Source organism: Oncorhynchus clarkii, chromosome 11 (assembly GCF_045791955.1).
Source record: "Oncorhynchus clarkii lewisi isolate Uvic-CL-2024 chromosome 11, UVic_Ocla_1.0, whole genome shotgun sequence".
NCBI lineage: Eukaryota > Metazoa > Chordata > Actinopteri > Salmoniformes > Salmonidae > Oncorhynchus > Oncorhynchus clarkii.
Window position 1 is genome coordinate 21,470,505 of NC_092157.1, and position 72,089 is coordinate 21,542,593.

General features: G+C 43.0%; 3 protein-coding genes across 3 annotated transcripts in view; 1 reads left to right on the top strand and 2 right to left on the bottom strand.

The window, feature by feature from the left end:
• Positions 1 to 4,320: 4,320 nt before the first annotated feature.
• LOC139420356 (SH3-domain GRB2-like endophilin B1a) lies at positions 4,321 to 21,634 on the bottom strand. The gene is made up of 9 exons (XM_071170369.1): positions 21,363 to 21,634; positions 18,784 to 18,925; positions 15,598 to 15,726; positions 14,367 to 14,500; positions 13,848 to 13,940; positions 7,457 to 7,546; positions 7,040 to 7,140; positions 6,649 to 6,874; positions 4,321 to 6,377 (listed from the first exon to the last, which is right to left on the bottom strand). Exons 1-9 carry the CDS (start codon positions 21,423 to 21,425, stop codon positions 6,270 to 6,272), a joined length of 1,086 nt encoding a protein of 361 aa, XP_071026470.1. The 5' UTR covers positions 21,426 to 21,634; the 3' UTR covers positions 4,321 to 6,269.
• Positions 21,635 to 24,351: 2,717 nt separating this feature from the next.
• On the bottom strand, positions 24,352 to 34,579 carry LOC139420357 (crystallin J1B-like). Its single transcript, XM_071170370.1, has 10 exons — positions 34,478 to 34,579; positions 34,092 to 34,158; positions 33,284 to 33,463; positions 33,035 to 33,133; positions 31,112 to 31,204; positions 30,683 to 30,839; positions 29,054 to 29,169; positions 28,064 to 28,141; positions 26,654 to 26,793; positions 24,352 to 24,783 (listed from the first exon to the last, which is right to left on the bottom strand). Exons 1-10 carry the CDS (start codon positions 34,478 to 34,480, stop codon positions 24,682 to 24,684), a joined length of 1,035 nt encoding a protein of 344 aa, XP_071026471.1. The 5' UTR covers positions 34,481 to 34,579; the 3' UTR covers positions 24,352 to 24,681.
• Positions 34,580 to 50,021: 15,442 nt separating this feature from the next.
• The window catches only part of LOC139420358 (guanine nucleotide exchange factor VAV3), a 118,921-nt gene continuing 96,853 nt past the window's right edge, over positions 50,022 to 72,089 (top strand). The window contains exons 1-2 of the mRNA XM_071170371.1: positions 50,022 to 50,519; positions 68,088 to 68,204. Of these exons, the coding sequence (XP_071026472.1) occupies positions 50,313 to 50,519; positions 68,088 to 68,204 (324 nt within the window). The 5' untranslated portion in view covers positions 50,022 to 50,312. The remainder of the gene's footprint in view (positions 50,520 to 68,087; positions 68,205 to 72,089) is intronic.

Genomic DNA, 72,089 nt, shown 5'->3' on the forward strand with positions numbered 1-72,089 from the left:
AGTCCCTGGGTTTGCGCCCAGGCTCTGTCGTAACCGGCCGTGACCGGGAGGTCCGTGGGGCGATGCACAATTGGCCTAGCGTCGTCTGGGTTAGGGAGGGATTGGTCGGTAAGGATGTCCTTGTCTCATCGCGCGGGCCTGGCGCAGTGCGCGCTAACCAAGGTTGCCAGGTGCACGGTGTAGCCTCCGACACATTGGTGCACGGTGTAGCCTCCGACACATTGGTGCACCTGGCTTCTGGGTTGGATGCACGCTGTGTTAAGAAGCAGTGCGGCTGGTTGGGTTGTGTATCGGAGGACGCATGACTTTCAACCTTCGTCTCTCCCGAGTCCGTGCGGGAGTTGTAGCGATGAGACAAGATAGTAGCTACTACAACAATTGGATACCACGAAATTGGGGAGAAAAAGGGGTAAAATTCAACAACAAATGTTTTATTTTTTTTATTAAAAAAAGAATTGCATTTGGTGAAAACAGTTGGGGAAGGCCCTTTTGTTTTCAGCATGGCAATGCCCCTGTGCACAAAGCGAGGTCCATTCAGAAATGGTTTTTCGAGATTGGTGTGGGAGAACTTGACTGGCCTGCACAGAGCCCTGACCTCAACCCCATCGAACACCTTTGGGATGAATTGGAATGCCGATTCCAAGCCAGGCCTAATCGCCCAACATCAGTGCCTGACCTCACTAATGCTCTTGTGGCTGAATGGAAGCAAGTCCCTGCAGCAATGTTCCAACATCTAGTGGAAAGCCTTTCCAGAACAGTGGAGGCTGTTATAGCACCAATTCCATATTAATGCCCATGAATTTGGAATGAGATTTTCGACAAGCAGGTGTCCACAAACTTTTGGTAATGTAGTGTGCCATCTTCTGTTGTGGAAAAAGGTAACCAATTGTCATACTTCACTGAAAATAAAGATACCTTAAGATACCTTAACCTTAAATGACAAGTAAAAGTGAAAGTCACCCAGTAAAATATTACATGAGTAAAAAGGTAAAAGTATGTGGTTTTAAATATACTTAGGAATCAAAGGTAAATGTAATTGCTAAAATATACTTAAGTATCAAAAGTGAAAGTAAAAGCATAAATCATTTCAAATTCCTGATATTAAGCAAACCAGACGGCACTATGTTCTTGTTTTTTAAATGTATTTGCGGATAGCCAGCAGCACACTCCAACACTCACACATAATTGACAAATTAAGCATGTGTGTTTAGTGAGTCTGCCAGATCAGAGGCAGTAGGGATGACCAGGGATGTTCTCTTAATATGCGTGTGAATTTCCTGTCCTGCTAAGCATTCAAAATACAATGAGTACTTTTGGGTGTCAAGGAAAATGAATGGAGTAAAAAGTACATAATTTGTTTAGGAATGTAGTGAATTAAATATAAAGTTGTAAAAAATATAAATAGAAAAGTACAGAACTCAGAAAAGGACTTAAGTACTAAGGTATTTTCTCTATACACCTAGTCATAGATAGTGATGTCTAAGCGAGAGTCCGGGGCTGGGTTTCCGGGGCTGGGATCTGGTGTGGTGTGGCAACCAGCTGCATTAGGTACTGCTGTGCATCCCCTCCTCATGGACTGCACCAGATTTGCCTGTTCTTGCTGTGAGATGTTACCCCACTCTTCCACCAAGGCACCTGCAAGTTCCCGGACATTTCTGGGGGGAATGGCCCTAACCCTCACCCTCCGATCCAACAGGTCCCAGACGTGCTCAATGGGATTGAGATCCGGGCTCTTCGCTGGCCATGGCAGAACACTGACATTCCTGTCTTGCAGGAAATCACGCACAGAACGAGCAGTATGGTTGGTGGCATTGTCATGCTGGAGGGTCATGTCAGGATGAGCCGGTAGGAAGGGTATCACATGAGGGAGGAGGATGTCTTCCCTGTAACACACAGCATTGAGATTGCCTGCAATGACAACAAGCTCAGTCCAAATCGATCCTGCTCCAGAGTACAGGCCTCGGTGTAACGCTCATTCCATCGACGATAAACGCTAATCCGACCATCACCCCTGGCGAGACAAAACCGCGACTCGTCAGCGAAGAGCACTTTTTGCCAGTCCTGTCTGGTCCAGCGACAGTGGGTTTGTGCCCATAGGCCGATGATGTCTGGTGAGGACCTGCCTTACAACAAGCCTGCAAGCCCTCGGTCCAGCCTCTCTCAGCCTATTGCGGACAGTCAGCACTGATGGAGGGATTGTGAGTTCCTGTTGTAACTTGGGCACTTGTTGTTGCCATCCTGTACCTGTCCCGAAGGTGTGATGTTCTGATGTGCCAATCCTGTGCAGGTGTTGTTACACGTGGTCTGCCACTGCGAGGGCGATCAGCTGTCCGTCCTGTTTCCCTGTAGCGCTGTCTTAGGCGTCTCACAGTACGGACATTGCAATTTATTGCCCTGGCCACATCTGCAGTCCTCATGCCTCCTTGCAGCATGCCTAAGGCACGTTCATGCAGATGAGCAGGAACCCTGGGCATATTTTTGTTTTGTTTTTCAGAGTCAGTAGAAAGGCCTCTTTAGCATCCTAAGTTTCATAACTGTGACCTTAATTGCCTATTGTCTGTAAGCTGTTAGTGTCTTAACGACCGTTCCACAGGTACATGTTCATTCATTGTTTATGGTTCATTGAACAAGCATGGGAAACAGTGTTTAATTAAACCCTTTACAATGAAGATCTGTGAAGTTATTTTGATTTTTACGAAATATCTTTGAAAGACAGGGTCCTGAAAAAAGGGATTAATCCAGGTCAAGACCCTGGTGAGGACAACGAGCACACAGATGAGCTTCCCCTAAGACGGTTCCTGACTGTTTGTGCAGAAATTCTTCGGTTGTGCCAACACACAGTTTTATCAGCTGTCTGGGTGGCTGGTCTCAGACAATCCCGCAGGTGAAGAAGCCGGATGTGGAGGTTCTGGGCGGGCGTGGTTACATATGATACCCTTTGGGTGTACTGCCAAATTCTCTAAAATTACATTGGAGGTGGCTTATGGTAGAGAATTTAACATTAAATTCTCTGGCATCAACTCTGGTGGACATTCCTGCAGTCAGCATGCCATTGGCACACTCCCTCAAAACATGTGGCATTGTGTTGTGTGACAAAACTGCACATTTGAGTGGCCTTTTATTGTCCCCAGCACATAGTGCACCTGTGTAATGATCATGCTGTTTATTCAACTTATTGATATGCCACACCTGTCAGGTAGATCATTTTGGCAAAGGAGAAATGCTCACTAACAGGGATGTAAACAAATTTGTGCACAAAATGAGAAAAATAAGCTTTTGGTACGTAAGGAAAATGTATGGGATCTTTATTTAAGCTCGTGAAACATGGGACCAACACCTTACATTTGTGTTTATATTTTTGTTCAGTCTAGTTGATGATCCCTGATCTTAGTGCTGCGATGCATTTGGGAAATTGCAGAATGGCGGAAGCTGTGTGCGTGGGGCCCTGGTTTGCATTACATGGTTACACGCTCATGTTTTTGGGAAGGAACTGCTCTGGGCCTCTGCCCCAGTCATGTGAGCATGAGTAACAGGCAGCAGCACTGGAAGGTTTCTGATCTCCACTTCCTCTTAACCCTCTCCTCTGACCTCAATCACAGGCTGGGGGATTGCAACCAAAGAGAAAAGGCCTACTAGTGTACAATAGTGTTTACTTCAACCATGGGGTTTAATAGGTGCCATAACGATGCATATAATCTTAAATTCAGATACATTTCCCCATGGGGATAGACATTTGGTTGCAGCTCTGTGCATACATAACACAATCGAAGATAGACTAAGGACATATGGATAATAAATACAGGTAGAAAAAGTACAATTCATGAGGGATCAATGTTTAATCTGTACACAGCAGAACACTATATAAACTACAATGTCAGCCATAGTCCAACCTGCCGTTCCCACTTGTAGATGTAAACATTCAGAAGCCTTTCTGCCACTGGGACAGAGGATAATTTGTCCCTGTTTATTTTGTGTCCAGTTGGATGCTTTGTAATAAGTTGTGCAGAATGCTAATGAATATCCATGGAGAACAAGTTCTTGACAGTTTTGTTATGAGTCTCATTTGAATTTCCTTGACTCCGTGTCCCATCTCCTCGCTTCCTTCTCCAAGAGCATCGGAGAAGGCCTGAGGGGAGGAACCTCTAACCTTCTCCTCCAGTGCGTTTTGAAGAGGCAAGGAGAGGACATGAGGATCACAATTGGGATTGACTCTTGGTCCTCACAGAGCAGTCACAAGCCTGTCCTCTAGTGGTTACAAAAAGGAATAAATGACTGTGACATACTGCATGTTAATATGAAGAAAAACAAGAGACGGTCAAGCAATACGTTATTACTTTAATACCAAACTGCATACGTTCTTTACAATTCTATGATTACAGTTTTTTTTTAAAGAGCAGCAATAAGCCATTATATAATTTAACCCCCCCAATGAACTAGTGTGTTTGGGGTTGTTGGCACCTTAATTGGGGAGGACGGGTTTGTGGTGATAGCTGGAGCGGAATCGTATCAAACACATGGTTTCTGTGTGTTTGATGCCATTCCATTTGCTCCCTTCCGGCCATTATTAAGAGTCATTCTCCCCTCAGCAGCCTCCATTGGTGTGTGTGCTCGCATGGGGGAGGGGGGGGGGGGGGGGTCTGCTTGGTTACACACTACATGTTAGTACTGAAAAAATGAAGACCACCTCTTGCTTTCCATTAAGGCACTGTTGCCCATCAAAGTAAACATAAAGCCTAGCCACACACCGCTGAGCACTGAGGACAGCCCATATTAAAACGGACTATTTAACCATATTGTATAATCAAATCAGAAGCAGTAAGAGAATACCTGAAGCTGCTTGAGAGTTGCTACTACTGAATGAAATAAAAAGGCTTACCTCAAGTCAAAATATGCTTTCCTAAAATGATGTTGCCGACGGTGAAAATGTTGGTCCCTAATTCTTAGACAATGTAAATAAAATATAGATTAGGAGTCAATATTAAGAAAGATTATTTGAAATGATTTCTTATTAACAAATACTTTACTGGGTAGCTACAGTTATGGCATATATATAAACAGGGTCTTAACAGGGTTAACTAATGTTTAACCCACCCTTACATCAGAGATACATCTCTCCAGACACCTCCGTCAGATTGAGAACGTAAATCAGAGGCACATGTCTCTAGCCGTGCCAGACAATCCTTAATGTAACTTACAGTAAGACCTTACCCATTCTAACTGCATTCTAATCTAATGGAATTTTCCTGGACCGTTGTCATGGTTAAGGTTCCACAAAAGGCACTGTGCAATTGTCAAAAGGCAACCAGTAGCTAATATTTATTTTTATTTAACCTTTATTTAACTAGGCAAGTCAGTTAAGAACAAATTATTATTTACAATGACAGCCTAGGAACAGTGGGTTAACTGCCTTGTTCAGGGGCAGAACGACAGATTTTTACCTTGTCAGCTCTGGGATTCAATCTAGCAACCTTTCGGTTACTGGCCCAACGTTCTAACCACTAGGCTACCTGCCGCCCCTGATTATGATCTACAAAATAATACTTAAAAGTTAAGATTGGTTTATTTTTAAGTCGTCCTATGCAAATTAAAGTGCTTTTTTGTCTTGTTGACAATCCAAAAAAAAGACATGCCTAGCATTTCAACCATATTACAAACTGGACTATAATTGGCAGTGAGTAGAAAAAGAAAAAAAATCACATCAAAAAGCACTTTAAGATCAACATCTGAATTGTATTTTAAACAAAAGGTTTGGTTGTACAAATGGAAGGTTGTGGAGAAAGTCTGGCACATATTGAATTAAGATTGCATTGAGCGAAAAACATTGAAGCGGCTTGTATAAACATAGTTGCATACATGGCACGGCAGGGATAGGGTCAGTTCCAATTCAATCCATCCAATTCCTTTGACGAATTTCAGTTCACAATGTCATTGTCACTGTTTTCCATCGACTTACAATTCTCCTGATGAATTGACAGAATTAGCATGGAGCAGACCATATCCCGTGGTAGACAGTATAAATAGGGAAACCTTGCTCTACTACACTGGGCTTGCTTGTTGCTTTCCTCTGGATCCTGGTGCCTGTATCAACAAAGCGTCTCAGAGTATGACTGCTGAACTAGGATCAGGTAATCAGATCCCGCCTGTCCATATAGTTATAATCTAAACTGTAAAACTGATCCTAGGACCTACTCTGAGATGCATTATGTATACGGGCCCAGCCGTCTGGACTCTCTTGAGTCTCTCCACATACAGGCATCACTCCGCTCTGATCAGTTCAACAGCTCCAGATAGGTGATGGGCACTTTACCCTTCTGGGTACCCCGCTCACCCATCAGCCAATCAGAGTCCATGCCTGGGACACTGCTCACCATGATGACCTGGAAGTAAACAAGACATTACACACCCCTTCTCAGTCATGCAATAAACAAATCTCATCAGCAAGAACCTCAGATGTTGCTGTCGGAACAAACAAGAGGGAAAGAGAAAGAAAAAGATGAAGAGATACGGTGGGAAGGAAAGAAGGAAAGATGGGGGAAGAGAAGCTAAAAGGCAAAGAGCGGGCAAGAAAAACTAGAGAGACGGAAGAGCATGCCCAAAACCAGAGCCCATTAAAGCTTTGAGAAGTGCTCAACCCCAGTCCCATGTTACCTCATCAGCGAGCAGGGAGAGTTCACTGCTGCCAGCAGCATCGTAGTCATAGAGAACGCGGGCTTTACGGCTGCCGCTGGAGTTCCGGAGCTCATGGAAGCCTGACAAGCCCAGGCCGGGAGAGGGGCTGAGCATGGAGGCAGACAAGGGGATGGTGGGTACTGAGATACTGGCCCCACCGGAACTAGACGACTGGTTGTTGTTGGAGGAGAACGTAGATGGGAAGCTGGGGAGAGAAGACCACCACTGGTAAAAAAAAAGGAAGGCTAACCACATTTAAGAGCAGATCCTCACACTTTACAAATAGATGTCATGCTGTGCCAACAAAACTGTAGTAGAATAAGCCTCACACGCTTAGATGGAGGTGAGTTGTCAGAGTAGGTAAACATACCTCCCCAGTTGCTTCTGGAGGTCAACCATGTACTGGTAAGACTGGGCATAGTATGTAGTCTGGGCCTCCACAAAGTCAGTCAGACAGCGGAGGTGGTGTGCCTATTGTAAAGATAGTACAAGGATTGGGGATAAGGGGAGAAAGAGAGGCATGTCTACTAACAGGAAAACTCCTCTACAAACAGGTATTTATGAATTAAACCAAAGATGCACGCTGGTACAGTAATAGACCCTTTGGGTTAGACAGAGTCTAGGTCATGCTGGCGTCATGGAGGGTTGTGGTGGGTAGGGACAGGCAGGGCACCCTATTCCACTAGGATCTGGTCAAAAGTAGTGCACTATAAAAAAAAGGGGGCCATTTCAGACAAATGCTGATCGAGGTCATGCGAGTCGTGGGGTCAGAGGTCAGGGTACGTACATGGGTGCTGCTGACCCCCTCCAGGAGCAGCCTGGTGATCTCAGCCTGTCGATCAAACTCACTCTGGGTCATCCTTAGGTCCTGCTCTGCCTGGTGGGGAGGGGGGAACACAACATACAGTCATCACAGATGCACAGAAACAACACTTTTCAGGGATGAAAATATGGTAAACCAGCTTAATATACAGTCGAAGTCAGAAGTTAACATACACCTTAGCCAAATACATTTAAACTCAGTTTCACACACATTGAATCCAAGTAAAAATTCCCTGCCTTAGGTCAGTTAGGATCACCACTTTATTTTAAGAATGTGAAATGTCAAAAATAGTAGAGAGTGATTTATTTCAGCTTTTATTTATTTAATCACATTCCTAGTGGGTCAGAAGTTTACATACAGTCGTGGCCACAAGTTGAGAATGACACAAATATTAATATTCACAAAGTCTGCTGCCTCAGTTTGTATGATGGCAATTTGTATATACTCCAGAATGTTATGAAGAGTGATCAAATTAATTGCAAAGTCTCTTTGCCATGCAAATGAACTGAACCCCCCCCCCCCCCAAAAAAAAAATCCCAATTCCCGATTGTTTGGGGCATCTGAAAAAAAGCTTGTCCGGAGAAGACAAGGTGAGCGCTACCATCAGTCCTGTGTCATGCCAACAGTAAAGCATCCTGAGACCATTCATGTGTGGGGTTGCTTCTCAGCCAAGGGAGTGGGCTCACTCACAATTTTGCCTAAGAACACAGCCATGAATAAGGAATGGTACCAACACATCCCCCGAAAGCAACTTCTTCCAAACATCCAGGAACAGTTTGGTGACGAACAATGCCTTTTTCAGCATGATGGAGCACCTTGCCATAAGGCAAAAGTGATAAAGTGGCTCGGGGAACAAAACATTGATACTTTGGGTCCATGGCCAGGACACTCCCCAGACCTTAATCCCATTGAACTTGTGGTCAATCCTCAAGAAGCGGGTAGACAAACAAAACCCCACAAATTCTGACAAACTCCAACCATTGATGATGTAAGAATGGGCTGCCATGAGTCGGGATGTGGCCCAGAAGTTAATTGACAGCATGCCAGGTCGGATTGCAGAGGTCTTGAAAAAGAAGGGTCAACAGTGCAAATATTGACTCCTTGCATCAACTTCATGTAATTGTCAATAAAAGCGTTTTACACTTGTGAAATGCTTGTAATTATACTTCAGTATTCCATAGTAACATCTGACAAAAATATCTAAAGACACTGAAGCAGTAAACTTTGCGAAAATTAATATTTGTGTCATTCAAAACTTTTGGCCACGACTGTACACTCAATTAGTATTTGGTAGCATTGCCTTTAAATTGTTTAACTTGGGTCAAACGCTTCGGGTAGCCTTCCACAAGCTTCCCACAATATATTGGGTGAATTTTGGCCCATTCCTCCTGACAGAGCTGGTGTAACGGAGTCAGGTTTGTAGGCCTCCTTGCTCACACACGCCTTTTCAGTTCTGCCCACACATTTTCTGTAGAATTGAGGTCAGGGCTTTGTGATTGCCACTCCAATACCTTGACTTTGTTGTCCTTGAAAACCTCTTTGGGCTGAGATCGATATGACAACAGCCAGTGAAAGTGCAGGGTGCCAAATTCATAACAACAGAAATCCCATAATTAACATTCCTCAAACATACAAGAATTTTACACCATTTTAAAGATACACTTCTTGTTAATCCCACCACAGTGTCCGATTTCAAAAAGGCTTTACAGCGAAAGCAAACCAAACGATTATGTTAGGTCAGAGCCAAGTCACAGAAAAAGTCACAAAAAGCAGAAATATAGATCAAATTAATCATTAACCTTTGATGATCTTCATCAGATGACACTCATAGGACTTAATGTTACACAATACATGTTTTGTTTGATAAGGTTCATATTTATATTAAAAAAATCTCAGTTTACATTGGCGTGTTACGTTCAGTAGTTCCAAAACATCCGGTGATTTTGCAGAGAGCCACATCAATTTACAGAAATACTCATAATAAACATTGATAAAAGATACAACTATTATGCACGGAATTATAGATACACTTCTCCTTAATGCAACCGCTGTGTCAGATTTCACACCATGCTATAATCTGAGCACGGCTCTCAGAGACCAAAACAACACCAACAGATATCCGCCACTACCAGGAATCCCAGTTCCATAATAAATGTTTGTTTTGTTCAATAATGTCCATCATTTGTCCAAATACCTCCTTTTGTTTGCACGTTCAGTTCACAAATCCAAATTCATGACGCGCGATCACTAGGAGCAGACAAAGTCAAAGTTCCGTTACAGTCCGTAGAAACATGGCAAACGATGTATAGAATCAATCTTTAGGATGTTTTTAACATAAGTCTTCAATAATGTTCCAACCGGAGAATTCCTTTGTCTGTAGAAATGCAATGGAACAAGAGCTCGCTCACGTGAACGAGCGCGGCCAGCTCGTGGCTCTCTAGCAGACCTCTGACTCATTCCCCTCTCATTCGCCCCACGTCACAGTAGAAGCATCAAACAAGGTTCTAAAGACTGTTGACTTCTAGTGGAAGCCTAGATGGAAGCCAATATCCCACTATCTTTGATAGGCAATGAGTTGAAAACCTACAAACCTCAGATTTCCCACTTCCGGATTGGATTTTTTCTCAGGTCTTTGCCTGCCATATGAGTTCTGTTATACTCACAGACATCAATCAAACAGTTTTAGAAACATCAGTGTTTTCTATCCAAATATACTAATATTATGCATATCTTGGCTTCTGGGACTGAGTAGCAGGTAGTTTACTCTGGGCACCTTATTCATCCAAGCTACTCAATACTGCCTATAGCCATAAGAAGTTAAGCCATTTTGCCAAAACTTTGGAAGTATGCTTGGGGCCATTGTCCATTTAGAAGACCCATTTGTGACCAAGCTTTAACTTCCTGACTTGATGTTGCTTCAATATATCCACATAATTTTCCTCCTCATGATGCCATCTATTTTGTGAAGAGCATCAGTCAGTGCATCAGTCCCTCCTGCAACATGATGCTGCCATCACCGTGCTTCACGGTTGGGATGGTGTTCTTCGGCTTTCAAGCCTATCTTTTTCCTCCAAGCATAATCATGGTCATTATGGCCAAACAGTTCTAATTTTGTTTCATTATACCAGAGGACAATTTCTCCAGAATGTACAGTATTTGTCCCCATGTACAGTTGCAAACCGTAGTCTGGCTTTTTTATGGCGGTTTTGGAGCGGTGACTTCTTCCTTGCTGAGTGGCCTTTCAGGTTATGTCGATATAGGACTCGTTTTACTGTGGATATAGATACTTTTGTACCCGTTTCCTCCAGCATCTTCACAAGGTCCTTTGCTGTTGTTCTACGTTCATCTCTAGGAGACACAACGAGTCTCCTTCCTGAGCGGTATGACGACTGCGTGATCCCATGGTGTTTATACTTGCGTACATTTGTTTTCGCAGATGAACGTGGTACCGTCAGTCGTTTGGAAATTGCTCCCAAGGATGAACCAGACTTGTGGAGGTCTACAATGTTTTTTCTGAGGTCTTGGCTGATTTGTTTTGATTTTCCCATAATGTCAAGCAGAGGTACTGAGTTTGAAGGTAGGCCTTGAAATACATCCACAGGTACACTTCCAATTGACTCAAATGATGTCAATTAGCCTATCAGAAGCTTCTAAAGCCATGACATCATTATCTGTCTTTTTCCAAGCTGTTTAAAGGCACAGTCAACTTAGTGTATGTAAACTTCTGACCCACTGGAATTGTGATACAGTGAAATAATCTGTCTGTAAACAATTGTTGGAAAAATTACTTTTGTCATGCACAAAGTAGATGTCCTAACCGACTTGCCAAAACTATAGTTTGTATCAAGACAATTGTAGAGTGGTTGAAAAACGAGTTTTAATGACTCCAACCTAAGTGTATGTAAACTTCCGACTTCAACTGTAGGTATGTTTTGAAGCAATTTATTGTGCATAATGAACCCGTTTGTGAACATTTGTGAACATTTCAGGGCATTTGTTTCAACCCTAAGAGAAATCAGGACAACCTTTGTTTTTCAGTAGGCTGTGTGCTCTGTGGTTCAGGAACAGGAGTTATCAGGCAGAGTGAGGACAATGGCATATTCTTCTGACTCATTTGACTCTAGTAGTTGCATGAAGAAGAAAAAGACCCATAAACATTGACTGATGGCCACTGTGACATTGACAATGGTGTTGGACACCTCTGTTCCTTCCAGCTTTACACTATTATTCCAGAGAGACAGCGCGAGATGGCAGAGAGAGAAGGAGACCGAGAGTAGAGATATGGAAAGAGAAGATGGGAGATAGAGAGACAGAGTGAGATGGCAGAGAGAGAAGGAGACCGAGAGTAGAGATATGGAAAGAGAAGATGGGAGATAGAGATACAGAGTGACATGGCAGAGAGAGAAGGAGACCGAGAGTAGAGATACGGAAAGAGAAGATGGGAGATAGAGACAGAGTGAGCGAGAGAAAGATCAGAGTCGAGAGAGATACAGAAAGAGCAAAAGGGAGATAAGAGACAGACAGAGACAGAGCACAAGAGACACACAAACAGCTGCTAACCATGACGCCAGCAGGAGGTGTTCCGGTCCTCAGTTCCAACATGGCTGCTGAACATTCTACTCACCTCGGTCACTTCCTATGGACACATCTGTTTGTTAGCGCGGTGTGAAACCGTGACAGAGTCATTCTATTAGAGCTACAGCTGCTGCAACACCACAGCCAACACAACACAGCCTACTATCCTGATAGTGTGTGTGTGTGTGTTTACAGTACAACTGTCTGACTACAACAAATGATAGTGCATGTCAGTTTACTAGTATTCACAGACTGATACACAAGCTGCACTACAACCACATGACAGTTTCTCAACAAACGCCAAGCGGCCTTCTCTTGCTGTTGTCAACATCCTTCAGGGAAACAGCAGACGGCTGTACCAACAAATTGACTGGGGCCTCCTACAGTACAGTACAAAGATACACAGCTAAGCTAAATGTAACTAGTTTCGCTGGTTCCCTTAAGAGGCAATCTGGGATTCGTACAGCATTGGTTACATTTCTCCAGCCCCATCCCTCATCTTTTTACCAACACATTGGTGGGGTGACTGACCACTTTGCTGTTGTTTCAATCCCAGAACGAGGATATGCTTTTTAACCATCACTGCTACGTGTTTCACAACGTCCCCCTTCATGGTTTGGTAATTTGCTGTGCCTGTTATAACAGTCAACAGCTCAATCCTCTGAAGGACACGGTGAGTCAGTCAGTCATGATGACACATCCGATCATATCAGTCAGACTGGTAACAACATGGCTTACAGGGGAACCCAGGTCACAGCTAAGGTCTAGTGCTAGCTAGATGTGAAGGGTGGGACCACAAGAGATGGCCAACCTACACAGTCCCCATCTGATGAGGGAACACCACTTTACATCGGCCTTTGACCTTAGATACTATAGTGGAATACGCCTGTTTCAGGTGGTTATGTAGTACAGTATGTGACATCCAGTTCTCTTGTATAATAGGTTAAGTGCTGTAAGTAAATTATTAGAGCAGGATTCCAAAATATTCCCACGCATAATGGAGATATGTGATCATATAGAAAATGTAAGGTAAGTTCGAAATTATTGTGTTTCAGTCGAATATATTTGTTTGGGCTTCACGCGGTTAATTTGCAGTCTACAAATGATTTGTAATTATGTTCCGGCCCCCCTGACCATCCGCTCAAGAAAATAAATGGGGTCGCAGCTGAATCTAGTTGATGATCCCTGAATTAGCATGTGCATGTACCTGGCCGGGGAGAGGCTAGTTAGCATTAGCCTAGAAACTATTCCACTATAGCTTCAATGACACAGGCCATGCATTCACATGAATGAAAAGGCAACCAACCTTCAGCCACCCATGTGACGTGCAGGAGACTGAACATGTAGCTAGAAAGGGAAGACGTACACAGAGGAAAGGACGGAGTAGAATGGGAGTTCGGAGGAGGAGTGCTACAGGAAAATAGGATGGTGGAAGAGCTCCAGAGAGGAGCTCCAGAGAAATTGAAATGAGGAACTGGCCCTTCTCATAACGAGCCATGTGTGTTGGTCAGGGAGGGGGAACGATTCAGCCAATGTTGTGTAACCAAGGCCACAGCGTTGTAGGTCAGTCTAGTGACTTGTGTCTGGAGACTTAACAGACTACGCCCAGATAACTTTCACTCGTCCGACAATGTCTCCCTCTACAAGGTTTTTTGTTGTTCTTCTTAGTAATTTAGTTATCTACAAATGAACACTGTCCTACATTACCACCCACTTCAGACGTGTGTTTGCGCGCACGCGCGCATTTTGAAACTAAAGGGACAGTAAACAGCCCACTCACCACTGCTCTAGCGTCAGGAACTCTGGCTTTCTTTAGCCTGGTTTTTGCCGCGTCCAGATCCAAACGCTTCACCTGCAAAAGCTTCCGTTCTTTCTGCACACAACACAACAAACAACGGCAGATTACTATCAAATCAGCTGCATTATCACATTTGGAATCAAAAAGGTTGATGTTAATAGGACTGTCTGCGGCTCGTCATTACATTGAGTAATGACTATGAAACTAGACTAGAGTGTATGAGGGCCCGCAGAGAAACAGCAACATAACATCATGCCACAAATATGACTGGACTGACTATTACATCTATTAGGCCAATTAGCTTTCACGTGGTGGGCACTGGCAGAGAAAAGGGACCTTGACTCTTTTAGATTCAATTACTTCCAACCACTTAGTTTCAATCCAAAAGGTCATGACCCTCAGGGGAATGAATAGGGACTGGACCAAAGTAGTTCTGTACTACATAAGGATTAGGGTGACATTTGGGACGCTGAACGAATGAATCATCCCGTTGATACTCACCAGGATGGTTTTGAAATCTCCTTCTAGAAAGTTCCTGAATGGTGTGAGGAAGTTGATGGCTGAGCTCTGGATGAACTCTCTCTCCGCTCCTCCAATCTGCTTCTCCGTCTCGCCACATTTAATAAGTGCGTTTCCTGTAGGGACAGGAAGTAGACAAGGTTTAACCGGGAAGTAGAAATAAAAGGTTTAACTATAGAGACGTCCAGGAGGACACAGACGCTGGACATTTCAGCTTTGCTTTTATTTAATGATAACACATAGGAATTCCTTGGCACCTGGCCAATGTGAATGTTGTGCTCAGCTGAATGAGACAACTCTATATGGATTTGAAATATGTCCAATAAAATCGATTCAGTCACAGGCTACATTAATATCCATAAACGCCCATTCCTCTTTTTATTTTAGCAACTGCATTGTTGATAAGGAATAGCCTATACAGGGTTCTATACCATTTCCCCCCCAGTTGGTGGCACCAGTACATTATAAGGTCACACCAATGTTTTTTAAATAAAATAATTTATAATGGCCTGGCCTGTGTCCAATAACGTTCCTGCATTCCATACAGAACCAGGCTAATAACGACTAATCTTTTAAATTAGCATGCCAAAAATACAAAAATACTTTACAATTTACATACATTTAAAACATTATCATACACAACGCCAAAAGTGTGCAAAACTGTCATCAATGCAAAGGGTGGCTACTTTTTAGAATCTCAAATATAAAATGTTTTGATTTGTTTAACACTTTCTTGGTTACTACATGATTCCATGTGTTATTTCATAGTATTGATGTATTCACTATTATTCTACAATGTAGAAAATAGTTTAAAAAATACATTTAAAAAAACCTGGAATGAGTAGGTGTCCAAACTCTTGACTGGTACTGTATATAAAAAAATAAAAAGACAAACAATAATACGAAGGAATCATAGTGTGTGTACATCTACCAGTTACACATACATGTTAGTACATACACACAAGAATGAGCAGTTGTCAACAGTGCCATTTCTAAGAGATGACATTGAGTTAACTGGGGGAGGGGTTATGACAGTGTTCCCTCCTATCGGCCTTTGTTCACTCCCCTTGACAGATCTGACAGGAGAGGTGAACAGCTTTTTGGAATGAAATGCAGCCTAAAAAAAATAGACTACCAGCATATGTCAAATAAGAAATGCCTGTTTTGATTTTCAGTTGCACTTATTAATGCACCCCAGGTACAACTCACTCACCATAGGCCGTTCCAGGGCCAAACTCACTCCCCGACTCGATCATGGACTGGCCAAGCACCTCGTGGTTATTCATTCGCGTGGGGACTTTCTTCTCCAGTTTCTCGTACAGAAATTCCTCTATTCTGACATCTGAAAATTGTACGATAAACTCAATTAGAGAGAAAGGAGAGTCACGAGGAAACAAGACTAAGGAGCAACCTTGTGCTGCATGACCCGAGCCAGTTAACAGGGATATCACATAGGCTATCCAGGAAAATCCAGTCTGCGATCTAGTCTAGTAAATCTTCAACAACATTACTGGGGTTCAAAGAGCCTTATAGTAGGCTAATTGAGCTAGCACAGACCTACATAAGACCGTACACTGACTACACAAGTCAATTCTGGCACTAGGCTAACTAACCACCTTTGATGGAGCCACCTGATTATCTACTAAACCAGAAACTATAGGACTAGCTGCTGAGTACAATCATAATAACTATGCCTAACAGCAAGCAGAAGTAGGTGTGCTTTGGTTGTGAGTGTGCCTGGAGATAAGATGTGTGTGTGTGGCCCTAGCAGCAGACTGAGCTATGCAGCACCATGGTGTAAACTCAGAGGGTCGACAGCTGAGCTTGCAGTCGCATAGACACCCAACTGTGGTTTAACAGTCAATACTCATAAGTACACATGGTGTGGTTCGTTGATGAATTGGCAATATGGCTGCATTTACACAGGCAGCCCATTCAGATCTTTTTGACCAATCACATCAGATCTTTTTCAGATCTGATTGGTGTTTTAATCAATTTGTAATTTTTTAAAATCAGAATTGGGCTGCCTGTGTAAACGCTGCCTATGTAGCCTAGGCTTAGAATGTAAAGGATTATGATCGTTCAATTGTGGCACAAAAGCTGGATAAAATGTAGCTTATTGGCTATGAAGGGAAAGTGGCTAACCAGTTACTGCATCTTTACTGAGGGGGAACTAGGCCCAAAAACCAACCGTTATTCTTACAACCTGTTTCATTGGAATCTGTCAAAGGATACACTAGCCTAGATTTTTGTAGGTAAAAAGTAGCCTTTGTCTTAGTATTCAAAGACAAATGATAATGTTAAAGTAAAACAGCAGCACCGTCTAATCTCTTCAGCTTTGTTAACATCCAGAGTAGGCTAACTGTGCATCAGTTGAATCCCTCGAGAGTTGAATTTTACTGCAGCAGCAGGTACATGAATACCTTGGCTCTCACTGTGTCTATAGAACTGTCATACCTAATAGACTTGTGGAACATCTAGGCCTGTTTCTCAGTCCTAATCTACAGCTGACTGAAGCCAAGACAACACACAGACATAGAACCTACAGTATTAGACACCATGCCATCTTCCTGGATCATGACAACGTCCACATCTAATGCTTCAGAACGTTTGAATGCCATTTCAGGACATTTAACAGTTACTTTTTATGGGGCTGAATCAATGACCGTATATGAATGGACAAAGCCATTGATCACGTGACTCAACAGCACATTGAAGTGCTAAATGATCCGTATATTATATCATTTGCATAGATTATATCCTCTGTGTGATAAAAAAAAAAAAAAAAAAAAAATGAAAAAAAAATTGGTTCAAATTTTATACAACAGACAACAGACCTTACCGTGAAATTATTACTTACAAACTCGGAACCAAAAAATAAAGTTACGTTACTAAATAAACTAAAGATGAAAATGTTATGAAAAGTAACAAAATAACGAGGCTATATACAGGGGGTACAGGTACCGAGTCAATGTGCGGGGGGTACAGGTTAGTCGGGGTAAAGTGACTATGCATAGATAACAAACAGCGACTAGCAGCAGAGTAAATGGGGGGGGGGGGGTCAATGTAGATAGTCCGGGTGGCCATTTGATTAATTGTTCAGCAGTCTTATGGCTTGGGGTTAGAAGCTGTTAAGGAGCCTTTTGGTCAGAACAGTCTATGAGTTGGGTGACTTGAGGCTTTGCCATTTTTTTAATGCTTCCTCTTACACCTCCTAGTATATAGGCCCTGGATGGCAGGAAGCTTGGCCCCAGTGATGTACTGGGCCATATGCACTACCCTCTGTAGTGCCTTAATGTCAGTTGCCGAGCAGTTGCCATACCAGGTGGTGATGCAACCGGTCAGGATGCTCTCGAAGGTGCCGCTGTAGAACTTTGAGGATCTAGGGACCCATGCCAAATCTTTTCAGTCTCCTGAGGGGGAAAAGGTATTGCCATGCCCTCTTCACAACTGTCTTGGTGGGTTTGGACCATGACAGTTTGTTGTCGTTTATGTGAGCCATGACCAGCCTTTCAAAAGCACTTTACGGCTACTGACGTGAGTGCTACGGGGTCATTTAGACAATATACCCTGACTGGTGTCTAAGTACTTAACTAGGGGACATTCAATTCCGGTTGGTTCATATGTGAAAAATCCTAACATTGGATACTGATGTTACAGTTTGCCAACAACACGATGGTGGTAGGCTTGTTCACCAATGACAATGAGACAGTCTACATGGAGGAGATCAGAGACCTGGCAGTGTGGTGCCAGGGCAACAACCTCTCCAACCATGGAGCGCCATGTCTGGGACCAAAAGGCTCCTGAACCGCACAGCAACCATATGACTGCTGAAGTTAATCAAATGGCTACCTGGACAATTTTCATGTTATTTTTGCACTGACATTCTTGGACTTGCTCTATACACACACTCACACTCGTATCCTGATTGCCTAGTCACTTTCACCCCTACCCGCATGTACATATTACCTCCATTTAAAAAAAAATTGTAATCTTCATTTAACTAGACAACTCAGTTAAGAACAAATTCTTATTTACAATGACAGCCTACCAGGGAACAGTGTGTTAACTGCCTTGTTCAGGGGCAGAATGCCATATTTTTACTTTGTCAGCTCTGGATTCGATCCAGCAACCTTTCGGTTACAGGCCAAACGCCCGAACCACTAGGCTACCTGCCGCATTACCTCGTAACCATGTACATTGATTCGGTACCGGTACTCCTTGTATATAGCCTCGTTATTGTCATTTTATTGTGTTAATATCTTTTCTTTCTTACTTTTTAACTTAGCATTGTTGGGAAAAGGTTCTTAAGTAAGCATTTCACAGCAAGTCTGCACCTGTTGTACTCGACGCATGTGACAAATATAATTTGATTTGACATCAGTGAGTGCAGTCTTACTTGGGTTTGGTTGTAGTAGAACCTCTGTCTGCTTCATGATTCTTTCCGTGTTTTGCTTGGTGCATTCTGCTCTGCACAGAAGGTTCTCCAGGTGAGCATCCAACTCAGTCTTCTCAGCCTGCCCAAGTTTTTCCTCTGTAAACTGAAGATGAAATGAAAGGGTGAGTCTCTAGTGGCTACAAACTGACAAAGGTCATGGTTGTCAAACTAGGCTACCTGTAGCTCAATGAAAGTGAAGCTTTTATTTGACATAAGTACTTGGCACTGTCTATTTACCTCTTCCAAGTTGGCTTAGATTGCCTGACTAGCTAACCCAATCACAGCTCTGATCCAGGACGTTACGTGCAACTGAAGCCTTCTTGCGGTACTGATGAACCAAGTCTGGAACCAACAGGACCCTGAACAGCTTCTACCCCCAAGCCATAAGACTGCTAAATAGTAGGTTAAACAGTTACCCAAATAGCTACCCAGACTATCTGGATTGACCCTTTGCATGTTGACAGGCCATGTCAGAGCAAAAACCAAATCATGAGGTCGAAGGAATTGTCCGACACAGGATTGTGTCAAGGCACAGATCTGGGGAAGGGTACCTTCTGCAGCATTGAAGGTCCCCAAGAACACAGTGTCCTCCATCATTCTTACAAGGAAGAAGTTTGGAACCACCTAGACTCATCCTAGAGCAATCTGAGCAATCGGGGGAGAATCGGTGGAGAAGGGAACCCAATGGTCACTCTGACAGAGCTCCTCTGTGGAGCTGGAATAACCATCTCTGCAGCACTCCACCAATCAGGCCTTTATGGTAGAGTGGCCAGACAGATGCCTCTCCTCAGTAAAAGGCACATGGCCACTGGCTTGGAGTTTGCCAAAAGGCACCTAAAGGACTCTCAGACCACGAGAAACAAGATTCTCTGGTCTAATGAAACCAAGATTAAACTCTTTGGCCTGAATGCCAAGCGTCACGTCTGGAGGAAACCTGGCACCATCCCTACGGTGAAGCACGGTGGTGGCAGCAGAGCCCAGACTTGAACCAATCGAACATATCAGGAGAGACCTGGAAATAGCTGTGTAGCAACGCTCCCCATCCAACCTGACAGAGCTTGAAAGAATCTGCAGAGAAGAATAGGAGAAACCCCCAAATACAGGTGTGCCAAGCTTGAAGCGTCATACCAAAGAAGACTCGAGGCTGTAATCGCTGCCAAAGGTGCGTCAACAAAGTACTGAGTACAGGGTCTGAATACGTATGTATATGTGATTTAATTTAGTTTTTCATTACTAAAAATCTGTTTTTGCTTTGACATTATGGGGTATTGTGTGTAGATTGATGAGTGAAAACCTCGGTTAGCACGCACTGCGCCCGGCACGCCACAGTAGTCGCTGGTGCGTGATGAGACAAGGATATCCCTACCGGCCAAGCCCTCCCTAACCCAGACGACGCTAGGCCAAGTGTGCGTCGCCCCACGGACCTCCCGGACACAGCCCTTATTTTAATTGTTTCTAAAATTCCCTCAGTGAAAAATGTATGTAGAAAAAATGATTGGAAGCATTTCCCTGTTTGACCGCTAGGTTTTATGGGTATTATGACACCTCCACTGTGGGGCTCTAGGAGAGATGAGATCATGACTTGGAATTCAAGTCATCAAATAAAACAAATGTATTAGACAACTGAAATGTTTTATTGAAGTTAATAAGTGATAAGCAGTAATGGGCAGTCACTACCATCATGGGCATTTTATTAATTGTTTTATTCTATGTTGCTAAAGCAGTCATCCACATAATGCATAGTGCATTTAACGTTATTGTTGAAAAGATAATCGAAACCAACATCGAAAACCCCCAATTTTGTTTAGTGACTGGCTTCAATATACTTTTGTTAGTCACCAAAGTAAAAATGTTGCTGGAGTGATAAGCTTCTCTCTTCGTGGAAACTGTCGTTTCTCAACAAAAAAATAAATATATATACAGTATATTTTTAAAAAGACTAACGCTTTCACTTTGTTTTCTGCCAGACTAGTATGCGCACGCGTCTGATCTATACTCCGAGGCATGCACATGGAACAGAGTGTGGACAGCGCATTCAGAGAAAAATACGTCCACACTCTAGAAACACCTTTACTTTGCTCAGTGACCAAGTATACTTTACAAAATCAAAACACACCACATAGGGAGGGATAAACGGAAAGATGCAGGGCTCAAGCCGCACGTAACGCCCTGGACCAGAGTTGACCCAATCACTGCCTCATTTACTCCCGTTCCAAGCTAGAGCGGATGTGCTGAGTTTACTATTCTAAACTTTGTCAAACAAAACATGTATTTGTTAGTTGGCTGTTAAAGTGTATCAAATAAAGTAAGTCATGTTAAAGTATTGACATTATTACACACACATCTTTAGCCAAATATGACAAATTCCAAACTATCTAGCTAACTAGCCTAGCAATAGCATATCGCCAGCAGTCGCAGGCCTGAAACAGCAGCGGAGTTTCCGAAGTTGATGCCTCGCTCTCAACATTGTTAGTTAGCTAGCGACATTGTGAAGTCCGCAAAATATCTGAATTCAGAAAATAACAAATGTGTAAACTTACTTGAACCGCACGACTGAATAAAGTACCGGCGTCTGCTGCTAACCTTTTGACGTTGAAATCCATGTTTAGTTATAGATTACACTTTGTGCTCAAAAAGCTGGTAAATTACTTATCCATACAGAGGAATGGTAAACGAATTAATATTTTCCTTGCTAGCTACGTTTCCCGTGGTTAGATTTTGACAAGAAGCAGCCAAGTGTTGACTGTTTCGTTTTAGGGAGTTTTCCGACTGTCGATGTGTGGCATTCGTAGATAGAGTAGGCGGGGTTGGCAGTGGTCAGAGTTGATCCAAAACCTTTTGTCACCACTAGGGGTCAGATTTGTCTCAAATTTCAGCTGTTGCCTTCACTCTTCTGTGGGCCATATTAAACTTGAACCTAAAAAACATGCTTCATTGGAACATCTACATTGAAAGTTATTTTTAGTCCAGGACTAGCCTTATTCTTCCTCTTGGAAACCAGTCCATGTGTTCAGGGCTAAGCTTTTGCACTGATTTTACTTCATAATATTGTTCAGAGGGTCTTGATGGTGTGGAGGCAATGTTCAATGCATGGGGTATACATGTACATTTTAGTCATTTAGAAGACACTCTTATCCAGCATACATTTTCATACTTTTTCATATACAGTCAGTGACATGCATTAGCCATACTAATTTGAGCAGTTAGTATAATTAGTATAATTTGAGCAGTCAGAGATTTGGTGCTGTCACGACTAGCGCTTGAAGTGAAACGTAAAAGGTGCCAGTGGCTTGTTTACTAGTTCATATTGTACAGCTGCTGGATGGTAGGCTACTCCATTACTAAACACTTAGGGGGCCAGGCCGGTTGGTCGGCACCGGCTCACTACTTCAACCACATTGCCGTGGTCACTTTCATTCATAGTGTTCAAAATGACACTTACTGTAGGTAGGATATCAGTCTACAATTTGTATTTTTTATTTAAGCTTTATTTAACTAGGCAAGTCAGTCCAGAACAAATTCTTATTTACAATGACGGCCTAACCCGGCCAAACCCTCCCCAGCCCAAACGATGCTGGGCCAATTGTGTGCCGCCCTATGGGATTCCCAATCACGACCGGCTGGGATCGAACCAGGGTCTGTAGTGACGCATCTAGCACTTAGATGCAGTGCCTTAGACCACTGTGCCACTCGGGAGCCCAAATCTCCTGCACTGTGAAGCAGAGAGTGAGCCAGATTTGTTTATCAGGGGAAAATGACACGTTGGCCATGCAATGCAGCGTGTGATCTGTTTCTCATTAGTGTGAGTCTGGTCTGTCGGCTGTTTTGTTTCCCCTTTCATCTTTTACAGTGTTTGGTGGTGGAATCAGAAGCCTAGCACACACACACACACACACACACACACACACACACACACACACACACACACACACACACACACACACACACACACACACACACACCTCTGCTATATATGGGCGGGGTCTCCTCTCTCTGACAAGCTGGCTTAGCAAAGGCCTTCTGCCACACAGCTGATAAAGCCTGGAGACCATCACTACAGAATTTCCGTCGCCAGGGAGACAGGAAAGGGAAACTCCCCGTCAGATGTTACAACATGAGATGAGTTGACTTTGTAGGGAACTCAGAGCTTGAGATGTAATCTAAACACTTTGCGCTGACTGACTGAACACAATTCACCAGATAAATGATATTGCCCCCCCCTCTTTCTCTTCATCTCTCTCTCTCTCTCTCTCTCTCTCTCTCTCTCTCTCTCTCTCTCTCTCTCTCTCTCTCTCTCTCTCTCTCTCTCTCTCTCTCTCTCTCTCTCTCTCTCTCTCTCTCTCTCTCTCTCTCTCTCTCTCACGTAGACATTCTGTGAATCAGTGCACGGACCAGATTTGAAGATAAAAAACAAGACACCTTGAAGATCTGGATACAATTATCTCCGATACAGCCGGTTACCTGCTGTGGTGCCTGCTGGGTAAGAGGAAGTGGGTGAGAGGGATCAAATGACTTCCCCTCATTACTCATAGACAGACACACATTGATACACCGATGTTCCTCCTGTTGGAAGGGCTGTGTTGTGTTGCCTCAGTTCACTGATGACTAGCAGTGAGTTTACCATAACACCTAGTGAAATATTTAACATACAAAACAATACAAGAGGAAAATGTAATGATGAAGTAGCCTTAAAATATAATGTGCTGTCACTACTTTGTCAGTACACATAGTTATTGAGTCTCCTATGGTTATCCGACGTATACATATTTAAATTATGCCAGCCATATAAATAAGTAATAGTCGATGTTAGCAAAGTCACTATCTCTGATTTTACAAGTGCATATAATGTAATTCAGTCACACTGCTCTCAGTTATAACATCTAGTAGTCAACTTTCACCACATCTTATAGCCAGAGCCATGCAAACCCATGAAAGATTTTACACTGCATTACATCTTATATTCCTGTTTTCATAACCACACTCCATGTCAAAGATATTAAGATATTGGCTTCATTTTATGCAGAGAGTACATTCAAAATCATCAGAGGAGCCATTGAGAACATGGTAATATGGAAGTCAGCAATTTTAAGAAAACAGACTAACTCCTTTGAGGGAGGGATAAGTTGCAGTCCCTTCAGTTGTTTCAGCACGGTAAATCTTTGTGTTTCTGTTATTTCACTTCAACAGAACCCATGCCAGAGAGAGAAAGAGATAGAGAGTATTGAAACTTGCTGAAATTCATTTCCTCTTTTGCAAAATACATTTCTGTTCTTTAAATTATTGCAAGCCCTCGGTTTCTCTAACCGGAGCAGAGGTTATTTCAACTGAAAAACCACCCAAAACCATAGAGACAGCATTTCAGAGCTGTAGCTAAGGTGAAGTAAACAACTGCAATATGTGATAAGTTAATAATTTCCTATACATGCAAGCACCACAACACACAAATGCTATTTGTAATCTTCCTCATTTAGTTTAGATGCTATGTTAATTCATTTTATGTACTCAGTTACCTCAAAAATGGTTCACAAGTATCCATCCTCTTTTAATCCTAACGTATACATGACAAGAATATTCCATATTCCATATACTCATCATTTTGCAACATACTGCAGCTTTGACAGAGCAACAAGGTTCAAGTTACATCCGTCAAATGTTACTTTAGAATGTAACTTTCATAAACTGTTTTGTCAAAGTACAACTGTGTTATAAAATGGGCTTACAAAGCAGTTGTAAAAAAAAAACAAAAAAAAAACATCATCAATACATAATTCATATTCCCAAATAATATGTTGGACTGGTTATGTTAATCAGCTTTAGCAATACATTCATTTAGTAAATACATTTGCATAACTGCCAAGTCTAGGCTTGCTGTGAGCCTACAACTTTCTTAGCCAGTCCCAGCAGCACAGGATATTTGAGGGTCCTGTTCTTCCAAGACTCTGGGATTCCCTGAAGACCTGTCTGGAAAGACAAGGGAGGAGGAACAGATAAAGGCTACAGTATATCAAATGCTAAGCCTTCAGAGCAGACACAAAGCAATCCATCCGAGGTCAAACTCATTACCCAGGCTGAAACTATGGACACGGGATACAGAAAAGTTGTTTTTATTGCTTGCTCGTTATATAGGCTACACCTTATAGTCAACATTTATAAATTGGATGAAGGTTGACTTATAGAACAAATAACTTGAATGATTAGGTTTGAATATCCCGCTGTGTGGAATGTCTTACAATCAAATGACCATGTGACAACTACAGTGAGGGAAAAAAGTATTTGATCCCCTGCTGATTTTGTACGTTTGCCCACTGACAAAGAAATGATCCGTCTATAATTTTAATGGTAGGTTTATTTGAACAGTGAGAGACAGAATAACAACAACAAGGTATTTGACCCCCTCTCAATCTGGCTACCAGGTGTCTTTTATACAGGTAACAAACTGAGATTAGGAGCACACTCTTAAAGCAATCAATCAATCAGATTCCAAACTCTCCACCATGGCCAAGACCAAAGAGCTCTCCAAGGATGTCAGGGACAAGATTGTAGACCTACACAAGGCTGGAATGGGCTACAAGACCATCGCCAAGCAGCTTGGTGAGAAGGTGACTACAGTTGGTGCGATTATTCGTAAATGGAAGAAACACAAAAGAACTGTCAATCTCCCTCGGCCTGGGGCTCCATGCAAGATCTCACCTCATAGAGTTGCAATGATCATGAGAACGGTGAGGAATCAGCCCAGAATTACACGGGAGGATCTTGTCAATGATCTCAAGGCAGCTGGGACCATAGTCACCAAGAAAACAATTGGTAACACACTACGCCGAGAAGGACTGAAATCCTGCAGCACCCCCAAGGTCCCCCTCCCAGGACAACTGGGTGAAAGAGTTTTGGTCAGATGAGACCAAAATGGAGCTCTTTCGCATCAACTCAACCCGCCGTGTTTGGAGGAGGAGGAATGCTGCCACCATCCCCACCGTCAAACATGGAGGTGAAAACATTATGCTTTGGGGGTGTTTTTCTGCTAAATGGACAGGACAACTTCAACGCATCAAAGGGACGATGGACAGGGCCATGTACCGTCAAATCTTTGGTGAGAACCTCCTTCCCTCAGCCAGGGCATTGAAAATGGGTCGTGGATGGGTATTCCAGCATGACAATGACCCCAAACACACGGCCAAGGCAACAAAGGAGTGGCTCAAGAAGAAGCACATTAAGGTCCTGGAGTGGCCTAGCCAGTCTCCAGACCTTAATCCCATAGAAAATCTGTGGAGGGAGCTGAAGGTTTGAGTTGCCAAACGTCAGCCTCAAAACCTTAATGACTTGGAGAAGATCTGCAAAGAGGAGAGGGACAAAATCCCTCCTGAGATGTGTGCAAACCTGGTGGCCAACTACAAGAAACGTCTGACCTCTGTGATTGCCAACAAGGGTTTTGCCACCAAGTACTAAGTCATGTTTTGCAGAGGGGTCAAATACTTACTTCTCTCATTAAAATGCAAATCAATTTATAACATTTTTGACATGCGTTTTTCTAGATTTTGTTGTTGTTATTCTGTCTCTCACTGTTCAAATAAATCTACCATTAAAATTACAGACGGATCATTTCTTTGTCAGTGGGCAAACGTACAAAATCAGCAGGGGATCAAATACTTTTTTCCCTCACTGTATGTAAATACTAGCTACTTGAAATACTAGCTAGCTACTTCTGATGAATAAAAGTTCCATATTTTGATACTATTTGCATGGGCCAGACAGTATAACTGACTGTAAGTTGCTCTGGATAAGAACGCCTGCTAAATGACCAAAATGTAAATGTAGGGTTTTGCTCCAACCCTACCTGTGCTCCAAAACAGGCCCCTATGAATGAGGCCCTACTGGCGGTGCATCCCCCGCGGCGCATGGTTCCCCTGACTGCCTCCTCCAGCTGGCTCATTGTCAGGACCCCGTGCAGTGCTCCCTGGAATGCACCTGGCAAGGCTGGGGATAGGAACCGCAGACACAGATAAGGACCAAGAGGTCTTCATACTATTTACTTATGTCATCAATCATTCAATATATTTCTTAAGTTTTATTGGGCAGTGTATGTGGTTACATTTTCCATGTCAATAAATCCTTTTGAACTGAGAGGTGAAGGGAGGAATACACCAACATGAGTTACACACATCCTAACATGAGTTGCACACTTCCTAACATGAGTTACACACACATCCTAACATGAGTTACACACACATCCTAACATGAGTTACATACACATCCTAACATGAGTTACATACACATCCTAACATGAGTTACACACAACATCCTAACATGAGTTACACACACATCCTAACATGAGTTACACACATCCTAACATGAGTTACATACACATCCTAACATGAGTTACACACACATCCTAATATGAGTTACACACATCCTAACATGAGTTACATACACATCCTAACATGAGTTACATACACATCCTAACATGAGTTACACACATCCTAACATGAGTTACACACATCCTAACATGAGTTACATACACATCCTAACATGAGTTACACACACATCCTGACATGAGTTACACACATCCTAACATGAGTTACATACATCCTAACATGAGTTGCACACATCCTAACATGAGTTGCACACATCCTAACATGAGTTACACACATCCTAACATGAGTTACACACATCCTAATATGAGTTACACACATCCTAACATGTTACACACATCCTAATATGAGTTACACACATCCTAACATGTTACACACATCCTAATATGAGTTACACACATCCTAACATGAGTTACATACATCCTAACATGAGTTGCACACATCCTAACATGAGTTACACACATCCTAACATGAGTTACACACATCATAATATGAGTTACACACATCCTAACATGAGTTACACACATCCTAATATGAGTTACACACATCCTAACATGTTACACACATCCTAATATGAGTTACACACATCCTAACATGTGTTTTAGGTTCAAAGATGCAGGAGCTCCCGTCTCCCACCTCAGACGGGAGGGAAATTTAAGCACGAGGTCATTAATGACGGGATCAAAGACTAGAGAGAAGGAAAGCACTTTCTTAGACCAGGGCTATCTAACTAACTAACTAGCTAACGGATGTGCTGACTGGGATGGTGTGGTTACAGTGCCAAGTCGACAGACTGGACCCTGCTGCTGCCACAGCCGTGCTGGCAACGCCACCTACCTAGTGTGTGTGTGTGTGTGTGTGTGTGTGGGACCTACCTCATGTGTTAGTGAACACAGCAGGTATCAGCTCTGGGGAATGCTTGGATAAGTTGTCCTTCACCTGACAGATTTGTGCTGCAATGGTGAAAGGCAGAGTGAAATGCAACATTTAACACTTCCCATATGCATTTTTTATTACCATACTTTGGGGGGAAATTACATTTTCTTCATTAACCTGCCACTCAAGATTCTATGTCCATTTCCATTTTACAGTCTTGTGTTAGGTTTTAGGTTTTGACTGGCTGAGATTTGGCTGTTCCCAACATTGTATTAATATTTAATATGTATAATCTAACGCTCATGGGAGATTAGTAAAATAAATCAGTTGAGATCAACATCATTACTTAACATTCTATTTATTTATTTATTTTACCCCCTTTTTCGCCCCAATTTCGTGGTATCCAATTGTTAGTAGTTACTGTCTTGTCTCATCGCTACAACTCCCGTATGGGCTCGGGAGAGACAAAGGTCGACAGCAATGTGTCCCCCGATACACAACCCAACCAAGCCGCACTGCTTCTTAACACAGCGCGCATCCAACCCGGAAGCGTACACCTACCGACCTGTTCAGCGCGCACTGCACCCGGCCCGCCACAGGAGTCGCTAGTGCGCAATGGGACAAGGATATCCCTACCGGACAATCCCTCCCTAACCCGGAAGTCGCCCCATGGACCTCCCAGTCGCGGCCGGCTGCGACAGAGCCTGGGCTCAAACCCAGAGTCTCTGGTGGCACAGCTAGCACTGCAATGCAGTGCCTTAGACCACTGCGCCACCTGGGAGGCCTTTACTTAACATTCTAGCTAGGCTGCACATCAAATGGCACCATATTCCCTAAATAGTGCACTACTTTTGACCAGAGCTCTATGGGTCCTGATCCAAAAGAGGGCAGAAAATATGGAATAGGGTGCCATTTGGGATGAAGCCCTAATAATATATGAGCAGAAAGATTGTGAATGTTTATAAGCGGGAGTGGCATTAGAGTCGTACCAATAACAGCCCTGTCCAGGTCCTGAGGGTTGTTTCTGTTTGGGTCGTTGAGCTGGGCCAACACTGAGTCCAGAGCATTGGGGTCAGAACCATTCAGGATGAAATGCTCCAGGAACCTGACAAGAAATGCATTCTGAGCAAAATTATAAACTCAACATGCAACAATTTCAAAGATTTTACTGAGTTACAGTTCATATAAGGAAGTCAGTCAATTGAAATAAATTAATTAGGCCCTAATCTATGGAATTCACATGACAGGGAATACCGACATGCATCTGTTTGTCACAGATACCTTAAAAAAGAAGGTAGGGAGGTGGATCAGAAAACCAGTCAGTATCTGGTGTGACCACTATTTGCCTCATGCAGCGCAACAAATCTCCTTCGCATAGAGTTGATCAGGCTGTTGATTGTGGCCTGTGGAATGTTGTCCCACTACCCTTCAATGGCTGTGCGAAGTTGCTGGATATTGGCAGGAACTGGAACATGCTGTCTTACACATCGATCCAGAGCATCCCAAACGTGCTCAATGGGTGACATGTCTGGTGAGTATGCAGGCCATGGAAGAACTGGGACATTTTCAGCTTCCAGGAACTGTGTACAGATCCTTGCGACATGGGGCCGTGCATTATCATGGAGAAAATGAGGTGATGGCAGATGAATGGCATGACAATGGGCCTCAGGATCTCGTCACAGTATATCTGTGTTTTCAAATTGACATTGACAAAATGTTATCCATAGCTTACGCCTTTCCATACCATAACCCCACCGCCACCAATGCAGCGTTCTGTTCACAATGTTGACATCAGCAAACCACTCGTCCACATGACGCCATACACGTGGTCTGTGGTTGTGAGTTAGACGTACGATGTTGGAAGCGGCTTATGGTAGCGAAATTAACAATAAATTATCTGGCAACAGCTCTGGTGGAAATTCCTGCAGTCAGCATGCCAATTGCACTCTCCTTCAAAATCGGAGACATTTGTGGCGTTGCGTTGTGTGACAAAACTGCACATTTTAGAGTGGCCTTTTATTTTCCTAGCACAAGGTGCACCTGTGTAATGATCATGTTGTTGAATCACCTTCTTTGATATACTACATGGATTATCTTGGCAAATGAGAAATGCTCACTAACAGGAATGTAAATGAATTGGTGTTCAACATTTTAGAGAAATAAGCTTGGAAATAAATATGGAATTTTTGGGGGATATTGTATTTCAGCTCATGAAACATGGGACCTTTACATGTTGCATTTATATTTTTTGTTCAGTTTAGATATTGTACCTACCACAACTGTAGTCAGTGTTTTACCTTTATTTAGCTAGGCAAGTCAGTTAAGAACAAATTATTACTTACAATGACGGCCTACACCAGCCAAACCAATTGTGCACCACCCTATGCGAACCCCAATCACAGCCTGTTGTGATACAACCTGTATTCGAACCAGGGTGTCTGTATTGACGCCTCTAGCATTGAGATGCTGTGCCTTAGACCACTGCGCCACTTGGGAGCCCATTAAGCATGGATTGTGTTATGAAGCATGTTAATGGACGTGAGTAATGAGATAAATTACACAATTTATGAGGCCTTTATGCATTAAGAGCCATTATCTGCTCTAAAGGCCTACAGTACCTTGCTGCAGCCAGTGTCATGGCCACACACATATCGTTGTTCTGGGTTACACGTATGGCCGTCTCCACCTTCTCTAACATCTCCGGCATCCCAGCAAACATCGCCACAACGGGAGCCATCTTGGTGACCCCGTCCATCTGACAGTCCACATCACATCCTGAAATGGAGAGTGAAAAAGTAAAATCTTTGATTCCCTCAATTCCTCACGTCCCTCTCAAAGCTCATTGGAGGAGGAGGTCTAAGGAGAGGGAACTTGGAGCCTATCCTCCAATGCGCCTTGAGAGGGAGGTGAGGAATCAGTGACAGAAGGAATCAGCGATTTGACAGCTTGTACTTTTTTCAAACAGGTTGTGTCTAAATGTAACTCATAATAAATGAACCCAGGACAGACGTGCTTCCTTTCAGCTGGTGATCTTTATGTCACTGTACCTGTCTTTTCGTTTCCTGCATCCACGTTCCTCATGAAGGCTTTGAGGCTTGCGTTTCTCCAAGGGCCATCAATGGGCAGGACAGCTTTAGGACCTTTACATTTCAATTGAGAGTGAACAGCTTTAGCTGACTGAAAAACATATAAACTCAACGAAAAAAGAAACGTCCTCTCACTGTCAACAGCGTTTATTTTCAGCAAATTTAACATGTGTAAATATTTGTATGAACATAACAAGATTAAACAACAGACATAAACTGAACAAGTTCCACAGACATGTGACTAACAGAAATTTAATAATGTGTCCCTGAACAAAGGGAGAGTCAAAATCAAAAGTAACAGTCAGTATCTGGTGTGGCCACCAGCTGCATTAGGTACTGCTGTGCATCCCCTCCTCATGGACTGCACCGATATTTGCCTGTTCTTGCTGTGAGATGTTACCCCACTCTTCCACCAAGGCACCTGCAAGTTCTCTGACATTTCTGGGGGGAATAGCCCTAACCCTCACCCTCCGATCCAACAGGTCCCAGACGTGCTCAATGGGATTGAGATCCGGGCTCTTCGCTGGCCCTGGAAGAACACTGACATTCCTGTCTTGCAGGAAATCCCGCACAGAACAAACAGTATGGCTAGTGGCATTGTCATGCTGGAGGGTCATGTCAGGATGAGCCTGTAGGAAGGGTACCATATGAGGGAGGAGGATGTCTTCCCTGTAACGCACAGCGTTGCGATTGCCTGCAATGACAACAAGCTCAGTCTGATGATGCTGTGACACACCGCCCCAGACCATGACGGACCCTCCACATCCAAATCCAGAGTTCAGGCCTCGGTGTAACGCTCATTCCATAGACGATAAACGCAAATCCGACCATCACCCCTGGTGAGACAGAACTGCGACTCATCAGCGAAGACCACTTTTTGCCAGTCCTGTCTCGTCCAGCGACGGTGGGTTTGTGCCCATAGGCGACGTTATTGCCGATGATGTCTGGTGAGGACCTGCCTTACAACATGCCTGCAAGCCTTCAGTCCGGCCTCTCTCAGTCTATAGCGGACAGTCTGAGCACTGATGGAGGGATTGTGCGTTCCTGGTGTAATTCGGGAAGTTGTTTTTGCCATCCTGTACCTGTCCCGCAGGTGTGATGTTCTGATGTACCGATCCTGTGCGGGTGTTGTTACACGTGGTCTGCCACTGCGAGGACGATCAGCTGTCCGTCCTGTCTTCCTGTAGCGCATTCTTAGGCGTCTCACAGTACGGACATTGCAATTTATTACCCTGGCCACATCTGCAGTCCTCATGCCTCCTTGCAGCATGCCTAAGGCACGTTCACGCAGATGACCATCTTTATTTAGGTGTTTTTCAGAGTCAGTAGAAAGGCCTCTTTAGTGTCCTAGGTTTTCATAACTGTGACCATAATTGCCTACCGTCTGTAAGTTGTTAGTGTCTTAATGACCGTTCAACAGGTACATGTTCATTAAGGTTCATTGAACAAGCATGGGAAACAGTGATTAAACCCTTTACAATGAAGATCTGTGAAGTTATTTGGATTTTTACGAATTATCTTTGAAAGATGTGGTCCTGAAAAAGGGACGTTTCTTTTTTTGCTGAGATTTACATGTTCAATAACTATACTGTTGAGAATAGTTGAAAAACCCTGGCTTCATGATATCTCAATAGGAAAGTGTTTTTGTCCGGAACATCGTTTTTCAAAAGGGGATTCCCCATAAATTACCAAAGGGGAAAATTAAACTCTGTGGTATAGAAAACTGACAAAAGCACACAACCACTCTACCCCTCTGTGGGACCAGATGCCTAGTCAGTTATTCACTTGTTTTATACTGTTTCTCTTGTCATTGGTCAGATGATGGGGCACAGAAAAGCGACAGTTTGTACACATACAGGAAATGACTGCTGATTGGTTGCCTACCGTTCTTTTGCCTGTATGGGTTATTGAGAGGAAGATCATACACAGTGTCTGGGCCAAAGAACTTGTAGATGCGCTTGGTCAAGTCCTCCACGTTCACATCTAGTGATTACCAATAAAAACATAGAGCATATGAGTATATTATGTCATTCATGGAGTGAACACGATAAAACAAACTCGACATTAAATGTTCTTTATTTAGCAAGACCTTGGGCCATTGGATGTTCGCCCTATTGGGTGTCAGTACGCTACCTCCACATTGACTGAGTGACTCTAGCAGTACGTAGGCCTGGTCTCCGTAGCACGTCTGCTCTCCGGTCTCTCTGCGGTAGAACGGGTTAGCAGACTGAGGGCGGAACTCTGGACACGGTTCCAGATCTGACAGAACCTCCTTCAGTCGCTCTGGGTTGTAAATCCAATGCGTGGGCTGGGCTGTTAGGGTGGGGTACATAGAAAAGAGAAAGTGACTGGACTGATATTAGTGTAGCCTTAGTTGTATTTTGTCTCTTATTTTGGCATAGACCTAATGTATTGAGTCATTGTTATAGTCTGTGACCCTTATTTCCTGTGGATGTTGTATAAGGTATCTACAACCAGAAATAGGGGTTTCATCAGCTTGGATCCAACTCGCTTCCCTGTCATAATATTCAGTCTTCGGTATGCGTTATGTACTGTGGTTATTAGACAGAATGATATTGAACACTTTCCAAATCTAGAACGAGTCCAGATCATGAATTGCCATACTGTACGTGTACGGCTTGTAATATTGCACAAAGCAAGAGCGCCATGTCAATCAATCCATATGACATTGATTGTATGTACTTTTATTCTAATGGAACACTATTGATTTCATAACACTGTTGTTTAACTTTGTTGAGAAGGCAGAGTAGGGTAACACCCTTTTATACTCTTAATATCATCAGTGGCAGATGTGCAGCTGTGCAGCTGTCTCATACTGATTAACACCAAGACATTACATCAGAGCTATGTTTGAGCCAGTGCTGCAGTATCTTATTGGGATATTACAGTTATTGAAAAGATATCAGTCCCATGAAATTACCTGCTGCGTCTGCCACAGCTGCTCCAATGATTGCCCCCATGGCTCTCTCTGCCACAGTTGAAGCCATCTGTGTCATTTAGTCCAACAGGAACAGAATTAGCGGTTAAAATGGCTTTCTCTTGAAATGTACTTCAGCTTTTCAGTTTTTCTCTGTTTTTATTGTACTGGATGACAAAATGTGAATTTTGAATAATTGAAATTGAAAACATTATTACTAGATACTATATTGGCAAGAAAAATAACAATATTTAACATGGCTGTAAAACTAAATATATGAATCAACTAAGAAATGTAACAGACAGTTGACCATACCGCCCTCTGTACTGTACATCATACATTCAAAACAATAGGAGTCAATTAGCACACAAGATTAACACTTTCCTTACCATCGTTTTCTTCTTATTGTCCCCCCAGCACCACACTGATGTTGTTTTGAAAACTTGACTGACGTTGTGTCATCTGACGCTGGAGGACTGCCCAGATATACTGAGACGGTTATAACACTGCAACGATGACTCATGAAAAAGGCCAGAGGTCTGAGAGAGACCGGTAGGGGGGCATATATTCTGATCTGTTATTGCATCGCTCAGGTTTAAGATAAGATGGTTTAATAAAATATGTTACTCAGTGAAACCATGGTAACCTTTTTTGAATATAGTGTTTGCTCCCAGGACACTCATGTGGGTGACCCCCTCCATTTCCATGTTTGTATGCTTTCCACTCCACTGCTTTGTCCATCAGTTATACACAGCTGATGCCCTCTGGCCGTCTGATCTGATCCCCCTCATCCTAACCCTCTCCTGGGTCTCCCAGCCAATTGATTCGTCAGGTCTCTCCTGGCCCTTTTAGACCAGCCACATACTGACAGTGTTAGGGTTATATCATTCAGACGATCAATACAGGAGAAAAAAACAATGATTGCCCCTGTGCTAACCTATGGTGCCTCTTCTATCACTTAGGGGCTATAATGCTAGCTCTCAGATCCATTTAGACCGTATCTGCTCTGTCCAGTGTTTTGACAATTCATCTGCAAGACAGTAAACCTCAGCTCAGTAATATTATATTTATATACTAACAATAATACACATATAATAACTTTATCTACAGTGTATATACACATTTTAAATCATGTTTATACCATAGGATTATACTAGGCCTAGGTAAAAATCTAACATAGCACAACATGAGAAGTGTTTGTTCCTGCAAAAGGCTAATGTTACATTCTGGATGTAGCTTAAATAAAAACACCTGCCCACCCGACCAATCCAGCAACATCATCTCAGGATGTGGAGTGAAAGGAGCCCTGTGGTGTAATGATATTATCCATTGTCACCAGATGAAATGTCAGTGTGAGCGAGGGCAGAGGAGAGCGTTTCCATATATTACAAACATGATGCCGGGCTCGGGAGAGAAGTGGATTGTGGGAATGTGGGCTATGTGACAGGGCCTGGGTGCTCAGGAGGACTGATCATCTGGCTGCCCAGTGGGGGTATGCCACTATGCCATCCTGTGCCAAGCCTCCGAAATAGCGGCAGGGACTGAGAGAGGGACAAGAGAGGGAAGAGGAGATAGCTTGACAGTGAGCCTGGCCTGAACACATAGAGAGAGGGAGAGACAGGGGCACTATCTCTTTCTCTCTATCCCTCCCTCCCTCCCTCCACTGCATTGCTCTGTTGGCCCTGCCCTGTCAGGCTTCCAATATCCAAATATGAGTTCTAAAAAATAACCGTATCAAACCAAGTTGATGTTCCATAATATAAATAAACAGGAAATCTTACTCACCATTGCTCTCGTGAATCAAAACAGTTGTAAAAGCAGTAAGAAAGTTCAGGACAAATATGTACAAATACGGACAGTGCTTTTCAGCCGGTCTCCATCGACTGTGTCTCGTATCTCATATTGTATGCCCCAAATCTAAACATAGACTCAGACTCCAACAAACAGTTTTCAAAATCTACCAACCTAAATACATTGAAATGAGGGGCTACTTGTTTAGATGACCAGACACCCTCATGAGACAATGGTACACTATGGGTATGTCCTCTGTGACGAGGATTACGATTCGAAACATCATTCACATTATCAGACAAGGGGACTAGATCCATTTGAAGCCTGCCTGTATGTGCCTATCTATGTTGATGAATCTCAATATTTATCTCAACACAGTGCCTTCGGAAAGTATTCAGACCTATTTACTTTTTCCACATTTTGTTACTTTACAGCCTTATTCTAAAATGGATTAAATCGTTTTCTTTCCTCTTCAATCTTCACACAATAACCCATAATGACAAAACTAAGACAGGTTTTTCGACATTTAAAAAAAAAAACGGAAATGTATATAAGTATTCAGACCCTTTACTTAGTACTTTGTTGAAGAACCTTTGGCAGCGATTACAGCGTAGAGCCTTCTTTGGTATGATGCTACAAGCTTGGCAGACCTGTATTTGTGGAGTTTCTCCCATTTTTCTCTGCAGATCCTCTCAAGCTCTGACAGGTTGGATGGGGAGCGTCGTTGCACAGCTACTTTCAGGTCTCTCCAGAGATATTAGATTGAGTTCAAGTACGGGCTCTGGCTGGACCACTCAAGGACCTTCAGAGACTTGTCCCGAAGCCACTCCTGTGTTGTCTTGGCTGTGTGCTTAGGGTCGTTGTCCTGTTGGAAGGGGAACCTTCACCACAGATTTTCATCAAGGATCTCTCTGTACTTTGCTCCGTTCATCTTTCCTTTGATCCTGACTAGTCTCCCAGTCCCTGCCGCTGAAAAACATCCCCACAGCATGATGCTGCCACCACCATGCTTCACCGTAGGGATGGTGATAAGTTTCCTCCAGACGTGATGCTTGGCATTCAGGCCAAAGTGTTGAATCTTGGTTTCATCAGACCAGAGAATCTTGTTTCTCATGGTCTGAGAGTCCTTTAGGTGCCTTTTGGCAAACTCCAAGCGGGCTGTCATGTACCTTTAAGTGAGGAGTGGCTTCCGTCTGGCCATTCGACCATAAAGGCCTGATTGGTGTAGTGCTGCTGAGATGGTTGTTCTTCTGGAAGGTTCTCCCATCTCCACAGAGGAACTATAGAGCTCTGTCAGCGTGAACATTGGGTTCTTGGTCACCTCCCTGACCAAGGCCCTTCTCCCCCAATTGCTCAGTTTGGCCAGGCGGCCAGCTCTAGGAAGAGTCTTGGTGGTTCCAAACTTCTTCCATTTAAGAATGATGGAGGCCACTATGTTCTTGGTGCTGCAGAAATGTTTTGGTACCCTTCCCCAGATCTGTGCCTCGACACAATCCTGTCTTGGAGCTCTACGGACAATTTCTTCGACCTCATGGCTTGGTTTTTGATTTGACATGCACTGTCAACTGTGGGACCTTATATAGACAGGTGTGTGCCTTTCCAAATCACCAAATTTACCACAGGTGGACTCCAATCATGTTGAAGAAACATCTCAAGGATGATCAATGGAAACAGGATGCACCTGAGCTGAATTTCGAATCTCACATGAAGGGTCTTAATACTTATGTAAATAAGGTATTTCTGTTTTTTTTAAATCAACGTTTGCAAACATTTCTAAAAAACTATTTTTGCTTTTTCATTTTGAGATAGTGCGTAGACTGATGAGGATTTTTGTTTATTTAATCAATTTTAGAATAAGGCATTAACGTATATAATGTGGAGAAAGTCAAGAGGTCTGAATACTTTCCGAATGCACCGTATGTATTCATCTGAAGAATGATGATACCTACCTGGCAGTCAGATGGTCCTGCACATTGTGCTGTGCTGTGTGGAGTCTCTGGGAGATAGATAGTTGTACTGTAACAGGAGCTGAGTGGTGGTGAGAGGACAGAGGAGGGTTGTGTCCTAAGTGACACCCCATTCCCTATGTAGTGCACTACTTTGGACCCTGGTGGGCAGTGCACTATATAGGGAATAGGGTGCCCTTTGGGACGCACACGCCTGGTCTGGACATAGGCCACCTCTCCAGTCATATGCTCTGCTGCGCTATCCTTGGCATCCAGAAACAACCATGCTAGGCCACACCATGCCAGCTGCTAACTGTTCAATCACTTCACTCCCCATCCTCCTCCTCTTCATCTCTCAGAGAGAGAGGGAGAGAAAGAGAGATGGAGAGAGCGACAGAAAGAGATATCTCTGCAGAAAATGTAAGAATTGAATAACACAGAGAACAGTGTTTAGTGGATGTCTAAACTTTACATGTTGGTGATAAGAGTACGGCTGGAAGAGGCCTATAATGAATTCCATGGTTGTCCAACCCCCTCATACAATGATAGCATAAGAAACGGGTACCTAGCAGAAATGGGAGCTGTGTTAGCCCACACACATTTTTTTAGTGAATCATAGCCTATACCTGTCAGGCCCTGATCTGTTTCACCTGTCTTTGTGATTGTCTCCACCCACCTCCAGGTGTCACCTGTTTTCCCCATTAGTCCCTGAGTATTTATTCCGGTGTTCCCTGTTTGTCTGTTGCCAGTTTGTCTTGTTTTTCCCCGTGCTCCTGCTTTTTCTTATCTCTCTTTTGCTAGTCCTCCTGGTTTTGACCCTTGCCTGCCTTGACTCTGAACCCCCATGCCTGACCATACTACCTGCCCTGACCTCGAGCCTGCCTGCCTCTTTGTACCTCCTGGATTCTGACCTTTATGATCTTTTGCCTGTCCAGGGCCATTATATTGCCTGACCCTTGGATTATAATAAATATCAGAGGCTCGAACCGTCTGCCTCCCATGTCTGCATCTGGGTCTCACCCTGTGGCCTTATAATACCTGTAATGAATAAGTCACACATAGCAATTATTTGGGGATTTTGGACCCTTGCATTGGTCCCTAAGTCTCATTCAAACACTGAATATGAATGCCTATTTACATTACTTTTCAGAGCTTTAAATGGTGTGTTCTTGGGAGAAAATTGCACTTGTCACAACAGTACATGTACCATTATACCCAAGCATGCAACAATTTATTTTCAAAAACATGTAGGATTTCCTGCTTTGTTTCATATTTCCCAAAATGCATAGAGGACCAGTGAACAGGAGAGAGAGGGGGGGAGAAAGAGAGAGAGAAAGGGGGGGAGAAAGAGAGAGAGAGAGAGAGAGAGAGGGCCCTGGCAGTAAACCCCAAAAATAGTAAAATAATGTTTTTCCAGAGAAGATCAAGATCTCAAGAAATTAGACCAAAGTTGATGATGCAGTGAATTAACTTGAGAAAGAAATTAAACGGCATTAAAAAACATTCAAATTCCTGTAAAAATTTGGCTAAAACTAATTTATTGTGTCATTGAACCAATTGCACTTTATGGCAGATGTGGGGTTCACTTGCAAAACAAGATTTCACCCAATGTGACAAACATCCCATTGGAAAACTACAAACAATGCATGCAGGGCAGAATTAGGCCAATATCCACTAATAATAAAACCTAAAAAAATAGCAATTAAGTTTTGGAAACATCTGAAATAAAGTGACCCCTCTCATATCATTACCAAGCTCTGCAATATCAAGAGCTGAGCAAAGAATAGAGTCCCCTTGTTCAGCTGGTCTTGGGGCAGAGTTCACAAACCTGTTCTACTAACACCCGAAGCCTCAAGACCAGAACATCTAATCAATCAGATCAAAACAAATTACAACACAGTCAAAACAAAACTACATTACTTCTTGGGAAGCAAGCACAAGCACAAAGCAAAATGCAGTTCAATCTGGCCCTAAATCAACACCGTGGCTAACAATTTGACCATGGTTACTGATCAAAATGTTTTTATATAGTCCTTCGTACATCAGCTGATGTCTCAAAGTGCTGTACAGAAACCCAGCCTAAAACCCCAAACAGCAAGCAATGCAGGTGTAGAAGCACGGTGGCTAGGAAAAACTCCTTAGAAAGGCAAAAACCTAGGAAGAAACCTAGAGAGGAACCAGGCTACTAGGGGTGACCAGTCCTCTTCTGGCTGTGCCAGGTGGAGATTACAGTATAACAGAACATGGTCAAGATGTTCAAATGTTCATAAATGACCAGCATGGTTCAAATAATAATAATCACAGTAGTTGTCGAGGGTGCAGCAAGTCAGCACCTCAGGAGTAAATGTCAGTTGGCTTTTCATAGCCGATCATTAAGAGTATCTCTACCACTCCTGCTGTCTCTAGAGAGTTGAAAACAGCAGGTCTGGGACAAGTAGGACGTCCGGTGAACAGGTTAGGATTCCATAGCCGCGTGCAGAACAGTTGAAACGGGAGCAGCAGCACGGACAGGTGGACTGGGGACAGCAAGGAGTCATCATGCCAGGTAGTCCTGAGGCATGGTCCTAGGGCTCAGGTCCCCCGAGAGAAAGAGAGAATTAGAGAGAGCATACTTAAATTCACACAGGACACCGGATAAGACAGGAGAAGTACTTCAGATATAACAAACTGACCCTAGCCCCCCGACACATAAACTACTGCAGCATAAATACTGGAGGCTGAGACAGGAGGGGTCAGGAGACACTGTGGCCCCATCCAATGATACCGCCGGACAGGGCCAAACAGGAAGGATATAACCCCACCCACTTTGCCAAAGCACAGCCCCCACACCACTAGAGGGATATCTTCAACCACCAACTTACCATCCTGAGACAAGGCCGAGTATAGCCCACAAAGATCTCCGCCACGGCACAACCCAAGGGGGGGCGCCAACCCAGACAGGAAGATCACGTCAGTGACTCAACCCACTCAAGTGACGCACCCCTCCTAGGGACGGCATGAAAGAGCACCAGTAAGCCAGTGATTCAGCCCCTGTAATAGGGTTAGAGGTAGAGAAACCCAGTGGAGAGAGGGGAACCGGCCAGGCAGAGACAGCAAGGGTGGTTCGTTGCTCCAGAGTCATTCCATTCACCTTCACACTCCTGGGCCAGACTACACTCAGACTATGACCCACTGAAGAGATGAGTCTTCAGTAAAGACTTAAAGGTTGAGACCGAGTCTACGTCTCTCACATGGGTAGGCAGACCATTCCATAAAAATGGAGCTCTATAGGAGAAAGCCCGGCCTCCAGCTGTTTGCTTAAAAAAAATCTAGGGACAATTAGGAGGCCTGCGTCTTGTGACCATAGTGTACGTGTAGGTATGTACAGCAGGACCAAATCAGAAAGATAGGTAGGAGCATGCCCATGTAATGCTTTGTAGGTTAGCAGTAAAACCTTGAAATCAGCCCTTGCCTTAATAGGAAGCCAGTGTAGGGAGTAATATGATCAAATTTTGGGGTTCTAGTCAGGATTCTAGCAGCCGTATTTAGCACTAACTGATGTTATTTAGTGCTTTATCCGGGTAGCCGGAAAGTAGAGTATTGCAGTAGTCTAACCTAGAAGTAACAAAAGCATGGATTCATTTTTCTGCATCATTTTTGGCCAGAAAGTTTTTGATTTTTACAATGTTACGTAGATGGAAAAAAGCTGTACTTGAAACAGTCTTGATATGTTCGTCAAAAGAGAGATCAGGGTCCAGAGTAACGCCGAGGTCCTTCACAGTTTTATTTGAGATGACTGTGCAACCATCAAGATTAATTGTCAGATTCAACAGAAGATCTCTTTGTTTCTTGGGACCTAGAACAAACATCTCTGTTTTGTCCGAGTTTAAAAGTAGAACGTTTGCAGCCATCCACTTCCTTATGTCTGAAACACAGGCTTCTAGCGAGGGCAATTTTGGGGCTTCACCATGTTTCATTGAAATGTACAGCTGTGTGTCATCCGCATAGCAGTGAAAGTTAACATTATGTTTTTGAATGACATCCCCAAGAGGTAAAATATATAGTGAAAACAATTGTGGTCCTAAAACGGAATCTTGAGGAACACCGAAATTTACAGTTGAGGACAAACCATTCACAGAGACAAACTGATATCTTTCCGACAGATAAGATCTAAAGCAGGCCAGAACTTGTCCGTGTAGACCAATTTGGGTTTCCAATCTCTCCAAAAGAATGTGGTGATCGATGGAATCAAAAGCAGCACTAAGGTCTAGGAGCACGAGGACAGATGCAGAGCCTCGGTCTGATGCCATTAAAAGGTAATTTACCACCTTCACAAGTGCAGTCTCAGTGCTATGATGGGGTCTAAAACCAGACTGAAGCATTTCGTATACACTGTTTGTCTTTAGGAAGGCAGTGAGTTGCTGCTCAACCACTTTTTCAAAAGATTTGAGAGGAATGGAAGATTTGATATAGGCCAATAGTTTTTTATATTTTCTGGGTCATGGTTTGGCTTTTTCAAGAGAGGCCTTATTATTGCTTCTTTTAGTGAGTTTGGTACACATCCTGTGGATAGAGAGACGTTTATTATGTTCAACATAGGAGGGCCAAGCACAGGAAGCAGCTCTTTCAGTAGTTTAGTTGGAATAGGGTCCAGTATGCAGCTTGAAGGTTTAAAGGCCATGAATATTTTCATCATTGTGTCAAGAGATATAGTACTAAAGCCATGACAAAGTACAGGCTCAGTGAGCACAGCCTTGCCACTGAGAAGGGTAGACACAGGAAAACATGTCTCCCTGTAGAGGAAAGGCTGTGCAACCACTGCACCATAGCAGAACCCGAGACAGAGCTGCATTTCCTGACTAAATGTAAAAAATATAAAACAATTAGAGAGTGTAATTTCCCCAAATTTGAAGCCCTTATTCAAGGTTTCAAAGACCTCTCTGATGAGGATAGGCTACCCGTCCTGTTGGGGGAGGACGCAGAGGGCTGTGGGTTGGCAGCACACTACATTGCTGCCCATCAGGAGATGAGGAACAGTGCCTGACAGACCAACCAACCTGCACATGTCTTCTATGCTTATTGTTATTGTTCAATGTATGGTTATTTTGAAACTTGGTTATTGTTGTTACTGTTTTCCTGTTGACAATATTGATTATTATTATTAATTATGTATATATTGTAAATCTCCAAAGTAAGCTTTGGCAATATGTACATTGTTACGCCATGCTAATATTGCAAATCGAATTGAATTGACAGAGAAAGAGTGAAAGAGAGAGAGAGAGACTTCCGTTCTCCCCAACACACAAGTGATTATCTCCACACTGCTACCACAAAAAGACTTTCACCCTGCCACCATATAACAAAGTATAACAAAGTAGCAATCCCAACTTTTGCCAGGACCCCAAAGGACGTCACCCTGAACCGTAGCCCCAGCACCTCACACAGGAGCAACAGATTAACGGACCCCCCCGCCCACACCACCTATAGCTCATCTCTTGGCAGTAGTACTGTTGACTACTTTATCACTGACCTCAAACCAGAGTCTCTTAGAGCGTTCCCAGTCAGTCTACTGACACCCTTATCAGATCACAGCAATATCACACTCTACTTGAACAGAGCTATGCTCAATCATGAGGCATCAAAGCCATAGAAACTGAATAATAAGAAATGCTATAGATGGAAGGAAAATAGTGTGGAAATCTACCAAAAACCAATTAAGCAACAACAAATTCAATCCCTTCTAGACAATTTCCTGGACAAAAGGTTTCACTGTAATAGTGAATGTCACGCCCTGACCTGAGTATTCTTTGTTTTCTTTATATATTTTGGTTAGGTCAGGGTGTGACGAGGGCGGTATGTGTGTTGTTGTCTTATCTAGGGTTTTGGTACTGTCTAGAGGTTTTGTAGGTTTATGGGGTTGTTCACATTCTAGGTGTTTATGTAGTTCTATGGTTGCCTAGATTGGTTCTCAATTAGAAGCAGGTGTTTATCGTTGTCTCTGATTGGGAACCATATTTAGGCAGCCATCTTCTTTGGGTATTTTGTGGGTTATTGTCTATACTAGTATTATTATAGCGTCACGTTTGTTGGTTTGTTAAGTGTTCTTCGTCTTTATTAAAAGTATGTATTCATCTTACCTTAGTCTCCTCCATACGACGAACGTGACACTAAAAAAACCTAAACAGTATATTTGACCTCTCAGCTTCTTTACCAAATCTAAAAATGTCAAGCAGACAACCTAAGAAAATGAACAACAATAACAAATGGTTTGATGAAGAATGCAGAAACCTAAGAAAGAAATTGAGAAACCTATCCAACCAAAAACAGAGACCCAGAAAACCTGAGCTTACGCCTTCACTATGGTGAATCACTAAAATAATACAGAAATACACTATGGAAAAAGAAGGAACATCATGTCAGAAATCAGCTCAATGTAATTGAAGAATCCATAGAATCTCATGGAAAAATTGGAAACTCGTTTGTTTCGAGTTTATCTATCCAGAACGGAGATGTATGGATAAAGCACTATTCCAATCTTTTTGGCTCTGTAACAAAGCACAAACAGCAAAAACATATACATGATCACATACAAATCTTAGAATCAACTATTAAATACTACCAGAACCCACTGGATTCTCCAATTACATTGAATGAACTACAGGACAAAATACAAACCCTCCAACTGTGGGGTTGATAGTATCCTAAAAGAAATAAAATATACAGACAAATTCCAATTGGCTATACTTAAACTATTTAAAAATAATCTTCAGCTCTGGCATCTTCCCCAATATTTGGAACCAAGTACTGATCACAAATATCACCCCAATACCTTCCAGGGGATATGGGTCAACAGTGACCTTGGGAAAATCCTCTGCATTATCATTAACAGCGAACTCGTACATTTCCTCAGAGAAAACAATGTACTGAGCAAATGTAAAATTTGATTTTTACCCAATTATCATATGACAGACCACATATTCACCTTGCATACCCTAATTGACAAACAAACAAACCAAAACAAAGGCAAAGTCTTCTCATGCTTTGTTTTTTGACTCAATTTGGCATGAGGTTCTGCTACACAAATTGATGGAAAGTGGTGTTGGGGGAAAAACATACAACATTATAAAATCCATGTACACAAACAAGTGTGCGGTTAAAATTGGGAAAGAACACACACCTTTCTTTCCACAGGGCCGGGGGCGGGGGGGCAGACATGTCGGTTAAGCCCACCCTCTTCAACATATATATCAACGAATTGGCGAGGGCACTAGAACAGTCTGCAGCACCCAGCCTCACCCTTCTAGAATCTGTAGTCAAATGTCTACAGTTTGCTGATGATCTAGTGCTTCTGTCCCCAACCAAGGAGGGCCTACAGCAGCATCCAGATCTTATGCACAGATTCTGTCAGACCTGGACCCTGAGATTAAATCTCAGTAGGGCAAAAATAATGTTGTCCAAAAAAGTTCCAGTTGCCAGGACCACGAACACAAATTCCATCGAGACACAGTTGCCCTAGAGCACACAAAAAAAATATACATACCTCGGCTTTAACATCAGCGCCACAGGTAACTTCCCCAAAGCTGTGAACAATCTGAGAGACTTGGCAAGAAGGGCATTCTATGCCATCAAAAGGAACATAAAATTCATCATACCAACTAGGATCTGGCTAAAAATACTTAAATCAGTTATGTCATGAACCGGCTCAAAGCCCGTAACAAAAGGGAGACAACGTGGAGATAAGGAGTAACAAAACATATATTTATTAAATAAAGTAAACTAAGTACCATATACAATGGTGTGTGTGATCAGTAATCAGTAATGTGAGTGTTTTGCATGCATGAATGTGATAATGCAGGGTGTTGAAAGATGCTAAAGCAAACAACCGAAAAACCACCAAGAAACACAACAAAATCTATAAAGGTGTCTGCATGGAGAGAGTCTCTTCCATGAATGTGGAAGAGGTCTATTTATCCTGGGACACACCTGGCCCAGGTGTTTCCCATGTAGCTGACGACCCTCCCAACTCCGCCCACCGGCATCCTAATAAGGAAACGAGAACAAAGAGAGAATACGGCAGACAGAGTGGGAGGGTCCTCACAGTTATAGAACCCATTGTCCTTTATCGTTGTGAGGTCTGGGCTCCGCTCACCAACCAAGAATTCACAAAATGTAACAAACATCAAATTGACACTCTGCATGCAGAACTCTGCAAAAATATCCTCAGTGTACAGCGTAAAACACCAAATAATGCATGCAGAGCAGAATTAGGCCGATACCCGCTAATTATCTAAATCCAGAAAAGAGTCGTTAAATTCTACAACCATCTAAAAGGAAGCAATTCCCACACCTTCCATAACAAAGCCATCACCTACAGAGAAATTAACCTGGAGAAGAGCCCCCTAAGCAAGCTGGTCCTGGGGTTCTGTTCAGAAACACAAACACACCCCACAGTGCCCCACGACAGCAACACAATTAGACCCAACCATCTCATGAGAAAACAAAAAGATAATTACTTGACACATTGGAAATAATTATTTTTAAAAACAGAGCAAACTAAAATTCTATTTGAGAAAGGCCGCCGAAGGCAGACCTGGCTCTCAAGAGAAGACAGACCATGTGCACACTACCCACAAAATGAGGTGGAAACTGAGCTGCACTTCCTAACCTCCTGCCAAATGTATGACCATATTAGAGACACATATTTCCCTCAGATTACACAGATGCACAATGAATTTGAAAACAAATCCAATTTTGATAAACTCACATATCTATTGGGTGAAATACCACTTGTGCAATCACAGCAGCAAGATTTGTGACCTGTTTCCACAAGAAAAGGGCAACCAGTGAAGAACAAACACCATTGTAAATACAACCTATATTCATGTTTATTTATTTTCCTTTTTGTACTTTAACTATTTGTACATCATTACAATTATTTTGGAACTTGTGAGTGTGATGTTTATTGTTAATTGTTGTTGTTTATTTCACTTTTGTTTATTATCTATTTCACTTGCTTTGGCAATGTAAGCATATGTTTCCTATGCCAACGAAGCCCCTTAAATTGAAATTGAAATTGAGAGACAGAAAGAGAGACAGAGACAGAGACAGAGAGACAGAGAGACAGAGAGAGAGAGAGACAGATGCTTCCCAGTGTTCATTGTGACAGCAGGAGGAAACAGGAACTGGATATCCATGACATTGTGCCTTTGAGCCTTTGCCATTTCACTCTTATGTGAGGAATGCCATAGCACAATACTTCACCCCACCTCCCCTTATTCTGACTGTCACAGCTATGTACTATTGCTGGAGCATGGATCAGATAGCCTGCATCCAAACTGAATTGCTCTGTTTCACTATTGTATCACTTCACAATTTAAATGGCTGGAAGGCCAGTCTGAAATTGTGAAGTGAAACAAGACAATTGAGTTTAGATCCAGGCTATGACTCTGACACAACAATGGGGAAGTGGCCTGTACCTTTAAAGGCCCTGTGCAGTCAAAAAATAATTTCCTGTGTTTCATATATTTCCACACAATGCGGTTGGAATAATACTGTGAAATTGTGAAAATTATGATAATGCCCTTTTAGTGTTTAAAAAAAAAAAAACGCCTACAATTTCAGTCTGTTTTGGTGGCAGGGAGTTTTTGGACTTCCATGGTGACATCACCATGCGGTAAATTAGTTAATAGATCAATAAGAAAGCAGGAAGCCAGGCTCCCACGCAAAAAAAGTGTGGTGATAATTGCGTTGTCTGCTCTATAACCTATTAGTTCATATGCCTTGCGACCGTGATATATAGGCCTAAGGCCGAGACAATAAGAAGACACAGAGGCAGAATAAATTAAACCACACCTTTGTTTCATCACAAACTGGAGAGAAACTTCTGTCCATTGAAGTCCACAAAACATGTTGCAGGTAACAAACAGTTACATGACCTACAGCATGGTCAAGCAAGTTAATGTTTCCGGAAATATACTACTAAACAATCGTTGATTTAAAACCACAGAGTGTTACCTCAAGTCACAAATAAAACAAGAGCTTCTTCCGCTATTCCAGCACCATTTCAACTTCAATATCATCAAATCACCAATGCTTAGTCTAATAGTGACAACTAAAACCATATAGTCCAATCAATGTAAGCTAAATATGATATGGCTGTCCATCGTTCTAATTTGTGTGTGTGTGCGTGTCTGCTGCGTTCATGCAAGTAGAAAAAACGTGTTGACTCACCCTACTTGTAGAGAAACGCCAATGCCATCCTCCTCTCTTTCATGATGATGAAACGGTCTATGACTCTGTCATACAGTACACACTTTTAGTTGTTGTTGTCCTAGGCTACAGTACCTGGCTAAAATGCTTGCTCGCTAGCCTAACTTCCTTTCATGGGCAACAATGCGCCAAGCCAGCTAGTTAGCATTAGTCTACTACGTCTAGCTACATATTGAACTTCCATCCTCTCAGGCCAGGGGCACAATTACTTAATTTATGATTGGATCAGAATCCCCATTATAATCATTGGCCAGTACAGAGAATTAAGTAAAATCACAAGTTCAAATCCCTAACTCCATCCATGGCTAATTTAGGAAACGGACAATTTTAGCTAGCTAGCTAGTCACTGGAGGACAACAACACAACGAGACGCAACATTTCAAGTTGTTTCTGGCAATTACGTTATGCTCGGGGTGTGATTGGAATGAAGCCAGATTCAAACTGGCTTCCAGGACCATTCACAGTTGAGCTCACTCAGTTTAGCTCAATTCTTATTGGCTATTATTTTATACTTTTTTTTATCAAGGGAGGCCAAATGCTCGCTGGCTTCCCTTATATTCAATGCTACGGGCGGCAACAATGTCATACTCTTTTTGACCAGACAGCATAAGGTAGTCTACACATACAGAAAAAGAGGGTTGCAAGTTTTGCAAATTGAAGGAAAATTATAAAACACAGAGACGAAAGCTAAATTATTTTATATGTTTGGCATCCATGAATACATGCCACTGTAAGAAAAAGAGTTCCAAATCTCTCTGCCAATAACAGCTAATTTTAGCTTTCCCCTCCCCACTCAAACCACTCCCAGACAGGCCAAACAAAATTATTACTTGAGAAATTGCTCTTTGCTAAAAAGCCCTTTTTGTTTCTTTTTCACCATTTGAATTGAACACAATCTCAGTAAGGTACAAATTGTTACCCAGAAATGATTTTCTGGGTCACAATTAACAACTGCATTGGACCTTTAAGGCATAAAACGGAAGGAAAGAGAGCTCTGATGGACATGTACAGTAGTAGGTGGTGGACAGACCAAAGCATGTACTAGGCTACGAATAAAACCCCATTCTATGATCCAGACTTTGACCTTCCCCCATTCCAGTATAACGAATCCTCTCATGCACATATATTTACCCCCAAAATGTTATTTTTTTGTATTTGCTATTCAAATAATTTCCCCCCACTTTTAATGAATGGATAACAACGGAAGCCATCTGATGCACTGCAGACCACAGCACTGCTAAATGAAGAACATAGATTATCAAACCATAACATATTTAGATTTTCATCAGCAGAATCATACAAAGGGTCGTCTAATTTTGCTTTTTGGTATTTACAAGGATCTCCAATAGCTGCTGCAAAAGCATCAGCTACTCTTCCAGGGAAATATAATGTTTATCTTGACGATTATCGAATCAAATGAAATATGTAGGCCTACATAAACCGATTGTGCGTTATTGGAGTCTTCATTGAAGCCACAATAGATTTATTTGACTGATAAAGATGCATTAATCTATTCCTATCAATAATTAATATACTTTCTATTTGAGGTCACCAGTGCTGCGACAGACAATTTACATATTTAACCAAATTTAACCAAAATCTGTTTTCGATAAATTTAACAGGCAAAACCCATTCTATTTATGTTATAATTCCAATAATTTTATGGAAGTTAATTTTTCTGACTAAAGTTAAGTCATTTAATATTCATCCTCTCCAAATAGACTACCGCTACTTATAAATCGTTCTTAATAGGCTACAATTTTCCAAACAGCACTTTGTGTTTTTTTTTATTTCTAAGAATGTTCTGAGGTGGGTGACACAATGCTAATATCAATGCAGTAATTAACTCTATGGAACATATGAGTGGCAAGCGGAAAAGGAGAGGCGGAGGTTTGGTATGGACGGAGAGAGAACGCGCGCGAGAGAGAGAGAGAGAGAGAGAGATGGAGAGAGGCAGGGAGGGAGAGCGCACGAACAGTGTTGCCGTTACTGTCAGCTGTGGAACGGTTCAGTCATCAATGGACAGGGTACACACGTAGCATAGCCTCTTTCAATGTACCTTTATTTCTGCTATGAAACGGAGGGAAGTATAATCAAATCCGGTTACCTAGTTTCGCTTTCATCGTTTATATTGCAGATTGAAATGGAGACAACGTTGTGTTAGCGCGCGCTATTGATTAGACTCCAATAGGCTTTATTCCTTGCGGAATATTTGTTTGATCTCAACCATATATTAACAATGATGGAGTATTGGAGGCAGTGCGCATTATGGCTGATCAACTGCAAGGTGCTACCACCCAACCATCGGGTAACATGGGAGTCCGCCCAGGTATTCGACCTGGCTCAGACACTCCGAGATGGAGTGCTCCTGTGTCAGCTTCTCAACAACCTCCGACCCCAGTCCATCAACCTCAAAGAGATTAATCTCAGACCGCAGATGTCACAGGTAAAATAAGAAACGTGTTTACAATAATTTCATATCAAAAACATTAAACGCTTCAAATACTCTGCTAAACCACAATGCCTATATTTTCACCCATCGAATGGAGTAATCAAAAACATAAAAGACTGCACAGAGGGAAGGAAAACCTGTTGGCAGTTTGAATCACATTAGTTTAACTTAGTTCGCTGTGAACTTGGGAATTGTTTCATATCCTCGAAAGTGTTCTTTTTTTTTGTCAACGAGGGAAGTTTCTATTATTTTGATCTCTTAAAGCAAAGCTGTACCGTTATCTGAACCGAGTCAGACCTCGCTTGCCCACTATGGCAACCAGGCCTCAGAGCATTTCACATTATTCTGTACAAAAATCTGACACTCCATTTAGGTTTCGATGGTATGGATTAATTTTGGAGGCTCATCATCCATTTCGTAGGATATGTTACAAATTACAATTCCTATATGTTAAGATTTTGCTAAACGTACAGTATGTTATAGATTTGTAATGTACAATGTTATGAATTTGCAAAAGTATGATATGTTAGGAATTCCAATTTGCTGTGGCTAACATTAGCTAGGGTTAGGGGAAGAGTTAGCTAACAAGCTAAGTAGTTGCAAAGTAGCTAAAATGTAGTAAGTAGTTGAAAAGTTGCTTATGGAATAAAATGCTAAAGTTGATGATATTCAAACCTTTGGGTTGCTAGAGTTTCGCATTATACACCCACCTATACACCTCGACCAATCATCCTCCTTTAGTTTTTGCCTTAATTAACCTTATGTCTTATATAACCATACATATAGTCTATGAGACCAGGCTGTCTATAGGATATGAGATTCACACATTCAGCTGGAGGTAGAGAGGTTGCTTTGAGTATATGGCTTTATATACATCAACAAAACAGTTTCAATCAATTCTTATGTTTCCCCCTCCCCCATATTTAGATTTAGATGTATTTATATATTTAAAAAATCAAATGAATAGCCCCACAAAGGCAGTAAAATTACATGGGCCAACTATCACATTTCTCTGTGACAGTACATGACAGGTTTTGTCTATTAGAAATAAGTGGTAGCTGGTCTTTTCTGTGCTTTCCTCGTTTTCCCTTCCCTGTAACAGAGTTGTTTTTTGATTTGTGCTCTTGCATCTCAACACTTTCAGCCTTTCCTATTGATTTATTGTCCCATATTGAGTCAATAGCCAGTACAAAGTACAGGTATATGACAATATATATTATGTTCCTAGCACACAGAAAGGCTTACAGACAAACATACATACAGATAGACAGATAGGTAGACAGACAGACATACATACAGATAGACAGATATGTAGACAGACAGACATGCATACAGGTAGACAGATAGGTAGACAGACAGACATACATACAGATAGACAGATAGGTAGACAGACAGACATACAGACATACATACAGATAGACAGATATGTAGACAGACAAACATACATACAGATAGACAGATAGGTAGACAGACAGACATACAGGTAGCGTGACTGCCAGGTACAGGTACAGCTCCCCTGTCTTCTGCGTTATTAAAAACAGAGGCTCCTGCCTCCTGCCACGTGTTCCTCTGCTCTCCTGGTTGTCAAAGACCATCTGCTCCTGTCCTGTCCCACGCCAAGCCTGTCCTGTCACAGCCTGGGTCACACCGAGCATGTCACAGCCTGGCCTGGCTCTGGGCTGGGCAGATTATAATTCTCCTTCACATCACAGCTAAATCTGTGTCTCAATGACAACTCTCAGGGGAGAGAGGGGACGGTTACTCCATGTGACGAGTCTAGACCAACCTTTAGAGCACCTGACTGCCACACACACACACTCCCACAGTCACACACACGCACACGCGCACGCATGCACGCACGCACACACACACTCAGTCATCACGCACACTCAGTCATCGCACACTTGAATGCCAATGAGTAAGCTGCTTCACAAACCAACTATCAGTGTATAGCTGACAGACAGATTGCGTGACAGAGTGAGTGCACTCTAAAACAATTCTACAATCCTCATGTCAATATGAATTACTTCTACAATAGATTCGTAATCAAGTTTGTTTTTAAAATGGTCAAAGTCAACTGGACCATTACATTTGCTATTGTTATTGACATTTTGTATTGCTTTTAGTGCCTCAAACAAATTACCATGTTTGCATGGTGCTTCAAGAGAGGAAACTAGGTTGTGTGTTGGTAAGAAGAGAGGTTGAGCTGTGTATTACTCTCAGGGTTAGACAAGGCCAACGGCTACAATTATTGATCGAGAGAAGATCATTATTTGCCAGCACCCGGTCTAAGTCATGACATAATGGCACACTATATAGCAGGCACATTGGATGTGTCCTATGCTTACCCATTGTAACACTATGTTATTTTTAGACATGGCTTGATGCCATCTTGGATTAGTCATTATGATTCAATGAGGATGATACATACAAAAGTGTAAGCACCTACATCACGTACATCACTGAAGCAAATACGATTCATATTTACAATTCTGCTCAGCCTACTTTCTCTTGATTGTAGACCAAGCAGATATAATATTTATGTCCTTAGGCGTAACACACTACTAGTGTGCTACACCCATTCACACAGCATGCTAAGGAGACCAATTTCCTTTGGTTGTACATCACTATCCAACAACAGAAACTGGAGGGGAAATTTCAAAAAGCCCCTCCACAACTTTCTATCTGCGTCCGAAATTGAACCTTACTCCCTATATGGTGTATGACTTTTCACCAGGGCCCATTCAGAATTAGTACACTAAATATGGAATAGGGTGCTATTTGGGAAGCACCCACTGCCCCCAGCCCTCAGTGCTCCATGGAGGTGTCATTTACATAACGGAGGGTTGGTTGAGATGCATGAATACCACAGTGAATAATTAATGAATACACAGTGGCAGTAGCTATTTTATCATTGGTCCATTTACAAACACATGGGACGCTAGGCCTCCCCTCACCCAGTGGGACCCTGGGGACCGCGGAGAGACCCAGACAAAGGCTTAGAGGGCCCAGAGCACAAAGGACCTGTCTGGTGCACAGAGCCATATCAAAGACCCCTCTCTGAACACAGGGGCCTGGACCCTCAAAGCAGCGGGCCTCGTGGCTCTATTAGACGCGTAATTAAAGCATAAGTCATCAGCTCCTCTGGAGACTTAGTTGTCCAGCAGTGATGGCAGCAGCGGGGTTGGCAAGAGGGAAGTAGTGGAGTGTGTAGTGTGTGTCTCTCTGATGTGAAGTGTGCTAACAGCGTGTCTCTCTGATGTGAAGTGTGCTAACAGTGTGTGTCTCTTTGATGTGAAGTGTGCTAACAGTGTGTGTCTCTTTGATGTGAAGTGTGCTAACAGTGCGTGTCTCTCTGATGTGAAGTGTGCTAACAGCGTGTCTCTCTGATGTGAAGTGTGCTAACAGTGTGTCTCTCTGATGTGAAGTGTGCTAACAGTATGTGTCTCTCTGATGTGAAGTGTGCTAACAGTGCGTGTCTCTCTGATGTGAAGTGTGCTAACAGCGTGTCTCTCTGATGTGAAGTGTGCTAACAGCATGTGTCTCTGATGTGAAGTGTGCTAACAGCGTGTCTCTCTGATGTGAAGTGTGCTAACAGCGTGTGTCTCTGATGTGAAGTGTGCTAACAGCGTGTCTCTCTGATGTGAAGTGTGCTAACAGTGTGTGTCTCTGATGTGAAGTGTGCTAACAGCGTGTCTCTCTGATGTGAAGTGTGCTAACAGCGTGTGTCTCTGATGTGAAGTGTGCTAACAGCGTGTGTGTCTGATGTGAAGTGTGCTAACAGCGTGTCTCTCTGATGTGAAGTGTGCTAACAGCGTGTGTCTCTGATGTGAAGTGTGCTAACAGCGTGTGTCTCTGATGTGAAGTGTGCTAACAGCGTGTCTCTCTGATGTGAAGTGTGCTAACAGCGTGTCTCTCTGATGTGAAGTGTGCTAACAGCGTGTGTCTCTGATGTGAAGTGTGCTAACAGTGTGTGACTCTGATGTGAAGTGTGCTAACAGCGTGTGTCTCTCTGATGTTAAGTGTGCTAACAGCGTGTGACTCTGATGTGAAGTGTGCTAACAGCGTATGACTCTGATGTGAAGTGTGCTAACAGCGTGTCTCTCTGATGTGAAGTGTGCTAACAGCGTGTCTCTCTGATATGAAGTGTGCTATCAGCGTGTCTCTCTGATGTGAAGTGTGCTAACAGCGTGTCTCTCTGATGTGAAGTGTGCTAACAGCGTGTGACTTTTGAGCTGCTGTGTTCAGTCAAAACCAACATCCAGTTGTTGTTGTTTTCTCAGGTTAAGACAAGTTATGTAGTAACAGTTATGCAGTACAAATACACCTAGAAATCGACTCAAACATTTCTTGTGACAGGATTTTCCTTGAACCTGGAAACATTTTGACTGGGCCCTGTCTTTCAAGAGATACGAATAATGAAAGCTAGATATACATGAAATGGATATGAGGGGTATTGGCCTTCGTACGTTCTCCATAAAATCCACAAGGTCACAAGTTCTAAGGAAAGAAGAAGTGTAAATCTGACATCCACAGAATAGCTTGGATGCTGTTGTAGTATTTTCTCATGGGAGTGTGTCTACTTGTGAGAGGAACGTGCAACAGGTGCAGCAGGAGTGAGTTAAAAGTGTCTTACTTAATTTTTTTTTTAGGTATGTGTTTATCTCTGTGTGTGTGGATGTTACAACACGGCAGTATGAAAGTGTCAACTGAGAGGAAGTGTAGATGGGCAAATGGCTGCTGAGACTGTTATGCTCTAGAGTCTAGACCAAAAGGTTTTGTAAGCTGTGGTTTGGTTTCAGTATTAGCTGCACAACGTGGCTTATACGTGAATGCACACAATGCATCGGCAGCAGCAGTAGTACACATAGGCCTCTTTCTAAAAGACTGTCTCTGAGCTTTGGCACACTAAGGAAGTGAGGAGACGGAATAGAGGAAGGAAGTGAAACTTGACATGCCTGGGCCAAACCCATTCTGTCTAAAAAAACACACAGAAGCAACCTGACTTAGTACATGACAAAGCTTCAGAGTTCCCATTTAAGTAAGAACATTACTTCAAGAGGTAGAGAGAAGAGAGGGGGGCGGGAGAGAAAGAGGGAGAGCGGAAATGGAAAGAGTAAAGAGAATTGTCAGTGTTGGGACACTTTGATGATGTCATCATTACTGATTTTGTTCCGAATCACTCAGAATTCTCCTAATCGTACAAGTTCTGCATTCACCTGTATTTCCCTTGCTGGAATAGATTGAGATGTTTTGGGAAATTGTATTCTATGATAGTGGTGGAAAAAGTACTCAATTGTCAAAATACCATAATAGAGTCCTATAGGGCGGTGCACAATTGGCCCAGCATGGTCCAGGTTAGGGGAGGGTTTGGCCTGGGGGGGCTTTACTTGGCTCATCGCGCTCTAGCGACTCGTTGTGGCGGGCCGGGCGTCTGCAGGCTGACCCCGGTCGTCAGTTGAACGGTGTTTCCTCCGACACATCGGTGCGGCTGGCTTCCGGGTTAAGCGGGCAGGTCTAAAGAAGAGTAGTTAGGCGGGTCATGTTACGGAGGACACATGGCTCGACCCTCACCTCTTCCGAGCCCTTTGGGGAGTTGCAGCGATGAGACACGATCGTAATTGGATTGCAAGTGGATATAACGAAATTGGGGAGAAAAAAAATACACAATGTACTTTTTACCAAAAAAATACAAAATTGATTAAAAACATTCTATAACAATAGTAGAGTAAAAGTCAAAGTCACCCATTAAAATACTACATGAATACAAGTTTAAAAGTATATTGTTTTAAATGTAGTTAAGTACAGTGGTGGAAAAAGTACTCATTCTTGAGTCAACGTAAAAAGTACAAGTAAACACTCAATCAAATTCCTTGTATTAAGCAAACCAGGGGGCACACTTTTCTTGTTTATTTAATTTACAGACAGCGAGGGGCTCATTCCAACACTCAGACATAATTTACAAGTGCAGTATTTGTGTCAAGGGAGTCTGCCAGATCAGAGGCATTATGGATGACAGTGCGTTATATTGATAGGTGTGTGATTTGGACCATATTGCTGAGGTGGCATATGGTTGAGAAATTAACATTCAATTCTCTTCCAAAAGCTCTGGTGGACATTCATGCAGTCAGCATACCACTTGCGCACTCCCTCAATACTGGAGACATCAGGTGGCATTGTGTTGTGTGACAAAACTGCACATTTTAGAGTGGCCTTTTATTGTCCCCAGCACAAGGTGCACATGTGTTTAATCAGCTTCTTGATATGCCACACCTGTCAGGTATATGGATTATCTTGGCAAAGGAGAAATGCTCACTAATAAGGTTGTTAACAAATTTATTCACAACATTTGAGAGAAATAAGCTTTTTTTTTGCGTATGGAAAATTTGAGGGATCTTTTATTTCAGCGCATGAAACATGGGACCAGCATGGTATATGGCCAATATACCACGGGTAAGGGCTACTCATGCACAACGCATCACGGAGTGACTGGACACAACCCTTAGCCATGGCATATTGGCCGTATATCACATTCTCCCCAAGGTGCCTTATTGCTTATAAACAGTTGCCAATGTAATTAGAGCAGTAAAAATATGTGTTTTGTCATACTCGTGGTAAACGGTCTGATATACCACATCTGTGAGCCTATCAGCATTCAGGGCTTAAACCACCCAGTTTATAATATAGAATATGTACCTCTGCAGAGCGCCAGTCAAATAAATGGTAATGCTATATGAGGAATTATGTCATTACATTTTATGATTTTCAAAAAGGAAGAGAGTCTGATCTCCAATCAATGTTTATTGCATTTTTTTGACCTACCAGACTGCTTCATTTCATCAGTATTGTTGTAAGTGCTTTCTGAGAGCTTTTTCGTCAATACTGACATAGTTACATTGAAAACAATGGCCATTGATGATAGCGTTTAACTCTATTTAAATCCATGTCTAATACGAATCTGATGGGAACAACACAAAATGAAACACATGAACGTCAATGTCCCCATTTGTTATATGTTAACACGGCTTTTTATTTCTTTGTCCTTGTCATGGTCTTATTAGATATCAGACTCGTTATTCATGAAGTGTCTCAGAGTGCTGATCCAGGATCAGCTCTCCCCTGTCCATGCAATCTTCTTCAATATGTCCTAAAAGGCTAAACTGATCCTAGATCAATACTCCCACTCTGAGATGATGCACTCGAGGGAGAGATGTTTCTGTAGCCTGCAGCACCACTGCAACCTTTACTGTTCATCCAATCTCCAGTGGAGCATTGAAAACCTCGAGCCAAATTAAATGGACATTATTTTCTACCCGGCTAAAAATAGATAGAGCAGTCAGTCAGTCAGGCCGTCAGTAATGATAATGCTTAAAGCAAAGAGCACTGGGCCTTGCAGTGTGTAGCCTAGTGTTTCCGTGGTGTACTGTATTAACAATATGTATTTCATATCATGTTTCTCCACTAAGTGTGAATGAGGATGTCTAATGCTTCTCATGCTGTGTAATAGTGGGTATTGGTGATACTTGGACATCTCTGCTGCGCTCTATTTAAATAATGTATGTCTATTTTCATTGTCTTTTTTCCGAAAGTATTCAGACCCCTTGACTTTTTCCACATTTTGTTACATTACAGCCTTATTCTAAAATGAAAAAATCAAATAAATTGAATAAATCCATACACAATACCCCATAATGACAAAGCAAAAACAGGTTTTTAGATTTTATGGGGCAAATTTATGAGAAGATTTACATAAACATTTACATAAATATTTAGACCCTTTACTCAGTACTTTGATGAAGCACCTTTGGCAGGGATTACAGCCTTGAGTCTTCTTCTTCTTGGGTATGACACTACAAGCTTGGCACACCTGTATTTCGAGACTTTCTCCCATTTTTCTCTGCTGCTCCTCTCAAGCTCTGTCAGGTTGAATGGGGAGCAATGCGGCACATCTACTTTCAAGGCTTTTCAGAGATGTTAGATCGGGTTCAAGTCCGGGCTCTGTCTGGGCTACTCAAGGACATTCAGAGACTTGTCTCGAAGCCACTCCTGCGTTATCTTGGTTGTGTGCTTAGGGTCGTTGTCCTGTTGGAATGTGAACCTTCGACCCAGTCTGAGGTCCTGAGCTCTCTGGAGCAGGTTTTCATCAGGGATCTCTCTGTACTTTACTCCGTTCATCTTTCCCTCAATCCTGACTTGTCTCCCAGTCCCTGTCACTGAAAAACATCCCCACAGCATGATGCTGCCACCACCATGCTTCTCTGTAGGGACGGTGCCAGGTTTCCTCCAGATGTGACGCTTTGCATTCAGGCCAAAGAGTTGAATCTTGGTTTCATCAGACCAGAGAATCTTGTTTCTCATGGTCTGAGAGTCCTTTAGGTGTCTTTTGGCAAACTCCAAGCGGGCTGTCATGTCCTTTTACGGAGGAGTGGCTTCTGCCTGGCCACTCTACCTTAAAGGCCTGATTGGTGGAGTGCTGCAGAGATGGTTGTCCTTCTGGAAGGAACTCCCATCTCCACAGAGGAACTCTGGAGCTCTGTCAGAGTGACCATCAGGTTCTTGGTCACCGCCCTCCTTCTCCCCCAATTGCTCAGTTTGGCCGGGAAGCCAGCTCTAGGAAGAATCTTGGTGGTTCCAAACTTCTTCCATTTAAGAATGATGGAGGCCACTGTGTTCTTGGGGACCTTCAATGCTGCAGAATATTTGTTTTACCTTCCCCAGATCTGTGCCTCGAGACAATCCTGTCTCAGAGCTCTATGGACAATTCCTTTGACTTCATGTCTTGTTTTTTGCTCTGACATGCACTGTCAACTGCGGGACCTTATGTGTGTGCCATTCCAAATCATGTCCAATTTATTACATTTACCACAGGTGGACTCCAATCAAGTTGTAGAAACAGGATGCACCTGAGCTCAATTTCGAGTCTCATAGCAAAGTGTCTGAATACTTATGTAAATAAGGTATGTCTGATTTTTATTTTTAATACATTTGCAAAATGTTCTAAAAACCTGCATTCCCTTTGTCATTCTGGGGTATTGTGTGTAGATTGATGAGGAAGACATCAAATTTAATCAATTTTAGAATAAGGCTGTAACATAACAAAATGTTGAAAAAGTCAAGGCGTCTGATTACTTTCCAAATGCACTGTATATACCTGTGGTGGAGAAGAGTGTTAATAATTACATACAGAAGCACACTATGGTACGCTCGCACAGACACACATGAACACAGGATCAGACACCAGTTGACCTGTCTTACACACCCTCTGCAGCTGGAAACCAAATATATTATATTTTACTGGATAAGGAGGAGGAGGAGGGGAGGGGGAGTGAGGGGACAAAGAGGAGGATGAGATGTGAGGAGTAGGAGGGGGAGGAGGAGGGGCGGACAGACAGTATTCATGCTCCAGTGAGAAGACAAGGGTCGTACGCCTTGCCTCTTTCGAGAGAACAGAGAGGCTGGAGAGGGAGAGCCTTGGATCAGGTCATTACAGCTGATGAGCAGTAAAGGTTTGTGTCCCCTAACACACACTACTGTGCTGTGAAGCTCTACATACCCTGGCCTGGCCAACACACTACTGTCCTGTGAAGATTTACATACCATGGCCAACACACTACTGTGCTGTGAAGCTCTACATACCCTGGCCTGGCCAACACACTACTGTCCTGTGAAGATTTACATACCATGGCCTGGCCAACACACTACTGTCGTGTGAAGATTTACATACCCTGGCCTGGCCAACACACTACTGTCCTGTGAAGATTTACATACCATGGCCAACACACTACTGTGCTGTGAAGCTCTACATACCCTGGCCTGGCCAACACACTACTGTCCTGTGAAGATTTACATACCATGGCCAACACACTACTGTGCTGTGAAGCTCTACATACCCTGGCCTGGCCAACACACTACTGTCCTGTGAAGATTTACATACCATGGCCTGGCCAACACACTACTGTCCTGTGAAGATTTACATACCCTGGCCTGGCCAACACACTACTGTCCTGTGAAGATTTACATACCATGGCCAACACACTACTGTGCTGTGAAGCTCTACATACCCTGGCCTGGCCAACACACTACTGTCCTGTGAAGATTTACACACCCTGGCCAACACACTACTTTGTTGTGAAGATTTCCATGAAGGACATTTACCCATGAATCTCTCTGGCCTCCACCACATCCCAGCCAAACTATCACAACCCTCCGTCTCTCATGACCCCATCACAGAATCTCTGCATCACTTGACCCGCTCCGTAAACAGACAGAGCACCAAATAACATAAACCGTACTGCTATCCATCAAGGTGTACACATACATAACCTCTAGCTTCAGGTGGATGTGGATTGGGAAACATTTCATGGAAAATGCCGAAAGATATAGAAACGTTGTTACTCTTTATGGGCGACTTCCCACCCTTTTGAAATACCTCGGGCTGTACATGAAAGCACATAAGAGGCGTTGGAGACGACAAATGTTATTAGTCTGTGGTTGCGTCCCAAATCCCACCCTATTCCCTATATAGTGCACTACTTCTGTGTACTGGTAAAAAAAAAGAGGGAAAAAAAGTAGTGCACTATAAAGGGAATAGGGTACCATTTGGAACGTAGCCTACTGTATGTCCCTGGGTTTGGATCAGCTACTGTGGACCGTAGCTAGCAGGCCGGCCAGCTGAGGCCAATCAGTCATCTCTCATTAATAATGTAATGAAACAGGGCTGTCATGAAGAGCTGTGCCTGTCAGTGCTGCATTAAATAAGTCTGTACTGTTAAATAGAAGAGTCAGGGTGAAAGTTATGATCTCTCCCAACCCCTCCTCTCTGTCTCTCACTCTGGATTTCTCAATCTCTCTCTTTCTGTAACCTTAGGGATGAGTAATGAAAGTGAATACAACATATGTGTTTTGTTGTCACATACACCAGATAGGTGCAGTGTAATATTCTGTTAAGTAGTACGGCACCCCTGGAGAAAATGAGGGTTAAGTTCTTAGCTCAATGACACATCAACAGATTGACCATCAATCAATCAAATTGATTTATAAAGCCCTTTTAACGTCAGCCGATGTCACAAAGTGCTATACAGAAACCCAGCCTAAAATCCCAAACAGCAAGCAATGCAGATGTAGTAGCACGGTGGCTAGGAAAAACTCCCTAGAAAGGCAGGAACCTAGGAAGAAACCTTGAGAGGAACCAGGCTATGAGGGTTGGTCATTCCTCTTCTGGCTGTGCCGGGTGGAGATTATAACAGAACATGGTCAAGATGTTCAAATGTTCATAGATGACCAGCAGGGTCAAATAATAATTATGACAGTGGTTTTAGAGAGTGCAACAGGTCAGCACCTCAGGAGTAAATGTCAGTTGGCTTTTCATAGCAGATCATTCAGAGTTAGAGACAGCAGGTGCGGTAGAGAGAGATAAAACAGCAGGTCTGGGACAGGTAGCACGTCCAGGGGAACAGGTCAGGATTCCATAGCTGCAGGCAGAACAGTTGAAACTGGATTAGCAGCACGACCAGGTGGTCTGGGGACAGCAAGGAGTCATCAGGCCAGGTAGTCCTGAGCCATGGTCCTAGGGCTCAGGTCCTCCTAGACAAAGAGAGAGAATTAGAGAGAGCATACTTAAATTCACACAGGACACCGGATAAGACAGGATAAATACTCCAGATATAACAGACTGACCCTAGCCCCTCGACACATAAACTATTGCTGCATAAATACTGGAGGCTGACACAGGAGGGGTTGGGAGACACTGTGGACCCGTCCGACTATACCCCCGTACAGGGCCAACCAGGCAGGATATAACCTCACCTACTTTGTCAAAGCACAGCCCCCACACCACTAGAGGGAGTGGATAGCATACCTTTCGGTTACTGGCCCAACGCTGTTAACTGCTAGGCTACCTGCTGCCCGTATAAATGAATTGCTGGCGTATGTCTCAGTTAGTTTTTTGATTCGAGTGCAGACTGCACTGATGAGTATTATCCTTCAGACCGGGTGTGAGAAAAATACATCATTCTGTGGCAGTTACTGGAGTCTAGTGTGTAGTATGGAGTCTACTCTCCACTGCCTAGGAGGTTTATGGACAGAGTACAATCTGAGGGGGTGTATCTCTGGATTGTGCATCCTGCTGTTTTAGCTGTCTGTCTTCTGGCTGGGTTTGACCCTTAGCTGGACCTGGTTGTAAAAGGCGGACAGATGTTCCTCTGCAGTCAGCACATAGTCATTCGCCTACACTCCAACTCAGGTTTCCTGATGACACAGCTGAGAACAGGTCCCAGCTCTCACATGTGTGTGACATATACAGTACCTCAGGTCTGGTCTGCATCCCAAATGACACCCTATTCCCTATGTAATGCCCATATGGCTCTGGTCTAAAGTAGTGCACTACATAGGGAATAGGGTGTGCCATTTTGGATGGAACCCTGGTGATCTGTTTCCATGTCATAGGCCCATACATTAAGCTATACATTACCGTGGTCCGTGGCCCCCTGTTTTCCTCCTATAGGGTTTCATATGACACCATTTCTTCTCACCTGACACAATCTCAAGAGACGGTCATAAGATACAGTAGGTATGAGTCATAGAGAAAGCATGCAGGGGTTATGTCATTCTGATGCAATACCCTGTTGAATACGATGGTATTCATTGCTACAGGGCTATAGTTAAACCCTTGTTCTATCTGTCTTGTCTATGTGAGATGCTCCAAGCAGTAGCACACTAGCCTGGAATCCAAACTCATATGCTCCACTTGACCATTGTATCAGTTTGGATTCCAGGCTAGTAGCACACAGAGGCTGCATCTAAATGGTACCCTATTCCCTACATGGTGCACTGCTTTTGACCAGGGCCGAAATGTCTCTGGTCAATAGTGCGCTATACAGGGAATCAGTTGCCATTTCAGATGCAGCCTGGCATTCTCGCTCCCTGTTGGCTGGGCTGGGTTGTCTGTGGGCATATCAGATTGAGTGAAAGGACAAACAGAAAGAGGGCTCTCAGGTCTCTAATCTCATTCACTGTACATCAGTACGTCCTCTGCTTCCTCTGTGACAGAGTCGGCCATCTAACCGGCTGTTAATTGACACTCATTAACCAAAAGAGATGAGATGAGTCTAACTCAGTTTGGCTTTTCATGTGGGAGATTTTAGACCAAATAGAGTAGGATTTGATTAGGTAGTATTTGGTAGGCTAGGCTACATACAATACACACTGGGGTTTTAAAAGACCCCCACACTGTGGTTGCCATGGAGCTTTGGAGCGTATTGAAGGGAATACATAAGCAGAACGAAATAAGATCCTTATTATGGAGCTAAAGCGCTCTGAACAGATTCAACACAGCAATACCACATGACTTGAAAAGCAGAATGTGGGATTGGATGGTGGTAGAGACCATTTTCTCTTTGTCTTATTTCTGCAGATGGTTTTGGCATGGTGCTTCAGATATGAAATGCTACACCTTCATTATACAGTGTTGTGGTGAATTCTCCCTACACTTACCCTTGCATCCTTCCTGGTCCCCTTCCCTACTCTACAGGTTAACACACACACACACACACACACACACACACACACACACACACACACACACACACACACACACACACACACACACACACACACACACACACACACACACACACACACACACACACACACACACACTCTCTCTCTCTCTGACACAGGCCCATGTTTCCATGCTCAGTCAAGGCTCACTGATTCGGGAGATGTCTGCCGGGATGCAACAATAAGCCGCGGTGTGAAATCGTCATTCCATATCAGGAGGATGGTTTTGAGAGGTACCCACACCAGTCAGGCCTCTCTCTGTACAAGAGCCTTAGGGGGCTGAGTGTTCCTAATGCAGAAAACAGCTCAGTGTGAAAGGATCCCGAGCCTCCCTGGTGCTTGCTCACCACCCCCGTCCCTCTCTGCACCCAGCATGCTTCACCCCAGTGCTACAGAAAGGGTTTCAGCCTACTGAGTCTAGTGCTGTGGGTTTCAGATGCCTTTCTGTGAGGCTGCTGTTTCCTTCAGATACTAAAGCTCTTCGGGTTGCTCAGAAGCCCCCGGGCGGCCGTCTCCAAGATGTGCTCCTCAGATAAAACGGCATGCATACAAGTGTAAACATTCAACATTATTTACTAGCTGCCTGCGTGCCCTTCACTCTGACTGTCTTATCTGGGGTTTTCTGCCCCAAGGCCTTTCTTGGGAAGTCATCTGTAATGCCTGATGCGATTTGAGTGGAGCAGAATTTAATATTTGATGTTTGTGCCCATCATCATCTTCACAGACGGCTCTGATCTCGTGCCACAGTTCAGGAGGATAGCTAAATATTGGATAGAGAAATATGAATAGAGAATCTGTTATAATGAATAGAGAAAGATGACTTTGCCTCTCTCAGTTGTTTGACTTGTGTATTCTGTTTTTTAACAATGCATTGCTTACTAGTATTGTAACACTGTTCTAGTAACCCAGACTCGTTGGCTGCATCTACTGCCGTAACTAGCAGAGTTACAGCATCACACAGACAACAGCTGTGCTGTTGTAGAAATGAGAGAGAGAGAACAACTGATAAAAAAAACACTTCCTGTGAAAGCCTGCCTATGAGTCAAGACCAAACGAAAAAGAAGTAAGCAAACAACCCCATCTCTGAAGGGTTTCAGTCCAGCCCTGAAATAAGGCTTGTAAAGCCTGGTTACTGGTTTGTGAGGACTGATGTCATTCTAACAGACTGTTGTGATAAAGTATTGTATTGGAGGATGTTGCCATCAGCATATAACATAACAGGACACCATTTAAGATTGTAATCTTAATACAGTAGCTGAAGGCTCTATTATGTACATTCGTTGTTGGGGATATCCTGTGTTGAGTGACTTAAGTCCATAATTTGGTGATTATGGTTTAAATATGCACATTTCATGTCAATGACCCTGTCAATGACCCTGCAATTCATAAATGTCAATTATCCTGCAATTCTCAAAACCTGCAGAGAAGCAGCATATTGCAACCTACAGAAATGAGCAAGTACACAATGCATTGGTACAGATGAGAGAGCATTGCAGTTCAGATCTAGTAGGGATTTTTTTAAACCTTTATTTAACTAGGCAAGTCAGTTAAGAACAAATTCTTATTTTCAATGACAGCCTAGGAACAGTGGGTTAACTGCCTTGTTCAGGACCAGAACAACAGATTTTTACCTTATCAGCTCAGGCGTTCGATCTTGCAACCTTTCGGTTACAAGTCCGAAGCTCTAACCACTAGACTACCTGTAGTCTACTTTAGTAATGTGCCAACAGCATCCTCCTATAAAACAGTCTATAACAACATCCTCTCTTTCATCCAGAGTTTATCACAGAGTAGCTAACCCACTTTGTGTCAACCATGTTTTATGTCAGCCAATTATCTTAACGGGCCTCCTCGTTTGTCTCTGTCCCAGACACAGCACTCTGATCAAAAGGTTAAGATTACACTGAGTGTGAGGTTCACCTCTCCCATCTTCTCAACTGTAAGATGGCAGTAGCATCCATCGCGTCAGCATTTTAGCTTCACTAAATCAATTTTTATTCAGCCAACGTTATGTGGCAGGGTTTGAGGCTACTGACTCTGCCGATGTGCGGTTCTGTCGGAGACTGATCTGGATTGGAAGAGGCCAGTCTATTGATCTACATTAGGTTAATTACTTCACATTTGGGATGTGCACTAGGCAGAAAGGTTTGGCAAGTCAGTAAACGATCTTCTTCTTCTTATTCTTAAATGTGCAACCAGCGGGGGAAAAAAATCTTTACTCCACACACAGAGACGCATACAAAGCTCTCTCTCACCCTCCATTTGGCAAATCTGACCATAACTCTATCCTCCTGAGTCCTGCTTACAAGCAAAAACTAAAGCAGGAAGGACCAGTGACTCGCTCAATAAGGAAGTGATCAGATGAAGCAGATGCTAAGCCACAGGACTGTTTTGCTAGCACACACTGGAATATGTTCCGGGATTCTTCCGATGGCATTGAGGAGTAAACTACATCAGTCACTGGCTTCATCAATAAGTTAATTGATGACGTCGTCCCCACAGTGACCGTACATACCTACCCCAACCAGAAGCCATGGATTACAGGCAACGTCCTCACTGAGCTAAAGGGTAGAGCTTCCTCTTTCAAGGAGCGGGACTCTAACCCAGACGCTTATAAGAAATCCAGCTATCACTGCATCGCAGTGCTAGCTGTGCCATCAGAGACTCTGGGTTTGCGCCCAGGCTCTGTCGCAGCCGGCCGCGACCGGGAGGTCCATGGGGCGATGCACAATTGGCCTAGCGTCGTCCGGGTTACGGAGGGTTTGGCCTGTAGGGATATCCTTGTCTCATTGCGCACCAGCGACTCCTGTGGCGGGGCCGGGCGCAGTGCACGCTAACCAGGTCGCCAGGTGCACGGTGTTTCCTCCGAGACATTGGTGCGGCTGGCTTCCGGGTTGGATGCGCGCTGTGTTAAGAAGCATTGTGCCTTGGTTGGGTTGTGTTTTGGAGGACGCATGGCTTTCGACCTTCGTCTTTCCCGAGCCCGTATGGGAGTTTTAGCAATGAGACAAGATAGTAACTACTAACAATTGAATGCCACAAAATTGGGGAGAAAAGGGGGTAAAATTCAAAAAACAAAACACAAGAAAGAAATCCCGCTATGCCCTCCGACGATATAAGGGCACGAGGTGAGACCCAGATGCAGACACGGGAGTCAGATGGTTTGAGTCTTTGATATTTATTAAATCTTAAAGGGGTAGGCAAGAGAATGGTTGTGGACAGGCAAAAAGTCGAAACCAGTTCAGACTCCAGGAGGTACAGTGTGGCAGGCAGGCTCGAGGTCAGGGCAGGCAGAATGGTCAGGCAGGTGGGTACAGAGTCCAGAAAACAGGCAAGGGTCAAAACCGGGAGGTCTAGTAAAAGGGAATTTAAAAGGCAGGAGCACGGGAAAAACACGCTGGTTGACTTGGAACATACAAGACGAACTGGCACAGAGAGACAGGAAACACAGGGATAAATACACCAGGGATAACAAGCGACATCTGTAGGGGATGGAGACAATAGAGACAACAAATCTTTTGATTTGATTTGACTCTGTCATTTTCACATATACAACAATGGCCGTATGTTTATTGTCAAAGCCAGGTGGAATGGGAATGTGTTGTGTGGCAGCCATGTTGAAGTGTGAACCAGACATGAGCCTCTTCTGGCCTCCAACTTTTCAATATAAATGTTTAGGTCCTCTTGACAGTTTGTGGCGAACAGGTCTGGACCAGCATTGATAAATGATAATAGTGAGACTGGAGTCTGATTCTGAGAAGACTGTGGTATGATCTGTGGTACTCAGCCTTCAAACACTCTGAATAGACGGTGATTTCTCAAATCGGCTTACATTTCTATCTAGACTTAAATAAATACGCATTTAATATGAGATCGAGCTATGCAGTGAAGCAAGTCTGTCATCAGAATAAAGTGACTAATTTTACTTTGTGTGACTGTATGGTCAATCATCTTATATTATCATCCAACTAATAATCAAAATATCCCCCTTTACTCTGTTTCCAGTTCCTGTGCTTGAAGAACATCAGGACATTTCTCTCCGCCTGCTATGAGATATTTGGCATGAAGAAGAGTGAACTCTTTGAGGCCTTCGACTTGTTTGATGTGCGGGACTTTGGAAAGGTAAGCAACAGGATTCATGCACTGAGTACGTTTACATGCAGACTAATAATTCGATATCAAACTGATTATGGCAGTAGGCCGAGAACGGAAATAGTCATGTAAACACCTTACTGTGCTTTTGTTAATTGGCGTGAGGTCAAGTTTTGAATGATTAGGACATGTAAACAGCTTAATCAGAGTTCTAGCAGTGTATTTGATCTGCTCATGTGCTAGCCCATGTGCTAGCTCTTATTACGAATGAAGTGAGTTCGGAAAAACTGAAGGTATGTATCTTAGAAAGAGTTTTCACCTTCAAACTTTATATGTCCCAACTTAGAATCAAAAAGGTTTCCCAAAAATAAAATGGTCCGTTTATTTTGATTGGTGATTTCTTGCATTTATAAAAAATTATTTCAGATGTGTCCATGTGAACAGCATTATTAGGGAACCCGTTCTTGCAAAGCATGTAAATGTTCTAAACAAACTATTATATTAATCTGACTAGCCACAATAATCGTATTGCTATACAACCGTCCTCACTCTTTCATTGGGGATACTCTACTCTCTCTTCACATATTTTGCTTTGATTGTTCCATCTCTCAAGCTGGAAGGATCCTGTTATACTGTTGTCAGCTTGAGAACACCTTGAGAAGAATAGTGCACATGACAAAAGAGTCATGTAAGGAGATGAGTGTACTCTGTAGCTGGGCTGTTTTAGGAGGATAATGTACAGTGGGGCAAAAAAGTATTTAGTCAGTGACCAATTGTGCAAGTTCTCCCACTTAAAAAGATGAGAGAGGCCTGTAATTTTCATCATAGGTACACTTCAACTATGACAGACAAAATGAGGATTTACATGTTTTATTTTTTATTAATTTATTTGCAAATGATGGTGGAAAATAGGTATTTGGTCAATAACAAAAGCCACTCCAGGACCTTGAAATGCTTCTTACAAAGCCACTCCTTCATTGCCCGGGCGGTGTGTTTGGGATCATTGTCATGCTGAAAGACCCAGCCACGTTTCATCTTCAATGCCCTTGCTGATGGAAGGAGGTTTTCACTCAAAATCTCATGATACATGGCCCCATTCATTCTTTCCTTTACACGGATCAGTCGTCCTGGTCCCTTTGCAGAAAAACAGCCCCAAAGCATGATGTTTCCACCCCCATGCTTCACAGTAGGTATGGTGTTCTTTGGATGCAACTCAGCATTCTTTGTCCTCCAAACACGACGGGTTGAGTTTTTACCAAAAAGTTCTATTTTGGTTTCATCTGACCATATGACATTCTCCCAATCTTCTTCTGGATCATCCAAATGCTCTCTAGCAAACTTCAGACGGGCCTGGACATGTACTGGCTTAAGCAGGGGGACACATTTGGCACTGCAAGATTTGAGTCCCTGGCGGCGTAGCGTGTTACTGATGGTAGGCTTTGTAACGTTGGTCCCAGCTCTCTGCAGGTCATTCACTATGTCCCCCCGTGTGGTTCTGGAATTTTTGCTCACCGTTCTTGTGATCATTTTGACCCCACGGGGTGAGATCTTGCGTGGAGCCCCAGATCGAGGGAGATTATCAGTGGTCTTGTATGTCTTCCATTTCCTAATAATTGCTCCCACAGTTGATTTCTTCAAACCAAGCTGCTTACCTATTGCATATTCAGTCTACCCAGCCTGGTGCAGGTCTACAATTTTGTTTCTGGTGTCCTTTGACAGCTCTTTGGTCTTGGCCATAGTGGAGTTTGGAGTGTGACTGTTTGAGGTTGTGGACAGGTGTCTTTTATACTGATAACAAGTTCAAACAGGTGCCATTAATACAGGTAACGAGTGGAGGACAGAGTAGCATCTTAAAGAAGAAGTTACAGGTCTGTGAGAGCCAAAAATCTTGCTTGTTTGTAGGTGACCAAATACTTATTTTCCACCATAATTTGAAAATAAATTCATAAAAAATCCTACAATGTGATTATCTGGATTTTTTTTCAGGCCTCTCTCATCTTTTTAAGTGGGAGAACTTGCACAATTGGTGGCTGACTGAATACTTTTTTGCCCCACTGTATATCATCACTGATTGTATGAGAGAATACTACCTATCACAGTGGATTACTTGAAGAGAACAGTATCTGCACACTACAGTTGGATGCTCTTCCTCGCTATGGACACACAGTTACCTCACGCTGTATGGTGCGAGCATTTATCATCCTCCGTAGTTACTGACACATAGGACAATGCTTCAGTTTCCACTCATTAAAAAGAAAACAGTTCAGTTGTAATGGGGTTAAAAGACTTGTTTTGTCTTGGTTCATTGTTGTGATATATTGGTCAAAAGACCAATTACTGGGAGAAAAAAATCTGAATTGTGGGGCGCTGTGTTGTCAGTGTGTGAGGGAGGCGGTGGCTCTTAACAGCCATGCCGCTAGTTTCATGAAGTCCCCAGTGTGCTTTAATTAAAAGCAGAGGGAGGTGGAGAGGGGAGGAGAGGGAGGGAGGTGGCTGGCCTCTGAAGTGGGAGGGGCGGGCTAGATAGACAGACAGACAGAGGGACAGGATTTGTGGCGTTTATTTCATCCCGGCAGACATCTCCCGAATCAGTGAGCCTTGACTGAGCTTGGAACCATGGGCCTGTGTGTGTGTGTGTGTGTGTGTGTGTGTGTGTGTGTGTGTGTGTGTGTGTGTGTGTGTGTGTGTGTGTGTGTGTGTGTGTGTGTGTGTGTGTGTGTGTGTGTGAGACCGAGAGAAAGAGAGGGAGAGAGATAGACTGATAGACAGAGTTCTTGATTTTGCCTTAAAACCTCTTGAGTGTAAGGGGCAGTATTTTGATGTTTGGATGAAAAACGTAACCCAAATGAAACTGCCTATTTCTCAGGGCCAGAATCTATAATATGCATATAATTAGATAAGGATAGAAAACACCCTAAAGTTTCCAAAACTGTCAAATTATTGTCTGTGAGTATAACAGAACTGATATTGCAGGCGAAAACCTGAGGAAAATCCAACCCGGAAGTGTTGTTTTTCCTGAAAGCTCTCTGTTCCATAGCCTTCCTTCACTCCATTTAAAGGGATATCAACCAGATTACTTTCCCTAGGGCATCCCCATGGTGTGAACAGTCTTTAGACATAGTTTCAGGCTTTTATTTTGAAAAATGAGCGAGAAAGAACACATTGCGTCATTGTATGGCTGGGTGCCAGTAGCGTTTTGTATGCGCCAACAGAGTGGACATTTCTCTATCTCTCTTATTGAAGAAGCTACAGTCCCGGTTGAAATAATATCGATTATATATTGTAAAAACAACCTGAGGATTGATTATAAAAAACATTTGACATGTTTCTACTAACATTACGGATACTATTTGGAATTTTCATCTGTGATGTCGTGACCGCTCGAGCGAGTGGATTTCTGAACATAACGCACCAACCAAATGGAAGTATTTTGGATATAAAAATAATCTTTATGGAACAAAAGGAACATTTATTGTGTAACTGGGAGTCTCGTGAGTGCAAACATCTGAAGATCATCAAAGGTAAGCAATTCATTTTATTGCTTTACTGACTTTCATGACCAATCTACTTGGCTGCTAGCTGTTTGTAATATTTTGTCTACTGAGCGAGATGTCCTTACATAAACGCTTGGTATGCTTTCGCCGAAAAGCTTTATTGAAATCTGACATGCCAGGTGGATTAACAACAACCTAAGCTGTGTTTTGCTATAAATATTTTTAGTAATTTAATTTGAATTTGGCGCTCTGCAATTCAGCGGATGTTGACGAAAATGATCCCGCTTACGGGATGGGTGCATCAAGAGTTAATGACCTATAAGGCAGCTCAGTTTGGAGTGCCTCTATGATCAATAGGAATGCTTAGCCTGAATGCCCAGATGGTTCCTGGGTAGAAATTCTACTAACCTTTGACCTATAG

Coding starts and splice junctions, on each gene's coding strand:
- LOC139420356 (XM_071170369.1), bottom strand. CDS start 21,425: ATGGATTTCAACGTCAAAAGGTTAGCAGCAGACGCCGGTACTTTATTC. Junction 14,501..15,597: donor TGGCCCTGGAACGGCCTATG/GTGAGTGAGTTG, acceptor CTGTCCCTACAG/GAAACGCACTTATTAAATGT. Junction 7,547..13,847: donor TTCCTGACGCTAGAGCAGTG/GTGAGTGGGCTG, acceptor CCTCCCCACCAG/GCAGAGCAGGACCTAAGGAT.